This window comes from Eleutherodactylus coqui, chromosome 11, assembly GCF_035609145.1.
Source record: "Eleutherodactylus coqui strain aEleCoq1 chromosome 11, aEleCoq1.hap1, whole genome shotgun sequence".
Classification (NCBI taxonomy): domain Eukaryota; kingdom Metazoa; phylum Chordata; class Amphibia; order Anura; family Eleutherodactylidae; genus Eleutherodactylus; species Eleutherodactylus coqui.
The window spans coordinates 96,877,371-96,949,459 of NC_089847.1; the positions used below are offsets into that span (position 1 = coordinate 96,877,371).

At 47.5% G+C, this 72,089-nt stretch overlaps 2 protein-coding genes across 6 annotated transcripts; both read right to left on the reverse strand.

Moving 5' to 3' along the window:
• Positions 1-8,347: 8,347 nt before the first annotated feature.
• Positions 8,348-25,000, reverse strand: LOC136582238 (uncharacterized). Of its 5 annotated transcripts, none has more exons than XR_010787160.1 (5): positions 23,158-25,000; positions 19,608-20,778; positions 18,031-18,191; positions 17,208-17,314; positions 8,348-9,011 (listed from the first exon to the last, which is right to left on the reverse strand). XR_010787160.1 is itself a non-coding variant. In XM_066583122.1 (5 exons), the coding sequence occupies exons 1-4, from the start codon at positions 24,626-24,628 to the stop codon at positions 17,241-17,243; spliced, it is 1,824 nt and encodes a 607-aa protein (XP_066439219.1). In that variant the 5' UTR covers positions 24,629-25,000; the 3' UTR covers positions 8,348-9,011; positions 17,208-17,240. The 5 variants fall into 5 exon arrangements, 4 of the variants coding, with proteins under 4 accessions (XP_066439219.1, XP_066439220.1, XP_066439218.1 ...); XM_066583122.1 differs by having other exon boundaries at positions 19,608-19,725; XM_066583123.1 differs by lacking the exon at positions 23,158-25,000 and having other exon boundaries at positions 19,608-19,807.
• Positions 25,001-42,885: 17,885 nt separating this feature from the next.
• On the reverse strand, positions 42,886-44,161 carry LOC136582850 (protein kinase C delta type-like). The gene is made up of 4 exons (XM_066584115.1): positions 44,094-44,161; positions 43,825-43,887; positions 43,121-43,675; positions 42,886-42,930 (listed from the first exon to the last, which is right to left on the reverse strand). Exons 1-4 carry the CDS (start codon positions 44,132-44,134, stop codon positions 42,912-42,914), a joined length of 678 nt encoding a protein of 225 aa, XP_066440212.1. The 5' UTR covers positions 44,135-44,161; the 3' UTR covers positions 42,886-42,911.
• Positions 44,162-72,089: the final 27,928 nt, after the last annotated feature.

Genomic DNA, 72,089 nt, shown 5'->3' on the forward strand with positions numbered 1-72,089 from the left:
ATTTACAGTGACCTCACTACTATTATTGCTCCCCTGTACCAGCCCCAGCAATAATAGTGACCCCCACAATGACCCCAGTAGTATTATCGATCCCCTATACCAGCCGCATCGCTAATACTACTGGGGTCACTGAGGGGGTCTTTATTATTTCCAGGGCTGGTATAGGGGAGCAATAATACTACTGGGGTCACTGTGGGGGTCACTATTGCTGGGGCTGGTATAGGGAAGCGCTAATACTAGTGGGGTCACTGTTATTGCTGGGGCTGGAAAAGGGGAGCGCTAATACTAGTGGGGTCACTGTTATTGCTGGGGCTGGAATAGGGAAGCGCTAATACTAGTTAGGTCACTGTGGGGGTCACTATTGCTGGGGCTGGTATAGGGGAGCGCTAATTCTACTGGGGTCACTGTTAGGGTCACTATTATTGTCAGAGGTGGTATAGGGGAACGTTAATACTATTGGGGTCACTGTGGGGGTCACTATTATTGTCAGAGCTGGTATAGGGGAGCGCTAATACTACTGGGGTCACTGTGGTCGTCACTATTATTGCTGGGGCTGGTATAGGGGAGCGATAATACTATTAGGGTCACTGTGGGGGTCACTATTATTGCTGGGGCTGGTTTAGGGGAGCAGTAATACTAGTAGGGTCACTATTGCTGGGACTGATATAGGGGAGCGCTAATATTACTGGGGTCACTGTGGTGGTCACTATTATTGCTGGGTACAGGGGACACTATTACTAGTGAGGCAACTCTGCATGTGGCAGTGTACCTCAAGCTGATTTAGGGTATGTTTATATGTGGGGGAAATGCTGCGGAATGTCCACAGAAAATTCTGCATCTAAAAGAACAGTCAAAATCTGTATCAATGGTGCAGATTTTGACTAGAAATCAGTTGGAGATACGCAGCAGCGCTCCCTCTTACCTCCCCTCCTCCGTAATCTTCCTGCTGTCAGCGCTCCCCGGCTTCCGATTCCCAGCGGCCTGGTCAGGTGCAACGCTGCTGGTCCAGTGATGCTGGTCAGGTGAGGTCACTACAGGCCACTGGGAACTGAGAGCAGGGGGAGCATTAACAGCAGGAAGCCTACGGAGGAGGGGAGGGGAACGACACATGGTATGAAACCAGCTGCAGATCCACAGCTGATTTCCGGTCAAAGTCCACACAAATGGTCCAGATTTTGACTGTTTTTTTGGATGCAGAAATACTGCAGAATTTGCTCCCCGTATTTTTTTTAACGGCCCTATAGTTTTTTTATAAGAACGAAGGTAAAATCATACATCGTGATAAGTCCCGCCCCTAACCACACCTCTCTGTCCCACTATGAACCTGGGAAAATCTGGTCACCTTAACATGACTGAGCGGAGCTGTGGCATTACAGGAAGTTTGCTATGAAAGCACTGCTGGGCGGCGCGGGGGCATTAGAGCAGGTTATAATAGAGGTGGTTTGAGTGCCCCTACTGTAAGCGGCCACTTGAAGCCCGGTCCACCCCTACGGCCGGAACAGCCTCATCCTACACTCATTTATCAGCATTTGACGAGCTGGAGTCTCTGAATGTGGAGCTGCTGAGAACGGGCACACATCGGTGCAGCACATCCCCACGCTGGTGGTAAGTGGTCATCGTACTGACACACATGCTTCATACATACATGGACTAGTGTAATAACTAAAGACCATTAAACATACACATCAAAGGGATCCCCCAGTCAACTAGAACGCATATGAAAATCCCTGCAACTTTCTCATATTTAAGACCTCTGCTTGCTGTTAGTGAATGGAAACATTCATATTACTGGGCAAACACTTAGCTGGAAGAATGTTACATCCAGTTTGGGATGCAGTGCTGGATCCAAGTCTGATACCTGCATCCTTACCTGCATTGTAGAAGTGGGGAGAGATTGTGCCACTGATAGATGAGTATGGGTGTAGACTGGATAGAACTGGAGCAAACCCTCAACTGTGAGAAGTGTCAGGTCGGGAGAGGCTGTCAGGCGGTGAACACGCTGTGTTATATCTTCACCACTTTCATAGTCTAGTAGGAAGTTACAGAAGCTTCCATTAATGATTACAATGTGACAATGGGAAAACTGAACAATGCCTCTATAGCGCCCCCTAATGGAAGGTAGCATTCCTGCAAGTTAAGGTTGGATCATTAAACAAGTCTAGTTTTAAGGCCTATTATAAGGTCTGACATTGACTTGCAGGAATGCTACTTTCCAATAGGTGGCGCTGTAGAGGTATTGTTCCATCTTCACATTTGAATATTTCCCAGAGGAGCTTGCATGGTCTTACAAGTCTCCTCACACCTACTATGTGCGCTCCCTAAAGAGAGGCGATATCCTTCCTGGCCCAATAAATGGTACATCACAGACCTGAAAAGAGGCCTCAGTGCTTGGGTGAATGTTGTGGCCCCTTCAATTGGCGTGTTAGACCCCACTGACCAATATCTTGGTACTGAGCAAAACCCCTTTAATCGTTATTTTTATACAACCAGTGGACCCATTGATATTGCATAAGAGTAGTTCCTTAGACACCTGATAATTAATCTGATGTCTCTCATGATGCCCACATTGGAATAGATCTGGCACAACTCCCCCCCCCCCCCCCCCTCTGGTGCAACTCCTAAAGGGGTATTCCAAGGACTCAGTGAGCGTTATATGAGGCGATGACATGTAATTTCCCAATATAATGTTATAACTTGTCTTACAAAGTTTTAGAGATGTGGCATTAACCCCCACCCACTTAGTTCTCCATTGGCATTCAGTGGTTGTGACCTGTACTGGTGAGGCATGCTTGGTGCCTTCACATTCTGTAGTGATGACAGTTTGTACAGCTGTGAATGCCCACTCATCAGTAACTAGCAGTGGGGCATTGTGGGAGATGTAGTGTTTGCACTCTACGGTAGCCACTTTAAATAACCATGTGGAAATCTGAAGCTGGCCGGGAAGCAGTGGTGGCGCAGGTCGGCAAAAAAGAGTTTGATGATGTAGATGGATGTTTGAAATAATGGTAATAAGTGGAAGCGTTAGGGGAAACTTTGAAGACTTTGCCCAGTCTCCGGAATACTCCTTTAATTACACCCTGATGTCGTCTATATATTAGGGTGGGGAGGGGATGCACAATAAGTTTTATCAGAATACCCCTCAACTGCTTATGAGGCACCAAAGTTTGTTAAAACTTTAAAGGGACAGTCTAGTTGTAAAGTATTGATAGAATACAGGGGTCTGCCTCCTGGGACCCCCACTGATCAGCTGTTGGCTAGCCGATGCACTTATGCACAGAGCTGATTTCTGTGGAAAGCGCACAGTACTGTTTTTACCACAGTGGCTCAGCTTTGTACTGCAGACTAAGGGATAAACTTACTAAGCCTGGCATTTTTAACATTGGTCTTGGTACAATTTCCCTCAGGGCACAAAGCCACTAATGCATGAAGAGGCGAATGCTTCTTCATGTACTAGGCACATCTTGGCAGCTCTGTGCACAGACATGGAAATCTATGCCATCTAGTAGCTGGCATGCACTTCTGGTATAATTATACATCTGGTCTGGGGTGGCCATGCTCTTTCTGGCAAGCCCCACCCACTTTTGGCAAAAGTCTCGAGGCTGGGGCTGAAGTCACAATTTTTGCAAAAGCAAGCCTTGTGCAAGAAGTAGTAACTTTTCTACACCAGAAAACTGGCATAAATCACATAATTTCTCTTAAAGTTCCCATTTTCTGCCTGTAATACCAAGCTGGGTCCCTACTGTGGGAACCAGTGTGGTCTGAAACCGGGTATTGCAGGACATGGATCGTTCTACCTGGCTTGACAGGGTCCTGGACCTGTTAGTCCTATATATTGGGGGGTAATGATTTGGGTATCCAGTCATCATGAGCTGATAAAAGATATTCGCTATGACCTCTTGCGCCTCTGGTCCCAGCACCCTGGACTGATCACGGTTTGGTCCAAAGCAACATTAAATAGGGCCATTTCAGCGTTTCTTGTTTTGCATTGGGGCATTAGCGTGCGACATTTAGATTTAGAGTCGGGGCATGGGAACTACTGGCTAAATGATGGGGTGCATTTAAGTGCAGTTGATATTGATATTTGGGCGTTAGCGATTCAAGGAGGAATTGAGCAGGCTTTGTTGTTGTGGGGTGCTTCTCAAGCTTGAGTGGTCAAAGGCTTGCTCACTGTGGCGGGGTGAGGAGTCCTTGGAGTTGGTTGTAAATTGGTGAAAGGGGATGTCATCAGGTGTATGGCCCCTTTAATTCATAGAGCTCTTGTGCTTGATCTGGCTCATCTGGGACTTGCACAGGGTTGAGTCCTAAATAGTCAGTTTAATTAAGGCAGCCATCTTGGTGGCTGGTGGTACCCCAAGCTAAAAGCAGGTTTCGGCTGGGGTAAATATTAGATTTTGTTAATACGCTTGGGGCGTCAGACTTTTGTAGCCCCAAAAACTCTTAACTCTTCTTAATTTATTGCTATTAAAATCTTAATTGTGGTTATTTGTTAATAAAATAGCTGCTATGGATAATTTAATCCAAAACCTGGTATTAGGTCTTTATTAGAGATGAGCGAGCATACTCGCTAAGGCAAACTACTCGAGCGAGTAGTGCCTTATGCGAGTACCTGCCCGCTCGTCTCAAAAGATTCGGGTGCCGGCGGGGGAGAGCGGGGAGGAACGGGGGGGAAGATCTCTCTCTCACTCTCTTCCCCCCGCTCCTCCCTGCTCACTCCCACAACTCACCACTCTCCCGCGCCGCACCCGAATCTTTTGAGATGAGCGGGCAGGTACTCGCATAAGGCACTACTCGCTCGATTAGTTTGCCTTAGCAAGTACGCTCCCTCATCTCTAGTCTTTTTTCATTTTTAAGGGTTTATTTGGGGGAGGTTTGTTTTAGTACTGGGGAACCTGACTTGTCAAATATATAAACTCTCCATTAATTACACTAAAGGGGTTGTGGCATGAGCAAAACCTCTGTTTTTCAGAGCATATCCCTGTCATAGTGTTCTCTCACCCGGAACTCCACTCTATGAACCAGAATGGGCAGATGCTCTGTAAGAGGAGCTCCCATTCTGGTGGCCATTGTGTTCCTCACTATTACAGGACAGCCATTCATCTGATCGGCCATGCTATAATACTACATTTCCTGTGCATACAATCACTGGAAACGGCCATATACTCACTGAAACAGGAGGGCAAACATGTGCACCAACCTCAGCATGCAGGCAGCCATACTGCCAAATGAGGGAGCCAATTACACCTGTGGAGGACACCGATGAGACAGCCACTCACACAGCCTCCTGTATATTTAGTGTGACTCCTGAACTCCCTCCCCCTTTTCTCCTCCTCTCCGCCCCTTGCCGGCTATTTGCAATAAGAAGGTTAGGGCGGGGCTAGTGTGCTAAGCTCCCGCCTTCTCTCCACCCCCTTGCTGCCACCAGCAATGGGAAGGGGTAGCATGGGGCAGGAGCTTAGCAACTAGCTCCGTCCGGCCCCTCCCCCCATTGCAAACAGCAGGCAAGGGGCGGAGAGGAGGAGAGAAGGGGGCGGGAGTTTAGCAGTCACACTGCTAAACTCTCTCCCACCTCCCTTTTCCGGCTGCTGTCATAGGCTCCCATAGGAGTCTATGCAGCTGCCGCTGCATTCTAGCCGGAAAGATACTTCATTAAAGCACCCAGCACAATATTGGCCTCGCGCTTTTACGCTGCGAAAATACGCCAGTGTGATCTGATGCATTGGAATCCAATGCATCAGATGGTAGCATATATCGGCCGGCCGCGAAAACAGAAGCCGATATACACTTATGTGAATAAAGCCTCAAGAAGGAAGATACAGGACACTTCTCCAACGCACATCGCAGACTTGAAGAGGTAAGTTTAAGGTCTTTATTTACAGGATCCAAGTTCATGCAATCAATATAGCCATCGTTCTTGGCCAACTCTCTTACGAAGGCCTTTCGTTCCCGATTACTTAGTTTGGTGGGTTGGCCAGCTCTAGGAAGAGTCCTGGTTGTTCCAAACTTATTCCAGTTAAGAATTATGGAGGCAGCTGGGCTCTTGGGAGCTTTCAGTGCAGTAAAATGTTTGTAGCTTTTTCCAGATCTATGCACCACACAATCCTATCTTTGGATGATCGTTTGGTGCAAAAGGGTCACACAGGGATTGAACCTGCAACCTTCAAGAAGCGAGAGCTTAGTACTGCAGCTCTGCTGAATTAACACTCTGCGCCACACAAGGCTCCTAGGCACAGTCTAGGTGAGTGAAATTCATCCAGTTTCAATTTCCATTTCCCAACGCTTGCCAGGGGCCCTCTGTGCCAACCACACAGTTATACAGCCTCACTGTGCCCTTTGCAGCCTCGTTGTTCTGCACATACTTTTAGTAGCTGTCTGATTAAAGAGCACCATGGCTCCTGGCATAGTCAAAGTCCCAACTCCTCCCCTATATCATATACATATTGTACTAAGTGCAGGATACATGGAGGAGTCTGGACTCGGGCTATGCATAGCTCTTCAGGGTGCTTTAATGAAGCAGCCGCTTAAAGACTTTGTCACGACTCCATACAACTTGAATGTTATACATATTTTTTTTAAGAATTGGTAAAAGTTTTTAAAACTTATTTTTTAGCCCCCCCCCCCCTTCCCCCCTAGGCATTTAGCTATGACAGCCCTGGGGCCTTTCAAAAGGCCCCCGGCTCCCATAACATCCGCGAGGAAACCGCAATCTCATCATGGGGGGGCTGTATGGGACCCCGGAACATCGGTCAATAGCTTCAATAAGCGGCGTGGCTTATCAGAGCTATTGTGGGCGGGTTTTGGCTGTAAGAAACAGCCGTCAGCCGCGATGTATGGAGTGTGATCTCCCCGCGATCTCTCTTCATACATACCCTAAAGTTGCAGGACTTAACTGTACGTCCTGCAGCGTTAAGGGGTTAAATCAGGGTGGTCAGATTCCCCCGCCCGTGTGAATGATCAGTGACTACACAACTGCGCTCCATATTTGCATAGGCACAAGCGCTAAATGCACTCACTTACTGCGCAAAAAAATTGAGCAGGAGCGAGTGTATTGTGTAACATGCTCGTGTGTTTAACCTTTTCCAATCCACTGTCTGACGTCTAAAGACATTCTGATTGAAGGCTGTACAGCTCTGATGTCGGAAGACTTCCGGCAGGGTATTCTTACTGTAGATTACTGGCTGCTCTGTTGTCAGGGGCCTCTCCAGCATGTCCCACACCGCAGTACTGGCTCTAGCCAGCAGATGGCGCCATTGTATAATGGCAGAAAGAGAAAGCCCCCTTGGAAACACTGAATCCAAAATTGGATTGCAATGGGTTAAGCCCTAAGGGCGCCCACCCACTGGCGATTTTTTTTTCTTTGCGTTTTTTCTCAAGAGCAATTAGAATTGAATGTACTCCTGTCCACTGGCGTTTTTTTTTGCGTTGCGTTGCGTTTTTTAACATAGGAACTGTCAGTTGCATATGTGTCCTTATTTTTCTCCTAATGCACCCATGAAAGTCAATGGAAATTAATGGAAAAGCCGCGAAAACGCGGCGAAAAACGCGGCGTTTTTCACGCACGAAAATCGCAAACGCCAGTGGGTGGGCGCCCTAAATATGAAAACATGTTTTTTCAGGTGCTTTTTAGAGGGTGCATGTTTATGCCTCATTTACACAGAACGAGCTGTCGGGCAAACGATGCCAGGCAGCTCGTCCCAGTGCTGCTGGCATCAAGGCTGACTGGGCCATGCAGCGTTCTCCCCACTCCGCCTCCATTTATTGCAAGCAGACAGTCGTTCAAAAGTGAATGACTGCTGCTTACACTGAATGGTGTGTCATTCAGTTTCCTGCATGCAGAAACTAAAATAACTGAGCAATTCTTGCTCGGTCATTGCATGCATTTACACGGGATGACTATCATTCAAATTTCCGCGGGAAAGTGGGAATTAGAACGAATCTGAGCGATATTCATCCAGTGTACAAGGGCCATAAGTGTAGGGTTTATGATATTTTAACCAATTTTATATAGTAAATAATAGTATATAAACACAAATGTACGGTACAAACATTGGCGCGGTGCTGGGTGTGGCCTCCTTCATATTTCAGGCCCAGATATGTTGCACTCCACTTTATGATTTGTTTTATTGTTTTCCCCAGTGTAATGTGAATAAAATTCATATGAAATTAAAAAGTTAGCGAGAATAAAATTTTATTTACGCAATAAAATACAAGATACGGTAATTCTCATAGATCTCTGGGCAGGAGGCCGGGTGCGCGATCAGCCGGTCACTCTGATTGTCTTTTTTCTTTACGTAAAATAAGTTACACAAACAAACAGAAAAGCAAAAATCGAACTAACAGAAAAGATGGGTCCTCTCCTTCATGCTGATGGTCCGATCTCCTGATCGCCTCAGTATTCATTTTCTTTAGATTAAAATATTTTCTTTGCAGTGACAAAATCCATACCAGATCCTTATTTTAATAACCAGATCCTTCATCATGTCCGATCATAACGGATGCTCCATCTTGACCAAACACACCGGATCCTCCATCTTGACCAAACACACCGGATCCTCCATCTTGACCAAACACACCAGACCCTCCATCTTGACCAAACACCCCAGATCCTCCATCTTGACCGAACACCCCGGATCCTCCATCTTGACCGAACACACCGGATCCTCCATCTTGACCGAACACACCGGATCCTCCATCTTGACCGAGCACACCAAATCCTCCATCTTGACCGAACACACCGGATCCTCCATCTTGACCGAACACACCGGATCCTCCATCTTGACCGAACACACCGGATCCTCCATCTTGACCGAACACACCGGATCCTCCATCTTGACCGAACACACCAGATCCTTCATCTTGACCAAACACGCCAGATCCCTCAGCTTGACCAAACACACCAGATCCTTCATTGTGTGCAGATCCTTCATCTTGACCAAACACACCAGATCCTTCATCTTGACCAATCACTCCAGATCCTTCATCTTGACCATGTACACCAGATCCCCATTCCTGCACTAAAAGAATAAGAAGTTAGCAGCCATAAGCATAATTGATAACCCCCATAAAAATTGACTACACAAAGGACTAAGCACAATTAAAATATAGAATAGAACAAAGGCGAAACGTACTAAAAGTGTCATAGAGTGCATGGATATACTAATTTGTGAAAATGGTACAAGCTGCAGAGAATTTATCAGAATGGCAGACATGGGCTTGCAAATTTTCTGCAACTTGGTAGGCCTGTGAGATATCATTGTAATTCTTATTCCACCTCTTAGCCAGTATAGATTACATTTTTCATATCTAAGCACACAGCATGAGGTCAGAATCTATAACAGAATTATATTTAAAGGGGTTGTCTCGCGAAAGCAAGTGGGGTTAAGCACTTCTGTATGGCCATATTAATGCACTTTGTAATATACATCGTGCATTAAATATGAGCCATACAGAAGTTATTCACTTACCTGCTCCGTTGCTGGCGTCCCCGTTGCCATGGCTCCGTCTAACTTCGGTGTCTTCTTGCTTTTTTAGACGCGCTTGCGCAGATCTATCTTCTCCATTCGGCTCGTCTCGGCATTACCGGCATTTTGGCTCCGCCCCCTTGTACGCGTCATCGCGAAGCTCCGCCCCCGTCACATGTGCCGATTCCAGCCTCTGATTGGAGAAGATCACCCCCTCATACAGACCAGATTTCTCATGACAGATATTCAGTTACAGCATAGATTATGCATACTGATGATCTTTGAAAAGACCACTTCCTAGAAGACCATTTTTCTACGTAAGTTTGGATGATCCTCTCAAAGATGTTTCACTGAATATATTTTCTTACATGATTTCTGAAATGCTAAATACTCTTGTATAAAAAAGACAAAAGTTTTACAGAGGTGATACCTTTATTGGCCAACCAGAAGAAGTATTATATGTGGGGGCTTTCGAGGTTGTTTAATGCTCCTTCATCAAAACTAATCTGACAATCCTGAAGAGGGAGCTTAAGAAAATAATGTGATTTGTAACTCGCCTATAGGAAAAAGTTTTGTGCAGAATCAGAAAAATAGGACCTGCTGCAGTTTTACTATCTTGGGGCATCACTGTTAGGTCTCCTTCACACATGTAAATAGACCCAAATAAATGCTGTATTCCCACATGTTTTGTGTATCTCACAATGCACAAAGCTCACATGAGAAAAACGCCCATGTAAATAAGCCCTAGGGCTCCTTCACAAGGGCGTATCTTACATCAGTAATTTGTAAGCCAAAACCAGAAGTGGAGAGAAACTATAATGGAAAGATTCACATTTCTTGCATAGGAAAACAAGCAAGTAACATAGTAACATAGTATGTAAGGCCGAATGAAGACATTGTCCATCTAGTCCAGCCTGTCTATCCTACTGTGTTGATCCAGGGGAAGGCAAAAAACCCCAAGGCCAGAAGTCAATTAGCCCTTTTGGGGAAAAAATTCCTTCCCGACTCCCTAATGGCAATCAGACTGTTCCCTGGATCAACCCCTAATAGTTCCTACCTGCCTATATACCAGCATTGACACTTAACCTAAAATTTATATCCTGTAATATCCTTCTTCAGAAAGACATCAAGTCCCCTTTTAAACTCCTCTATGGATTTTGCCATCACCACTTCCTCCGGTAGAGAGTTCCACAGTCTAACTGCTCTTACAGTAAAGAACCCCTTTCTGTGTTGGTGATGAAACCTACTTTCCTCTAATCGTAGCGGATGTCCTCTTGTTACCGTCGCAGTCCTGGGTGTAAACAGATCACGGGAGAGATCCTTGTGTTGTCCCCTCATGTACTTATACATGGTTATTTGGTCGCCTCTTAACCTTCTTTTTTCTAGAGTAAATAGTCCCAATTTGGATAGCCTCTCTGGGTATTCCAGTCCCGTCATTCCATGTATTAGTTTAGTCGCTCTTCTTTGAACCCCCTCAAGCACTGTGACATCTTTCCTGAGCACCGGTGTCCAGAATTGTACGCAGTATTCCATGTGAGGTCTGACAAGTGCCTTATATAATGGAAGGATAATGTTCTCGTCCTTCGCCCCTATACCTCTTTTGATGCACCCCAAGACTTTATTTGCCTTTGCAGCGGCTGACTGGCATTGGTTACTCCAGCTCAGTCTATTATCCACTAATACCCCCAGATCCTTTTCCATATCACTTTTCCCTAGTGGTACCCCATTAAGTGAATATTTGTGACATCCGTTCCTCTTGCCCATGTGCATAGTCTTACATTTTTCAACATTGAACTTCATTTGCCATTTTTCTGCCCAAGCCCCCAGCTTATCCAGGTCCGTTTGTAGCCGCACATTGTCCTCCGTTGCATTAATTATATTGTATAATTTTGTGTCATCTGCAAATATTGATATTTTGCTGTGCAGCCCCTCTATCAGGTCATTGATAAATATGTTGAACAGAGTGGGGCCTAATACTGAACCCTGTGGCACCCCGCTAGCGACTGTGGTCCAATCAGAGTACGAACCATTTATTACCACCCTCTGCTTTCTATCGTTGAGCCAATTTTTTACCCACTTACACACGTTTTCGCCCAGTCCGAGCTGCCTCATTTTGTATATTAGCCTATTATGTGGCACGGTGTCAAAGGCTTTAGAGAAGTCCAGATATACAAGATCAATAGATTCTCCCTGGTCCAGCTTAGAGCTTACTTCATCGTAGAAACTGATCAGATTTGTCTGACATGAGCGACCCTTCATGAATCCATGCTGGTGAGGAGTTATTCCCTTAATCTCCTTGAGGTACTCATCGATGGCGTCTCTCAGAATCCCCTCGAAAATTTTTCCCGTTACTGAAGTGAGACTTACTGGCCTGTAGTTACCAGGCTCACTTTTGCTCCCTTTTTTGTAAATTGGAACCACGTTGGCAATGCGCCAGTCCAATGGTACTACTCCGGTCTTGATAGTGTCTAGAAATATTAGGTATAGCGGCCTAGCTATCTCGTCACTTAGTTCCTTTAGTATCCTTGGGTGTAATCCATCTGGGCCCGGTGATTTATCAATCTTAGTTTTCATTAGACGCTTCCGCACCTCCTCCTGCGTTAGGTATGAGATATTTTGTGAGGAGTTCGTTTTATTCCCCTGCATCTCGTGTGGCATTTCCTTTTCTTTGGTGAACACACTTGAGAAGAAACTGTTTATTAGATTTGCTTTCCCTTCGTCATCATCAATGATTTCTCCTGCATTGTTTTTTAAAGGGCCAGCGCTCTCCCTGCAAATCCTTTTGCTGTTTATGTAGTTGAAAAATAGCTTCGGGTTGTTTCTGCTCTCTTTTGCGATCCGTCTTTCTGCTTCCTCCTTGGCAGTTTTAATCGTGTCTTTGCATATTTTGTTTTTTTCCCTGTATGATTTTAGCGCTTCTTCGCTGCCTTGTTGCTTTAGTAGTTTGAACGCTTTCTTCTTTTCATTTATTGCCCCTCGTACCGTCTTGTCGAGCCACATTGGTTTCCTTTTAGCTGAGTTTCTTTTATTTTTAAAGGGAATGAACTGCTCACATGAGGTGATTAGGATCCTTTTGAACTTTTCCCATTTGTCCTCCGTACTGATATTTTTGAGGATGTTGTCCCAATTAATGTTACCGATAGTAGTTCTAAGCTCATCAAATTTTGCTTTACTAAAGTTTAGTTTCTTTGTCACTCCCTGATAAGGCTTCCTATTGATTGACAGCTGGAAGTTGATTATATTGTGGTCGCTGTTCCCCAAGTGCCCCTCAACCTGCACCCCCTTTATACGTTCCGGTTTGTTAGTTAGCACTAGGTCCAGAATGGCTCTCCCTCTTGTTGGTTCCTGCACAAGTTGGTTCAGGTAATTGTCTTTAATTACTCTCAAGAACTTATCACCCCTGTGAGATTTGCAGGTTTCGTTCTCCCATGTTATATCTGGGTAATTAAAGTCCCCCATGATAATTACTTCGTTGCGCTTTGACACCTCTGCCTTAGTAGTAAGTCTTCAGTTTCTTCTGTTGCTTTTGGTGGTCGATAGAAGACCCCTATCAGGATTTTGTTATTTTTTCCTCCCTGTATTTCTACCCACAGAGATTCCACCTGTTCGTCTCCTACCCCTATATCCTCCCGTAGCCTCGGCTTCAAGTTCGATTTGACATACAGACATACCCCTCCCCCTTTCTGGTTCCTTCGTTCTCTTCTGAAGAGATTGTACCCCTGCAAATTCACCGCCCAATCGCACTTATCATCAAGCCATGTTTCAGTAATTCCGACCATATCATAACTTTCATCAGTCATTCTTGCTTCAAGCTCGCCCACTTTACCGATCAGACTTCGTGCATTCGTGATCATACAATTTATTTCATTTTTTTTGTTTTTTAAATTTGTTTTGTTGCTATTCGTACTTATGGCTGATCTATCATTTCTAACTGTACTAACCCCACCCCCTGCTCGTCCCCCATTCCCTTTGCTTGGACCCAGATCGCTAATTACACTGGCTACCCCACTATTTCTCATTTTACCCTCCCCCCCAGTCCCTAGTTTAAACACTCCTCCAGCCTTCTAGCCATCTTTTCCCCCAGCACAGCTGCACCCTCCCCATTTAGATGCAGCCCGTCCCTACGGTAGAGCCTGTAGCCGACCGCAAAGTCAGCCCAGTTCTCCAGGAACCCAAATCCCTCCTTCTTGCACCAACTCCGGAGCCACTTGTTTACCTCCCTAAGGTCCTGCTGCCTTTCTAGTGTGGCTTTAGGTACAGGTAGTAAGTGCCGCGGGACTGCTGGAGAAGACGTGCGGCGGAGCGGACAGCGCCTGTTAGGTAATGTATTGTGCTTATTGTTTTATTTAATGCATCCAGGGCTTATTTTAGAGACAAACAATAGGACCTCCTACTGTAAAAGTTGCATCGCACGGCACGAAAACCGCGATTTTGTGCGATATGATGCAACAAGAAGGCTCCATTGGGAAACATGGGCTACAAAACATCGCTAATCGTGGCAAAATTCCGCTTGCCGCGATTTTCTTTTCTCGCAATGTTGCAGCCTACAAAACATCGCTAATGTGAAGGAACCCACAGGAAAGCATGGGCTTCACATACATGTGATTTGTAGCACTGTCACATCGCGAGAAAATCGCACAATTTGGTCGCCAGTGTGAAAGCGGCCCTAAGCCACAGGCATGGCTTCATAGGCCACCTGCAATGGCAGCCTTCAGAAGGCTGCCGGCTGCCATCGCAACTGAAGCTCCCCCCTCGTACGGTCCCATAACGGGAGGGTCGTTTGGGATCACTGAACTCTGATGGGGGCATTTAAATGTCGCTATCAGCACTGATGGTGCCTCAGGGACCCCCGTTCCTGTGGGGAGTCCCAGGAGTCAGACCCTCACTAATCAGATGGTTAGCGCACTCTCACCTATCAAATAGCCCTCTGATCAGTGAGAATCCAATCACCGAGACCTTCAATGATCACAGGAACAGGGGGGCTCGAAGGCCCCGGAATGAAGAAGGGGCTAAAAGTAGGTGCTGCTGATTAATACATGTCAATGAGGCTGCCAGGAGATAGTCGAGCTCTTGCACATGAAACAAGTGGCAAGGCAATGCACACGCTCCATCAATACCCTATTTGGGACGCTCATTCTCATGATTTGCCCGTACGGACACAATGATACTAAATATGTTTTGTTTTTTTTTAAATGCTAATGTGAGAAAAAGCATAAAAATAGGGGGTTTTTTTCATTTTTATTCTTTTTACATTATTTTGATCTTTTTTTACACTATTTTTGTCCCTCTAGGGGACTTACACTGTAGTCCCATGGTTTGCTACGATAAGGCATTGCAGGACTCCTCTCCTGCAATGCCTTATCGCTTATTACAGCGATTACAGGCACAGGTAATACAGGACGCCGGTATTTGGTGTCCTGTTGCCATGGCAACGAGCCGGGCTCTCCGCGATAACATCGCGAGAGACGTCTGAAGTCACAAAGGGAGCACGCTCCCTCTATGAACCCTTTCCCTGCCGCGATCTACTTTGATCACAGCAGGGAAGAGGTTAACAGTGGGGGCGCATCTCCAATTGCCGACAATTAGTGACAGCCGGCTTCCGCAGCCGGATAGCGCGAGATCTGTCATGATCTTGCGCTATCCCTATGACGTAAGGGTACGTCATTTTGCGGGAAGTACCACCCTGCCATGACGTACCCTTACGTCATGGGGAGGGAAGGGGTTAAATATATTTAATTTTTGTCAATTATTTTCTGTGCAAAATAACCTTTTTATTTTTCCGTCAACATAGCTCATTTAGTGTGGGACATCCTGTCGTTTCCATTTGAACCATTTCTGAATACATACAACTTTTTGATCACTTTTTAATACATTTTTTCTTGATGACAGGTTGTCTAAAAAAAGCGCATTAATGGCGCTCTTTACATTTTTTTTAAGATGACGTTCACCGTGCGGGGTAAATAATGTATTGCTTTATCACTTAGATTTTGTATTGTAAATATGGCGAAAGAGGTTTTTTTTGGAACTTTGATGACCTTTTTTATTTGTTTTACATTATCTTTTAGTCCCTGGGGGGGGAGGGGTGGGAGCACAACATGCGATGCTTTGATCACCCTTACAGTATGATATAATGCTATAGCATTGCATCATACTGCTATCTAGCAGGTAGTCTATCTAGCCACCCAGGTATTACTATGACAGCCCTGGGACCTTTCAGAAGGCTATCTCATTGCGGGGAAACCATACGGATACCCAAACATCAGGGGATTAAAATGCCACTGTCAGAATTTTTAAGCTATAAAGAAAAACAAGGTAACTGACTTTCAAATTTTTTTTTCTTGCAGTGGAAGAGCTGAAAAGGAAGTAGAGGAGTTGTAGGGATCAATTTAAAAAGGAGATCTCACGCCAACAAAAGAGTGGAGATGGCGCGTCTCGAAAAAAACCTTACTACTTAACACAGAGGCTGATGTTTCTACAACCTCTTCAGGATCTTCGTCCGTATGTATATGCTTTGTGGATGCGATTTCCTTGCCCATTCAGTTTATGTGTCTATGTGTTGCTCCCCATCACTTCCTCCAAGGGCTTCCCGCTGTCAACGCTTCCCGGCATCTGGTTCTCTGCGTCCTGTAGTGGCCTCACCTGACTAGCAGCACTGCACCTGAGCTAGTCGCTGGTAACCAGAAGCCGGGGAGCGCTGACAGTGGTATGCTCCCACGTGGCTCCAGTAGAAATAGTGACCCCTTCAGCAACCCTAGTAGTAATATCCCCCCACCCCATACACTTATAGAGTCAGCGCTGCTCCTCATCTTCTTGGTGCTGATCATGGGTGCACACTGCCGTCACTGTGTGAGCCTGGAATGTTTCCTCCTTGTCCTTTCCTGCAGAACTAAGGAGGAGAGTACTCAGAGGAGGAGGATCAGTGCTGCCAGCAGCACCGCTATGTGGTTATCAGCCGGGAAGCTAAGACACTCCAGCCGTAATCACTACTGTGGTGAGCAGCTCTCAGTGGTTTGTGCCTGTACAGAGGGCTCTGCGTGCCGCCTCTGGCACCATAACCATAGGGTTGCCACCACTTTTCTAGAGTGTGCCCCTTTTAGTTCCGAGAATTAGCCCCGCCCCCGCCCCACCTCTCCCCATTGCAAATAGTGCAGAGGGGCGGAGAGGAGGCAGAGAGGGGGCGGGAGCTCAGTTCCTGCTCCTGGCTCTTCCATCCCCCCCCCCCCCCTGCACACGAAGACAACGTATATCGGCTCAGCGTAAAAACCGAGCCGATATACGTTCGTGGAAATGCACCCTGAAACTGATCCACGGAAAACTTGTCAGGTGATTTTCTGCTGCACTTCGGGGTCACTAGGATAATTTCCTTACAGGACAGCTCAATTGTTAAAGGGCCGGTGTCTTTAATAAAGTGGCCAGCGTATACACAGCTAATAAACTGTAGCCAAAACCTCAAATAGCAACTCCATAACTCAGGACTCGGCAGTTACACATTTTCTCCACAACTGTTAAATGTCCTAAACTGCAATTATATGGCAATATATAAATAAGCAATTTTCCACATCTCACCCCCAAAACTACAGATTTCAGTGAAATACTTCCAGGAGTTCCATGAATACTGAGCGTGTCCGGCGTCATTCTAGCGAAGAACTTGCCACGTGACTCCACAAAGTAAGTTCATGATGCTCAGTCACACGGGATACGTTTACAGTGAAGACTACTGGACCAAAAATACACGATTATTTCACATACTTGAGAATTGGCCGATGTGCCGAGCTCTCACAGTCAATGTGTCCCAGATAATAATGGCCGGAGGGTCGTCCTTCGTGTCCATAAGAGGACTAAATGTAACAAGACACCTACAACAAAACAAAGATGGGAAATGGTTGCTTGTAAACACTATAAAGAAACAATGACCGCTATATCTACCTGCGCATAGAGGACACAATCATTTAAAGGGGTATTCCAAACATGGATGTTTCTTGTATATATAAGGAAATAACAAATGTCTTATAGATGCGGGGGGGGGGGGGGGGGCGACTTGTGGACAACAATGGACCCCCAACCATTTCACTTTCATGGGGGTTAGCCGGGCAAATATGCTAAGTGAATGCAGAGAACCAGGAACATGTGCAGCCACCTCGCCTGGTGGGTCGGAGGCCCCCTATTCTCTGGATATATCATACATGACTATGTTTAGAATCCCCCTTTAAGCCAGCGATGCAATGTCATGTATTGTCATGTCATAAGAGCGCTGCGAAAAACTCCCACTTTACCTAAAACCCTTATATTGTGGCTGCAATAAGTCTAAAGCAAAACTGTGGATAACAGGACAACATACATGAGTGTCACAGGGACTGCTGAGAGCTGCCCACTGATACTGAGGCAGCACAGGAGCCCACTACTGCCCCCTGGTGAACTAACAGGTGTATTACAATATCAGCAAATAAAAGCTCTATAGCTTTTATTTGCTATAGAGTACATTCTGTATCACTTCCTCACGGCCTTCAAGATCTGTTTGTGGTCATTAACTAGCGAGCTACAAATTAAACTAATCCAAAACATGCATACATACCTTTCACATGGAGGAAAGTCACTGAGTTGTTCTCCTCCTTGATGGCTGAACCTCTGGATCTGCTTGAATTATTCCCCACCCCAAAGAGCAATGCCCCTCTGATGGAAAGTGGCCAAGTAAGTACCTCTTGTAGACCAGCGCAGGTATGTTTCAGTCCATCACTAAAACAAAATGGCATGTCAACATCAAGCTCCATTTTTACCTTAAAGCCTCCCATGTAGGTGACTGAACGGGAGCTGTGCAAGTCAGAAAGGAAATGTTCCAATAATTTAAACAGCGGCCTGTGACTGGGGGCATCAGCCTGACTGACGCTCCCTTTCCAACTAATACCAAAAAACTTACCGACAACTTCTTTAATGTCAAATGTGGGGTAGGCCACAGCTTTATTAACGATTTAACCCTTACTACCTATTTTTTCTAACTCGCTAACCCTTCCCATGCTCCAACCCGCTTTAACTTAACTGAATTCAACTTTAACAGTTCCACTGGACGTTTGTAAGCCCGCTTTCCTTGGGCTTGTAAACCTTCCCTCAAACCAGCATGGAAAGTTCAGGCAAAAACCAGCTGTGACGACTTCCAACAACTACAGTCTTATAAAGTCTCTCTTCGCCCAATCCCCCGGGCGGGTGGGTGGGTGTCTTGCACGGCTCCGTCTTCTCTCTTCACTTGCTTCTCACTTCTGTTCCTCTTCCCTTCTTCTTTCCCCCTTTCCGTTCTAAGCTCCTCCCCCTTTCTATCTCGCTATTATACTAAAGCTCCGCCCCCAGTCCCCTGCAGCCGCGTTACTCACTGTGCTGCATAAGAGACTGGGGGCATCAGCCTGACTGACGCTCCCTTTCCAACTAATACCAAAAAACTTACCGACAACTTCTTTAATGTCAAATGTGGGGTAGGCCACAGCTTTATTAACGATTTAACCCTTACTACCTATTTTTTCTAACTCGCTAACCCTTCCCATGCTCCAACCCGCTTTAACTTAACTGAATTCAACTTTAACAGTTCCACTGGACGTTTGTAAGCCCGCTTTCCTTGGGCTTGTAAACCTTCCCTCAAACCAGCATGGAAAGTTCAGGCCACGCGGCATGCGCCGTATCCTTCACGGCGCATTCCGCCCCACCCCACGAACCCGAGCTAGCGCAGCCTCGACTCCATCCTGCAGTCCCGACAAGAACGTGTCCAACCCGACTTCGTTCAGGTGTACCCCGTCACTCCTCAGTGCACCTCTCTCTCTGTCCTCCAGCTCCCAATGTCGTATAGCAATCCCCCCCAGGGAATGCACAAATTTCGAGACCCTTTGGTTGACCACCTTCCGGACATTCTCAATTGCTTCGGGGCTTTTTGCCCCCCTCCAACGTCTCCTGCCGATGATATCCGACCAGACCAACATGGACTCCTGAAAACACTCCCTAAAACGGAGCATGTCTTGTTTCATTAGGACGAGTAGATCGCCCAATTTTATTTTTCCTAGGTCGTTCCCCCCGGCGTGCACGACCAGAATGACTCGCCGGGGGGTCCACCTGCTAATGTCCGTGATAATTTTCAGCAAACTGGGCCACTGCAGGCCTCTAACTCCATACCAGTTTACCACCGTGTCCGTCAATCCCAGGCTCCTTCCTGGTGGCCGAGTTGCTGCCCGCCTTTCGGCCCAATACACAAAAGAATGACCGACAATCCATATTTTCCACGGTTCCGCAGCTGAAAAATAGAAAACAAAGAAAACAGAACCCGTACCGTCCAACCGAAACGACTTAACCAACATACAGCAAAACCTTGCCACTCCTAATTACTATAACACTAGGTCTGGTCTGATGTATGATTTGTAGGCCTGCGACTTCCATCTGCCCAGACGTTTTACGTCCTCCTCCTTCATACCATGTGCGTCTGCCATGGTTGCCGCCCCTATTCTAAAAGAATGCGTACCGAATTCGGACGCATTCAGGCCTGCCGCGCGTAGAGATGAACGAAAAACCGCCGAAAATTGGAACCGGGTGAGGGGTGTGCCCTGCGCATGAACAAAAAATTGGTCACAGATGTTACGCGAGCTCATATACTCGCGTACCGTGGCTACCGGGCACCACTTGGAGCCAAGGCTGTTAATCGCTAACCACTCGCCTCTGCCGTACATGTCTGTTTTGGACTTTCTAATGCATACCCGCAAAGACTCCCCCGAGGGAATAACGTCGTTGTGGCGAAGGCCGCCCGGCTTGTTTTTACTAGCCGGGACCAACTCACCGATGCGCAATGCCGCGAAAAACGCCACCGAAAAAGCTGCCCTGAATAGCAGCGCTTCCGAGCTATTGTCGCAAACACTTTCTAAAAGTTCTAGAAGCCTTACTAGCAAGGAGAACGTAATCGGACGTCGCTTGTCAACGCGCGTCTTCTCCTTTTTCCAGCCGCGTATTACTTGGCGGAACATAAAATCCTTCGTAACATCCGCCTTGCCGTGGAGTTTTAATAAAAACGCTACGCCGGCTAAGTGCTTTTTTGCTGCACCGACGGACCGCCGTTTTTTGCGCAAAGCTGCCAGCATATCCAGCGTCGCCGCCCGCGCCTTGTCGCCGTCGGCGACGGAACCGCCTGACAATGAAAGCCAATGTAGCCAGATAGAATTATAACTGTTCCACGTCGCACGCGTGACCGATGTCTCCACCAGCTTCAGTAATTCTGCTCTACCAGCTTCCATAAGTGAGGGGGGCATCGTGCCCCCTCGGCCTCCGCCTGTGGATGACGGTCCCTGAACGCTTCCATCTGAAAACGAGAGAGTGCGTCAGCCGCCCCATTGTCACGACCCGGAACATGCCTGGCTCGCAAGTAGATATTGCTTTGTAGACATTTTAAAACAACGTGTCTCAACAACGCCAACACGGGTGGAGAAGCCGATGTCTGCTTATTGATAACATGTACTACTGCCGCATTGTCTGACCAGAAACAGACCTTGCGGTCCTGAAACTCCGAGATCCATAATTCCAAAGCTACCACCACGGGAAAAAACTCCAACAGTGTCACGTTTTTGTTCCACTTTCTAAGCAACCAACTCTGGGGCCAGGATTCCCGGCACCAGTGGTTATTGAAAATGACCCCAAAACCTCCTGATCCCGCAGCGTCCGCAAACAGGCATATGTCGCTTCCGGTCACCTCCTCCTTAGGGCATATCACCTGCCCGTTGAAGGACTGCAAGAACACCTTCCAGATATGTAAGTCAGCTCTCATCCCCTGAGTCACCCGCACGAAATGGTGAGGCTCCCGGATTCCCGTCATGGCTAAAGTTAGCCTTCTCGAGAAGACCCGCCCCATGGGGATAACTTTGCATGCAAAGTTAAGCAGGCCTGCCAGACTCTGTATCTGGCGCAGGATGACCTTCCTGCAGCTGGACACTTCATTGACCACCTGGGTCAGCCTTGCTACTTTCTCCACTGGTAGCCTGAAAACCATGTCCTCGGAGTCGATCTCGATACCGAGGAAGGTGATCCGTGTTACTGGGCCCACCGTTTTTTCCTCTGATAACGGGACCCCTACCCGACGCATGAGAGACTGGAAGGTCTTTAGCAGAATTGCGCAATCGGCTGATGTCTCCGAGCCCACAAACAAAAAATCATCTAAATAATGTATCACCGATGAGACGCCCGTCTCGTGCTTGAGTAACCACTCCAGGAAAGAACTAAACAATTCGAAATAATAACACGAAATCGAGCATCCCATCGGCAGACACATGTCTATAAAAAATTGACTCTCGACCCGGCACCCTAGAAGGTGAAAACATTCGGGATGGACAGGTAACAACCGGAAAGCGGACTCAATATCCGTCTTTGCCAGCTGAGCTCGCCTGCCCGCCGCCCTAACCAAACGCACCGCACAATCAAAAGACGTATACGTCACCGCCGCCTGATCTTTCGATATGCCGTCGTTAACTGATTCACCGGCGGGGAAAGAAAGGTGATGAATTAAACGAAACTTACCGGTTTCCTTCTTAGGTACTAAACCCAAGGGGGAAACCCGCAAATTGGTAAATGGCGGTGTTCCGAAAGGGCCGGCCATGCGGCCCAGCTCCACTTCTTTTAACAATTTCTCTTTGACCAAGCTAATATTATCCAACGCTGATTTTAAATTCGGGGAAAACATAGATGCGGGAGAAAAAACAAACGGAATCACGAAACCCTCGGAAAAACCGTCTTTAAGCATTTTTGCCGCCTGCTTCCTGTGGTAAATGTCTAACCACGGAAGCAGGACCCGACTTTTCACTGGTGTTCGGTGCTCCACTGGCACCACCCACTGTGGCAGACGCTCTTTGTTTTTTAAAGCAGCGAACTGCTGCGTGCTGCCCCCCGCAAACCGAGCACTCGTGTCGGAATTTGCAGGTGGCGTGAAATCGGCAATGGCCCTCGTTATAGAGCCAGCATGTGCCGTTAGGTCTCTGTGATGCCGCGGGGGGCTGTTGCCCGCCACCCGCGGCTCCCGCCGGAAAGGACGCTCTGGCGGGCCGTTGTGCTAGGATCAGCTGGATCCACACGTCGGTCGCTTTTGTGGCCCAGCTTATGTGACTCGTTCCGGATACGCGCCTGCGGAAATCCTCATCATAGCGCCACCAAGCTGACCCACCGTGCAGCTTGTAGGCGCTGTATATGGTGTTTAAATAGACCATCAACTCTGGACCTTTAATCGGCTGATGCTGACACACCACATGAGCCAAAACCATATACGCCTGAAGCCAATTGCCGAACGTCTTGGCAATCTTTGGCTTCTTTTCCGTTCCACGTTCGGACAACCGTTCCTTGTCCACCATAACGTGGTCCACCGACAATAAGGACCAAATATCCACATATAAACCTTTTTTGATCCTTTCCGTAACCTCTTCCGCCAAACCTACCCCTAGCGGGGCAACACCGCAGAACATTGAATCTGCAAATTTTAACCCTTCCGTTGGGTCACCATCTGTACACAACGTTGAGCTTCCAGACACATTACTCACAGGCGGGCCTCTGCCCCCCGGTGAACCACCGGATCCTGCAAGCCCCTCCTGCGGATCCACCTTGCTCAACAAAGACTTCAACACCGCAACCAAATCTTGTGTTTCCGCGCCCTTCGCGGGATCCATCACATTACACCAAGCATTTTGTAATGACAACTCACCAGCTCGACCGACCTCCGGCAGCGCCAAGGGTGATGTCCCAGCTGTATCCCTCCTCCGGATCCTGCGGTCTGGCGTGGGCTGACGACTGTCCTTTTGCGTAGCCTCCTGCGCCCTTTGCTGATAGGCCAAACCAGGCTGGTGTCCGCACGACCGTCCATGCGAGTGGCCTTGACTTCTGTAACTCCTGTAGTCTCTTGAACTTGGCTCGACTTGTACGTTGAGCAGGTGCCGATGTTCATCAGAGTCCCGTCTATCTTCTCCTGAGCTGCTCCTATCTACTCTGCTGTCTGCTCTTGCCCTGCCGCTGCTGCTACTTGAAGCGCTGCCCGCCTGTTCTAGCTGGCCCGAACGCCTGGATTCTAATCTTATCGCCCTGGCTCTGTCCCTGCGCCTACGCCTAGCGCCCTGCCCTTGGCGGCTACTGCTAGCGTAATTAGCTGAAACTTGGGATGCATAACCCAACGTTTCTTGCAGCCTTGGGTCGAGGTATCTCGGGTTAACGAAACACCGATGCTGCATGCTTGTAGCGGGTGGCTGCACTACTGAAGTGTGTCTACTTGGCCTCTGTGTGGTGTATGACCCCCTTTGCTGTCCCGGGTATAGGGAAGACTCTGGTCTATTAGCGCCATAGTAAGATGGCATACCGTGGCTACGACTCGCTTGGCCCGCTGCAAGTGGGCTCTGGGTCGGGCTACGTGACCCCTGGAACCGGCTACCCCTCCCCCGTTGTGCCCTTCCTGGGCTTAAAATGTCAGGGGTTGGGCTGCTAGCGGGGGTGCTAGCGGGGCTGCTAATGGGGCTGCTGGCGGGGGTGCTGGCGGGGGTGCTATAGGTGGCTGCTGTTCCCGTGATGTTCCCCCTCCTACTTGTCCCCCTGCCCTTCTGCTGCCTACCTTCCGCCCTGCGCTCTGGCTGCGATGCTCTGCGGTGTTGGCGGGGTACGCGCCCTTCCCGCGTGTTCCCTCTCTCCTCCGTCTGGCTCATGCCCGCACCGCTCCTCGTCTGCGCTGTTTTTTGCGCCAGCGCGCGCTGCCCTGTTGCGCTGGGTGCTGCTGCTGCTGATGCTGTAGAAGATGGCTGGGCTTCTATTCTTCTGCTCCCGCTCGCCGGCGGTGAGCGCTGCCTCGTGGCGGGCCGTTTTCCCGCCAAACGTTTTGAACCCGGCGCCATCTTGCTTCCGGTTTTTGCGGCGGCCGCCGCTTCATCTTCTCCCCTGCTGCTCCTCATTCCGCGTCGCTTGTTCGCCGGGCTCGGGCTGAGCCTCGCTGGCGGCTGCTTTCTTCGCTGCGGTCTTCCCCGCAGCTGCTCCCCTCCTACCGGCGACGCTTCGCTGGCTCTCCTCGGTTGCGTCCCGGGTCCCTCCGGCTCCGCCGCTCCCGCGGCCGTCCTGTAGCTCAGCAGCAATTCCTCCAGCCAGCCGGTGCCGTCCTGGCTGACTGCCTCCTGGATTTGCGCCCGCAGGTCTTCCATTCTTTCTTCCTTGTCTTCACACCGGAATCCTCTTCTCTTCTTCTCCTGACGTCTCCGGTCCTCAACCGTAAGCTTCTTCCTCTTCTTCTTTAACTTCAATTCTCCGCTTGCTCTGCTTTCAATTTGTAATCCAAATTTGTAATCCCAGTGACTCCTCTGCTGGTTAGCAAAACGAAAAATCTTTTCTTCCAGGCAATTTTACTCCACGTGTCTTCTGTCTTGCACGGCTCCGTCTTCTCTCTTCACTTGCTTCTCACTTCTGTTCCTCTTCCCTTCTTCTTTCCCCCTTTCCGTTCTAAGCTCCTCCCCCTTTCTATCTCGCTATTATACTAAAGCTCCGCCCCCAGTCCCCTGCAGCCGCGTTACTCACTGTGCTGCATAAGAGACCTAAAAACAAGCAACACTCTCGTCTCTTCTCCCTTCAGTAAAGCAGCACAACAGCTCCCGCAGCGCTTTGTACAAGGGAAGTGAAGGGACTCTTGCAGCACCTCTTAGACTAAGGGTGAATGTCCACGGATGGATTTGAACTGCGTTTCCTGTGGCGGACATCCGCGCGTGAATTCTGGAGTGGCAAGGTTCTATTGAAACTAATAGCTTTCTGCCTGCCAATGCGGATTTCCACCTCAGATTTCCACGAGCGGGTAAAAAATTGCGGCATGCTCTATTTTATCACGGATTTACGCTGTGAGAGGGCTTCATTAATATCAAGGACTGGAGACCGTGAAAATCCATGTGGACAAACGCGAGCACTCGCTGGCCCTTTTTTGTTTTGAATTGCGGTACTCCCGCGGGGTAAATCCGTGGGCGTATTCCACATCGCTCGTGGGCATGAGCCCTAACTTGCACTCACTTACTGCAAACATTAATATAAAGCATGCTCAGATAACAAGCTCACAACACAAAATGATACATTTCCAGACCGAGACAGCTCATTTGCAGACATTAACCCATTCATTCCTGCAAACACCAATACACATTTTGCTAAAGCAGGTGAAGGTCTATGCGGGCATTAGGTTAGCTGTTCGTCCAGCAGGTGAAGGTGTACGAGCGCCATTAGGCTCACTGTTCGTCCAGCGGGGGAAGGTGTATGAGCGCCATTAGGCTCACTGTTCATCCAGCAGGTGAAGGTGTATGAGCGCCATTAGGCTCACTGTTCGTCCAGCGGGGGAAGATGGATGGGCGCCATTAGGCTCACTGTTCGTCCAGCAGGTGAAGGTGTATGGGCGCCATTAGGCTTACTGTTCGTCCAGCAGGTGAAGGTGTATGGGCGCCATTAGGCTTGCTGTTCGTCCAGCGGGTGAAGGTGTATGGGCGCCATTAGGCTTGCTGTTCGTCCAGCGGGTGAAGGTGTATGGCCGCCATTAGGCTTGCTGTTTGTCCAGCAGGTGAAGGTGTACGGGCGCCATTAGGTTCGCTGTTCGTTCTGCAGGTGAAGGTGTATGGGTGGCATTAAGCTAACTGTTCGGCCAGCAGGTGAAGGTATATGGGTGGCATTCGGCTCACTGTTCATCCAGCAGGTGAAGGTGTACGGGCAGCATTAGGCTCGCTGTTCATCCAGCAGGTGAAGGTGTATGGGCGGCATTAAGCTCACTGTTCGTCCAGCAGGTGAAGGTATATGGGGGCATGAGGCTCGCTGTTCGTCCAGCAGGTGAAGGTGTATGGGGCGGCATTATGCTCGCTGTTCGTGCAGCAGGTGAAGGTGTATGGGCGGCATTAGACTCGCTGTTTGTGCAGCAGGTGGTGTATGGGCGGCATTAAGCTCACTGTTCGTCCAGCAGGTGAAGGTGTATGGGCGGCATTAAGCTCACTGTTCGTCCAGCAGGTGAAGGTATATGGGGGCATGAGGCTCGCTGTTCGTCCAGCAGGTGAAGGTGTATGGGGCGGCATTATGCTCGCTGTTCGTGCAGCAGGTGAAGGTGTATGGGCGGCATTAGACTCGCTGTTTGTGCAGCAGGTGGTGTATGGGCGGCATTAAGCTCACTGTTCGTCCAGCAGGTGAAGGTGTATGGGCGGCATTAAGCTCACTGTTCGTCCAGCAGGTGAAGGTATATGGGGGCATGAGGCTCGCTGTTCGTCCAGCAGGTGAAGGTGTATGGGGCGGCATTATGCTCGCTGTTCGTGCAGCAGGTGAAGGTGTATGGGCGGCATTAGACTCGCTGTTTGTGCAGCAGGTGGTGTATGGGCGGCATTAAGCTCACTGTTCGTCCAGCAGGTGAAGGTGTACGGGTGGCATTAGGCTTGCTGCTTTAGCAAGAGACTCAAAGCTCTCTGTAATACTAAACAACATTGTTTTCTCCGTCTACATCGAAACTACAGAAGACCATCTCATCTCTCCCGCTACAGGAGTGCAGGACAGAGTTTTCATTCACTCTCCTGTAAAGAACATCTACATTTAGTGGATCCTTCCAGACCACCACCATCTATACCATTTACTGATACACACCTTTAAGGCGCATTCAGACAATCGTATATCGGCTGGGGTTTCACGCCCAGCCGATATACGGCGTCCAGAGGCGTAACTTGAAGCTCCTGGGCCCCAATGCAAAACCTGGAACGGGGCCCCAACTATAATGCTTTATTCATAGTACCGAACTTCCTATATGGAGAAGAGAGGCCTTATGGGCCCCCCATATGGGCGACCGCATCCCCTGCATCCTCTATAGTTACGCCCCTGACGGCGTCCCTCTCTGCAGGGGGAGCAAACTGGAAGAGCCGGGAGCAGTGCACTAAGCTCCCGCCTCCTCTCCGCCCCCTCTCCGCCCCTCGCCACTATTTGCATTGGCACGAGGCGGAGCTACGCCTGGAAACTTAGCTCCACCTAGTCCCACCTCCTCCAATTGCAAATAGTGGCGAGGGGCGGAGAGGGGGTTGAGAGGAGGTGGCAGCTCAGTGCACTGCTCCCGGCTCTTCCAGCTTCCTCCCCCTGCAGAGAGGGACGCCGTATATCGGCGAGGCGTGAAAACCCAGCGATGTACAATCGTCTGAATGCACCCTTAGATGTCTCCTTGACTTCTGAATAAAACTTATTTTTAATTTTCCTAAACGTGGAAAAGGTGTTTTTTTGTTACTTTTATATTTAATAAAGTTTTCTTAACACATTTTTACATAGTTTTTTTAGTCCCCATGAGGGACTTGAACTTTCAATTGTTTCATCGCTTCTTAAGTATCACGTTACACTGCTATCTGACAGGCAGTCGATTAGGCCTCCTTCACACGGGCAACAGCGATATCATTGTGAGAAAATTGCAGCGATGTCGCAGCTGTGTTCTGTGCGATATTGTTACGTTCTCTCATGACGATGTTGCGATTTTGTGGCGCTACAAAGTCATTTGACTTTGTAGCGCTCTTCTGCTTTGATCTTCGGGGGGGGGGGGGGCTTGAAATATAAGCCTTACCCTGAAAATAAGCCCTGGCTGCATAAAAAAAATGAAACAATACATTACCTAACAGGCACTGTCCGCTCCACTTCTCTGGCAGTTCTGCGGCACTTGCTTGGCTGTGATTGGTTCATTGATCGCTACAGTGATTGGCTGAACTGCAGCGCTCGAGAATCAATCAGAGCTTGTGCTTCTTGGAAGCAGGATTTTTGAACCCCATGACCAGAAAACACTGGCTGAGGAAAACAAGCAAGTGCCGCGGGACTGCTGGAGAAGACGTGCGGCGGAGCGGACAGCGCCTGTTAGGTAATGTATTGTGCTTATTGTTTTATTTAATGCATCCAGGGCTTATTTTAGAGACAAACAATAGGACCTCCTACTGTAAAAGTTGCATCGCACGGCATGAAAACCGCAATTTTGTGCGGTATAATGCAACATGAAGGCTCCATTGGGAAACATGGGCTACAAAACATCGCTAATCATGGCAAAATTCCGCTTGCCGCGATTTTCTTTTCTCGCAATGTTGCAGCCTACAAAACATCGCTAATGTGAAGGAACCCACAGGAAAGCATGGGCTTCACATACATGTGATTTGTAGCACTGTCACATCACGAGAAAATCATACGATTTTGTCGCCTGTGTGAAAGCGGCCCTAAGCCACAGGCATGGCTTCATAGGCCACCTGCAATGGCAGCCTTCAGAAGGCTGCCGGCTGCCATCACAACTGAAGCTCCCCCCTCGTACGGTCTCATCACGGGAGGGTCGTTTGGGATCACTGAACTCTGATGGAGGCATTTAAATGTCGCTATCAGCACTGATGGTGGCATTTAAAGGGTTAACAGTTGCGATCAGCATGAAAGACAGCTTACCCCCGCATTGTATAGAGGGGGGTCACCCCATGATCCCGCTCCATACAGACCACGACCTCTCATGATGAAACCTTATGCAGCGTTAAGGGGTTAGAAATAAATGGCCGAATCCTGAGCCTTTAAATGAAGTTCTATCCTGTTCATGAATGAAGCGGTGGAGCCGTTCTCAGCCGCTGCTGCATGCAGGGACCTCAGTGACCCCCGTTCTTGTGGGGAGTCCCAGGAGTCAGACCCTCACTAATCAGATGGTTAGCGCACTCTCACCTATCAAATAGCCCTCTGATCTGTGAGAATCCAATCACCGAGACCCCCAATGATCACAGGGACAGGGGGGCTCAAAGGTCCCGGAATGAAGAAGGGGCTAAAAGTAGGTGCTGCTGATTAATACATGTCAATGGGACTGCCACGAGATAGTCGAGCTCTTGCACATGAAACAAGTGGCAAGGCAATGCACACGCTCCATCAACACCCTATTTGGGACGCCCATTCTCATGATCTGTGGAGGTCCTGGCGGTCGGACCCTCACCAATCACGTAGTAATCCGCTATCCTGTGGAATAATTTCCATTTTGTGGGACGACCCCTTTAACCCCTAACACTAGATGTCGTACAGTTACGTCCTGCGGGTTCAGGTTATGTATAGAGACCGGTGGTCGATCCCACTCCATGCAATGCGGCTGCCGCTTGCCACAGCTTGTCATGGGGCCGTGTCTATTCGGATCACGTGACCTAGTGGGAGGAACCAGAGATTACGTGGGCGGCAACTATTTTGCCACGCGTCACGTGATCGCACACACGTGAACCTGGCTGTGCACAGCGACACGGGGCCTAGCTTTCGCCGCACATCTAGGTATGCCAGCGGCGATCGGGTACCGGGTTGGGTGTCACTATCTACCCATGCACGGGTGACGGCTTCTTTTCTTTCTTGAGCAAAAGGATTTCCCATACTTTGTATAAGTTACTCTACTTGATTGGAAACAGGGGCGGTGACGGACTGTCTGATTGGATGAAGGGGCACCTACCCCCTAGGAGGCGTGACTAGACTTAGCTTCATAAGACAGCATTAGTCTCACCATGCCCATATACCTCCAGCCTACCTTCAAGGCTGGAGATGCTGCTAGGCTTTGGACTTTATTATTTTGGGTTCTCTTACCTATACATTTTCTTTATTTAGCTAGTATCTACTAGCATTCATCGGAATATTGGTCCTTTCTATACTCGCATCTTAGTAGTTTTCTGCATTATTACTGAATTTTGAGTATAGGAAGAGGGTCTCTATGGCAATTAGCCCTGTGTCACCTATTTATATTAATGGGTTTATGTAAACACAAATGGTGACATACGTAATTCTTAATGCGGAGATTAACCATTTGAGAACCGCCCTACCTAGCATAACAAGGGATTATCCCTACATTTTACAATTCCTAGACCATTTCTAGGATTGTGGTGCTTAGGTCTAGTAGGATATCTACTAAGTTGTCCATTTTGTCATACTTTTACAGTTCATTTTTAAATTAGGCTCCTGAAGAGTCGTGTCAATGACAGAAACGCGTCGAGCCATACTAGAACCGTTTCCAGTGAACCGCATGACTGTGCTGAGTAACCACCCAGAACCCATACCTTCTTAAACTGGGCCTATTTCTATTGTAGAGCCCTGTATCTGGCCGGATTCTCGCACACTCTATGGGTTATTAGACCTTCCATTATTACTTTTTTGGTCTTACCCTCACACTTTCATCTACCTAAATGGCCCCCACTTCTGTCCCTTAGTAGACCATTGTTTATGTTGTTTGTGCAAAAGCCACAATTTTCTAGTTTTTAGTATTCTAATAATAAAAGTTATATTCTAAGGAGTTTTGTCAGGGATAACAAACATACCATCCAGGCTGAATCAGACAGCCCAAACAACCAATCTGGTTGCTGGAATTGTGAATCAGAACCAATGAGGTTGCTGGAATTGCTCCATAGTACTGAGATAGAGAATAAAAGGCTAATATGCCTGCAGCACTGGCCAGCAGATACTAGGTCCTGTGATGATGGTACCTGTGTGGGAGGAGTCAGGGATCACATGACCAGGGGTAATCAGTGTCTGCAGGACTCTGTGTGTGTAAATCCAGAGCGGATCATGGCACTACACTGTTATAAAAGCTGTCTAAGCTGTCTCTGCACTGTGATTCGTTGCTAAGCCTCTGGCTTGGATAAACTCTGTGTTACGGATGGGCATGGAGGATCTAATACCACCTCTAGCTTGGATACAAGATGTGATACAAGTGGCATGGAGGCTCTAGTATCCTGTTGTACCGCCTCTAGCTTGGATACAATATGTGATATGAGTGGGCATAGAGGCTCTAGTACCCTGTTGTACCACCTCTAGCTTGGATACAAGATGTGATATAGGTGTACATGTAGGCACTAGTACACTGTTGTAACACCTCTAGCTTGGATACAAGATGTGATACAGTTTGGAGTGAGGGCTCTGGTACCCTGTTGTACCGCCCCCAGCTTTGACACAAGATGTGCTACAGGTGGGCACGGAGGCTCTATTACTCTGTTGTACCACCTCTAGCTTGGATACAAGATGTGATATGGGCAGGCATGGATGCTCTAGTACCCTGTTGTGTTGCCTCTAGCTTTGGCACAAGATGTGATATGGCCGGGCATGGAGGCTCTAGTACCCTGTTGTGTTGCCACTAGCTTGGATGTAAGATGTGATACAGGCAGACCTGGAGGCTCTAGTACCCTTTTGTACTGCCTCTAGCGTGGATAAAAGGTGTGATATGGGTGGGCATGGAGGCTCTAGTACCCTGTTGTACCATCTCTAGCTTGTATACAAGATGTGATACGGGCAGGCATGGATGCTCTAGTACCCTGTTGTGTTGCCTCTAGCTTTGGCACAAGATGTGATATGGCCGGGCATGGAGGCTCTAGTACCCTGTTGTGTTGCCTCTAGCTTGTATACAAGATGTTATATGGGTAGGCATGGATGCTCTAGTACCCTGTTGTACCGCCTCTGGCTTGGATACACGGTGTGATATAGGCAGGCATGGAGATATACAGGTTCTGTATGATACCCTGCGGCATATCGCTCCACATTTGCGATTACTGAGCCTCTGTCTAGATCATCTAAACTCGCTGACTGTCAAAGTTGGCGTTCCAGACGGTCCCATATATTAATCCAGTGACCGAGCAGCTACAGAAGTGTGACAATGTTGTGGGGGCTGCTGTGACCCCCTTGTGTGTGCGGTCGAGCATTATCATGCTGGACAATATACAGGAGATGAATAACTTATACCACCTGTACCTTTATACAGGTATATATGGCCCCTGCAGCCTTTCTTTGTGCGTGTCCTCGCATCACATCTCCCATAGATTTCAGTGGAGCCGGCGGCATCATCGTACCATGTGCTGGGTGCATGCCGTGCGATGCCAGGTTTCTCTTTTGAAATTACTTCCCTGGAGTGATGTGAGACGCTTTTGATATGAAATTGCCTCACATCTGTAGTGAATTCGCATATTGGCGAGTGCGATATCAGGCTGTGTTTCATGGCCCGATATCACACTCGCCAGTGTAAAATTAGCCTTAGGCCACTCTCATGGAGACATATTTTTGCGATTACTGCAACTTTTTGAATGCTGTGAGGCTCGCACCCTTGCGATGGAAAGCGCCGCAATTTTCTAGCGCTTTCTGTTCTATCTTCTGCATTTAGCGCACTTCATCAATGATATGGTGTGCTAAAGCCACTGTTGGAGACCGGAGCGCTCCCTCTGAAAACAAAGTAAAAGCGCGGAAAAGCGCGGTGCTTTGCCAGGGCCATGTGTGGTAGTGTTTCTGAGAAAGTAGGGTGATCCCAGTAATCAGACCAGCTGTACTAAAATAATAAAGAGCTATACGGACCCGTCCACCATAACCGGGATCCAGCGCTGCGGTCCCGACTGTTGTTGTGACAGCGGCCGTCACAAGAAGTCAGGTGACCACTGCAGCCGAATATAGGCCACATCGTCACTGTTTGTTTTCCTGGCATTGGTGCTCCATGATGGCTGGAGTTCAGGAATGTGACACTGCAGCCTCTGATTGGCTGCAATCAACTGACTTCCTGCGACAGCCGCGATCACAATAAACACCAGGATCGCAGCGGAACTGCAGCGCTGGATCCTATCAGAGTGGTAAGTATAGCAATTTATTAATTTAGTAGACAGCCCTATTAGGCTGCGTTCACACATGGCGTTTTTTGTTGCGATTTCTTTAATGCAGTTTTTAATTGCAGTTGAAAACCGTAACAAAAAACGCCGTGTGTGAACACAGCTTTAGGCCTTAGTCAGACGGGCGTTTTTTTGCGCGATCTGCGCATGCACATGCGTCCAGCGATTTTTAAAACCATTGCTTTGCAATGGTATCGGACACATGAGCGCTTTTTATGCGCTCGTCTGATAAATTATAGAACAGAAATCGCAGATTGCACCTATCTGCGATCTGCGATTCCTGTTCTCTTCTCTATATGCGCTCAATGGGGCCGGCGGCAGCAGCGCCGACCCCATTGAGAACATATAGAAGACAAATCATTCTTCTCTGCCACAGCTGTAACAGCTGTGACAGAGAAGAACGATGTTTGCCCATTGAATTCAATGGAACCAGCAATACAGCCGGCTCCATTCAAAGCAATGGGCTGCCGGCGTGCGCGGGATGAATTGTCGGGAAGGGCTTAAAAATATAAGCCCTTCCCTGCAATTCATCCAGAAAAGTGTTAAAATAAAAAAAATATACATACTCACCTGCTCCCGGCAGCCGGAGTTCCGCGCGGCCGGCCTGCAGCGGGTGTGAAGGGGGTGTGAGTCAGACCTGCCCCCTGATTGGCTCAGCGCATTGCTTTCAATGGAGCCGCTGTATTGCCGGCTCCATTGAATGCAATGCGCTGTACAGCTCCGGCCCGTTTCTAATGAAACGCAGCTAGGAGCAGATTTTCGGGCGATTTTCGGGCACCGGTCACGCGATTTGCGGATGCGCATCCGTCATGCGATCCGCAAATCGCGCGAAAAAACGCCCGTCTGACTAAGGCCTTAGAGAGATACCGTCCGGTAATTGGACAACCGCTTTAAAAGCAACCAGCCGTACCCTATAAGCACTATGAATTTTTGGTGCACATAGGATGGGTCCGGAAGAGTCCAGGATGTGTTCTGCTTACCTCCCCAGCTCCGTGTTCCTGAGCTGCCCCCCCTGGAAGTCAACATGTGGTCTCTGATTCTAAAGTCAGTGTGCGCACATACTGTTCTCTAAGGGTATGCGCCTGTGCTGACTGAAAAGTCCCACTCACATCCCCGGACTCCTCCGACCTGAACTATGGGCACCATGGGTGATACAATGGGTGATACAATCACGCAACATTTGTGCGTTTTGAGACGTACAAATCTGAACCACATTCTTCTGAATGGAGTCATACACATGAGCGATGCGATGCGGGAAACAAATCAGCTGCGTGATCTCGCATCGCAGCGTCCATTGTTTTCAATTGGGCCGGCGGAAGCAATGGGGGAGAAAAGCGAGTTTCTCCCACTCTGTGACAGCCGTGGCAGAAGATTGGGTACATTTCCCAGAAACCTGAAAAACGCAGGTTTACAGCTGCAATTTTCTCTGACCTATATCGCACTGGCCCGGGTAAATACAGTGTAAGGCCTTAGTCACTCGGGCGTTTTTTCGCGCGATTTGCGCATGCGTCTGGCGATTTTTTGAAACCATTGCTTTGCAATGGTATCGGACACATGAGCGCTTTTTATGCGCTCGTCTGATAAATTATAGAACAGAAATCGCAGATCGCACCTATCTGTGATCTGCGATTCCTGTTCTCTTCTCTATATGCGCTGTAACAGCTGTGGCAGAGAAGAACGATGTTTGCCCATTGAATTCAATGGAGCCGGCAATACAGCCGGCTCCATTGAAAGCAATGGGCTGCCGGACAGCGCTGGATGAATTGTCGGGAAGGGCTTAAATATATAAGCCCTTCCCTGCAATTCATCCAGAAAAGTGTTAAAATAAAAAATATATATATACTCACCTGCTCCCGGCAGCCGGAGATCCGCGCGGCCGGCCTGCAGTGGGTGTGAAGGGGGTGTGACTCAGACTTGCCCCTGATTGTCTCAGCCTGAGCCAATCAGAGGTAGGTCCCACTCACACCCATTCATGAATTCACGTGGGACGTTTGTCAGCATTATCTACTAATATACTCAAGTGCTAGTAGGACTGACGAACAGCGATCCACTAACAGACTGACAACGGGGAAGGATGTATAGCAAGCGAATGATATCCTGAGTTCTGAGTGTAGAACTCTTTCTTAGACCTACTTGCCTACCACATTGCTTTATCTTTGATACAACCTACTAGTACCCTCCTTTGTATATCAGGAAAAGGCAAACACTATAGGCAGCAAGTGGTAGTAAGTCTCTCTTTTGAGACTTGTACACCTCTACAAAATGTGGAGGTCTATGTGTAGGGCCCTATTTGTGTTTTATATGTGTTTTAAAAAAATTATCTCATAAAAAGATTCGTTTTTATACATTTCTGTCTAAACTGTGAAGGACTTTTCATTCACCGTTCATTTTATGCAAGCATAGAAGTCACTGTTGGCTCGTTCACCAACTGTTTGGTGTAAATGCCGATCGTTCAGTCGCTTCCATCCGCTGTACAGTGAATGAATGACGGCTCGTTTAAACAAGCGAACGATATATCTGTCTGTATAAGCAGGCTGAACGAACGAACTCTGACCTTGTTCACTCATTCAAATAAAAATGGTTTCATCTACACGGTCCCTTAGGATAGGCCCTCAATAGTAGATTGACAGAGGAGGGGTGGGGGCTGCTTCCTGGTACCCCTATCGACAGGCTGTTCACCGGCCCAAAGCTGATGTTCACAAGGATGAGGCTTTCCTTTTGGCTATTTCCACATGGGCAATCGCGATATTGCAGCGGGGAAAAAAATCGCTGCGATTTGTCAATGATCATTGATGCTTTTTTTGGGAGAATAATATCACATTGCGGCTCGCTGACTTCTCGCCTTCGGGTTTATGCGCTCCCCGCTCAGCGTATCGCATAGACCGCGAGTACTGAATGAGAAGTGAGCGATTCGCAACGTGTACCAAGTGTCCTAGGCGTGCCCTGTGATAGTTATCCAGGGTGAACTAAGCCTAATTTATCCCCAATAAGGATTCCTCCCTGCTTGGTGTCACCCATTACAGGGTGCATTTCACTATGCAGATAACTGAAGAAGATCAGAGAAAACCCCCAAGAACTTTACAGGAACCTAGGTTGCTAATAAGCGTGACTATCCTCAAAGATGGCAGCATAAACATGGTGGCAGATTCCCTTTATTGGTTTCATTTACATTTGGTGGTAAACATCCACGTTGAAGGCGTTTTCCAGGCCTTGACAATTGTTGACCTATCTACAATTTCCATTCACTTCAATAGGAGCTGTGCCTGCAAGACAGGCTGACAGCTGGCCCAGTGAACAGCTGGTCCACCAGGTTCCTGAGCATGGGACACCCACTGATCGCATATAAAATAGGTCATTAATTTTGTAGACTTGGAAAATCCATTTAATGGTTGCAGAGTTTCAAAACCAGAAGCAATCTCTTGCTAGCATCTAGAGGATCTAGAGGATGCCACCATATCACAAATCCTCCACAGGAGCATATATTGACAGCTGGGTGGTTGACAGCTCTTACCCTAAACTTTTGTGCCATAATGGGTTGAAGGGAGGCTACCCCCAACCACAGCAGACTCTGCCTAGGAGTAGGTTGGGGGATTGCATTTTGTATAATGATATCCTGAGGGTCCTGAATCATAGAAAGGTAGAGTTGGAAGGCATCTACAGGGCAGATGTGTAACTTGAAGCTTCAGGGCCCCCATGCAAAAACTGTAACAGGGCCCCCAATAAAATGCTTTATTCATAGTACTGGGCTCCGTATATAGAGAAAAGTAGCCTTATGGGCCCCTTAAGGCTCCTGGGCCCGGGTGCAACTGCATCCCCTATAGTTATGCCCATGCTCCAGGGTCATCGGGTCCAACCCCCTGCTCAATGCAGGATTCACTAAATCATCCCAGACAAATGTCTGTTCGGCCTCTGTTTTTAAGGCTTCCATTGAAGGAGAACTCACCACCTCCCATTGTAACCTGTTCCATTCATTGATCACCCTCACTGTCTAATATCTAATTTGTGTCTCCTTCCTTTAAGTTTCATCCCATTGCTTCTAGTCTTTCCTTGTACAGATGAGAATAGGGCTGATACCTCTGCACTGTGACAGCCCTTCAGATATTTGTAGACCGCTATTAAGTCTCCTCTCAGCTTTCTTCTTTGCAAGCTAAACCTCTTTAACCAGATCCTTTAACCGTTCCTCATAGGACATGATTTGCAGAACACTAGGTCACTACTTATTTCAAGATTTACCTCCAGTCCACCAACAGCCAAGTATGTACAGTGTGAACCCATCTACTCTCCTAATAGGTACTGTTCTCAACTCTGGGACCCTCACCTATCAGAGATTTATGGCATATCCCGTGCCTAAGATTGGAATAACCCTTTAGAGGGGTTGTCTATCTATTCACTACTGATTACCTATCCTCAGTACAAGTCATCAATAGTTGATCAGCAGGTATCCACCACTCAAGACCCCTACTGATCAGCTGTTTGTCGGCCGCTGACTGTGTATATGGAGCAAGAACACTGTACTCTGTACATATTGCAGCGGCCTAGGTTGGTAACACAAGCACTGTTTCCTCTGACCTTCAACAAAGGTCATTAATAGTTAGACTGGCTGCACAAGGCCGTCACGGCGCCCCCCATAGACCCCAATACTTACATGCGGATCCGGTGTCTTCCGTTCCGCATGACGCTTCGGCGCGCATGCGCAATAGAGCACGTGACGCGCCGGCCGCGTCATATGACATGCCCACAGCATCACATGACGCGGCTGGCCGTGGGCAGGGAAGCGGTTTCACGCTATCTTTCACTGTGCTATAGCGGAAGATAGCGTGACGGACGGCTTCCATTGACTGCAATGGAAGCCGTCCGCACGTACACCTGCGGCAAATAGAGCATGCCGCGGGTGAGGACGCGTGATTTCACGGTGCGGAATTCCGCAATGGAATTCCACACCGTGAGCATTGAGCTATTAGGTTCAATAGAACCTAATAGCTGCGGGCAACGTGGCGGATTTTCGCCGCGTTCTACGCTGCGAAATCCGTCCGTGGGAAGGAGCCCTTAAGATGTGGACAACCTAATTTTAAATCAATGTCTTATTGAAATAGTTGTCCGATTACACTCGGTCATTGGTTCTCCATACCATAGTACAATTGTATTGTCAGATGTTCATCAGTTGGCTGTTGTTCTCTTATACCCTTCTGACTCAGAGACATTTTAATGTGATGTGTACATGGACATTCTTAGCAAAAGATAGAATTGTCGGCACTACAACAACATCAATAGTCCAGGTGGAACAGGAGATACATGCAAACCCGGGGGTATTCTGCAGCAACAATAGTCCAATATGAAATAGCAAGAAATTAGAAGGAAACAGCTGCACTCTTTGGGGTCTCTGGAAATTGCAACTTTTTAATCTAAGATTAAAGGGGTGGTCTCGCGAAACCAAGTGGGGTTATACACTTCTGTATGGCCATATTAATGCACTTTGTAATGTACATCGTGCATTAAATATGAGCCATACAGAAGTTATTCACTTACCTGCTCTGTTGCTAGCGTCCCCGTCGCCATGGATCCGTCTAATTCTGATGTCTTCTTGCTTTTTTAGACGCGCTTGCGCTGTGCGGTCTTCCTCCTGGTGAATGGGGCCGCTCGTGCCGGAGAGCTGGTCCTCGTAGCTCCGCCCCGTCACGTGTGCCGATTCCAGCCAATCAGGAGGCTGGAAACGGCAATGGACCGCACAGAGCCCACGGTGCACCATGGGAAAAGACCCGCGGTGCACCGTGGGTGAAGATCCCGGCGGCCATCTTGGTGAAGGAAGAAGGAAGACGTCGCAGAGCGGGGATTCGGGTAAATAATTTTTTTTTTTTAACACATCCTTTAGGGTTGTCCTGCGCTGAACGGGGGGCCTATGGAAAAAAAAAAAACGTTTCGGCGCGAGACAACCCCTTTAAGGATACAATATAGCAGGTGGGTGAAAGTGCACAGAACAGGCACCGACTATTATGCCTACTAACACACTCCATCTGGTCTGGCATTTGAGGATATTCTCATTTATTTAGTGTATTTCCTATTACTTCCAGAGCGCCAGCATATTCTGCAGCCCGGTGAATGTATGCAGACTAGAGGTAACTATACGGTCAGATAACACTAATGGATTCCTTGGTTTGGCTTCTGGAATTGTACAATATTTTTGCACTTTGTGTTTCATTGTACTTTGGGAATAATGCAAGAAGACAATAATATTTTAAGGGCAATTTCCTCAAAATAAAGCACAGTGATATAAGAATATGGGAGCTCACATGATTTTACAATGTATGGCTATCTGCACTAGTTCCATAGAAATGAATAAAGCAGCAGCGCACAGGCTTGATGACCCCCACCTTTCATATAGATGATAAGGGGCCCCTGTTCTCGTGATTAGTGGGGGTCCCACCGGTTGGGCCCACATCAATCACTTATTTCCTATCGTATTGATAGGGAATATCTTTAGAACTTGACATAATCCCTTTAAAGGAAATCTGTCATCTTGAACATGTGGTCCAAACTGCAGACATCATGTTATAGAGCAGAAGGAGCTGAGCGGATAGTATATAGCTTTATGGGGAAAGATTCAGTAGAACTTGTATTTTATTTATATATACCTATGCATTTTCTAAGCTGAACAGTCCGATGGGTGGAGCTATCAGTGATTGACAGCTCCCCCCTGTACTGTCATACACAGCTCCCCCTGTATGTACTGTCATACACAGCTCCCCCTGTATATACTGTCATACACAGCTCCCCCTGCATGTACTCTCATACACAGCTCCCCCTGTATGTACTGTCATACACAGCTCCCCCTGTATGTACTGTCATACACAGCTCCCCCTGTATGTACTGTCATACACAGCTCCCCCTGTATGTACTGTCATACACTGCTCCCCCTGTATGTACTGTCATACACAGCTCCCCCGGTATGTACTGTCATACACAGCTCCCCCTGTATGTACTGTCATCCACAGCTCCCCCTGTATGTACTGTCATACACAGCTCCCCCTGTATGTACTGTCATACACTGCTCCCCCTGTATGTACAGTCATACACAGCTCCCCCTGTATGTACTGCCATACACAGCTCCCCCTATATATACTGTCATACACAGCGCCCCCTGTATGTACTGTCATACACTGCTCCCCCTGTATGTACTGTCATACACAGCTCCCCCTGTATGTACTGTCATACACAGCACCTCCTGTATGTACTGTCATACACAGCTCCCCCTGTATGTACAGTCATACACAGCTCCCCCTGTATGTACTGTCATACACAGCTCCCCCTGTATGTACTGTCGTACACAGCGCCCCCTGTATGTACTGTCATACACTGCTCCCCCTGTATGTACTGTCATACACAGCTCCCCCTGTATGTACTGTCATACACTGCTCCCCCTGTATGTACTGTCATACACTGCTCCCCCTGTATGTACTGTCATACACTGCTCCCCCTGTATGTACAGTCATACACTGCTCCCCCTGTATGTACTGTCATACACAGCTCCCCCTGTATGTACTTTCATACACTGCTCCCCCTGTATGTACTGTCATACATAGCTCCCCCTGTATGTACTGTCATACACAGCGCCCCCTGTATGTACTGTCATACATAGCTCCCCCTGTATGTACTGCCATACACAGCTCCCCCTATATATACTGTCATACACAGCTCCCCCTGTATGTACAGTCATACATAGCTCCCCCTGTATGTACTGTCATACACAGCGCCCCCTGTATGTACTGTCATACATAGCTCCCCCTGTATGTACTGTCATACACAGCTCCCCCTGTATGTACTGTCATACGCAGCTCCCCCTGTATGTACTGTCATACACAGCTCCCCCTGTATGTACTGTCATCCACAGCTCCCCCTGTATGTACTGTCATACACTGCTCCCCCTGTATGTACAGTCATACACAGCTCCCCCTGTATGTACTGTCATACACTGCTCCCCCTATATATACTGTCATACACAGCTCCCCCTGTATGTACTGTCATACACAGCTCCCCCTGTATGTACTGTCGTACACAGCGCCCCCTGTATGTACTGTCATACACTGCTCCCCCTGTATGTACTGTCATACACAGCTCCCCCTGCATGTACTGTCATACACTGCTCCCCCTGTATGTACTGTCATACACAGCTCCCCCTGTATGTACAGTCATGCACTGCATCCTCATAAAACAATATATCAAGCTGCTCAGCTCCTGCAACTCTGCACGTATTTTGTGAGCATTTGCGTCCCTCCCATAGACTTCTGTGGGGACCTTCAGTTTGCAAAAATACGGCATATTGTGTGTGACCCATTAATGCGAAAACTACAGAGACAACCAGTGGAATTAAAGACACGGACACAATGATATAAGGGGAGAAAGAACATTTTATTTTTAGTTATAGGCAATGGTGAATTTTAGGTTGGGGAATTTTGAGGCTGAGTTGATCTAGAGAAATGCAAAAACCCCTCGAGGTACGAGCCAAAGGTCTGTTCACACATAGCGGAAAGATTCCTCACCCGGAAACCGCTACTGAGCGCCGCTGCCATTGGCCATGTGATGTAGAAGTGGGCGCATCACCTGACCAGCAGCAGCGGTGGCCACGGGCTCAGTAGCGGTGGCCGCGTAGAGGATGTGCGCTGCAGTATTTCACAGTATTTCCGCTACCTGTCAACGTACCCAAGGGGAGAAAAATACCTTCCTGATGCCAAATATGGCAATCAGAGCAAGTCCCAGGATCAAAGCCGAGATTAAATCTATCTGACTTTATAAAGCATATTGTTTTGTATTCATAAATCTGGATGTATAATCAGTTATTACTATTTACTGCATGTGTGAAATATAAAGTGTATCAAACTAAACCTGTTTATAGACTGTGTTGATCCAGAGGAAGGCGAAAACCCCTTTGAGGAAAGAGCCAATTATCCTGTTTTAAGGGGGGAAAATTCCTTCCTGACCCCAAATATGGCGACCAGAATAAATCTCAGGATCAAACGCCAGCAGCTCACCTCCCTGGTGTATGTGATGTCAGCTAGAAACCCTACAAAGCTAAAGATTTATATATATGTATTTATATTGTATTATTTATGGGGCTACTTCTCTATAAATAAAACATAACCCTATTTAAGGCTGTGAGCTGATCCAGAGGAAGGCAAAAACCTCCTTGAGGTACGAGCCAATTGTCCTCAGGTTGGAAAAATTCCTTCCTGACCCCAAATATGGCGGTCGGAACAAGTCCCAGAATCAAAGCCGAAATCTACACCTATCAGTGTGTGTACTTGTGTCTATGTATGTGTTAATGTCTACACTTGTGTCTATCTTAATGTATGATGTGTGTGCTACTTACCTGTCCTGTGCCGAGGTCTTACTGGTAACCAGGAGTTCAGGGATAATAGTCACTCGGGCTATTTTTCCTGAACTCGCCAGCTGCCAATCAAGCACAGGCCATTGCGGGGGGTGAAGAGGGTCTTCAGCAGAGGATGATGCCCGATGTCAGCCAATTATTACAGCAGATGATGTCAGGGTTGAGGGAAGCGTGGTGGAAATATGCAGCAGAGTTGATGGAGAGGATGTTTTAGGCAAGCCGAGGTCTTCTACAGCAGCAGAGTCGTGGGTTCAGGAGACAGTCGGCGCGGGTTGAGCCTGCAAGACATAAGAGAGAAAATGTTTTTAAAATAAACTTTTTAAGACATGTGAAGATTTGTTACAATGTATGGATATAATGGTAGGTGTCCTGTGTGTATAGGTGTATATAGGTGTACAGATATGTATGTGTAGGTGTATATAGAGGGTACTTACCAGATGCTTGTGGCTTCCTTCACTATCAGATTCTTCTCGTCATCCTAAGAAGAAGCAGAGACAGTAATTATAGGAGCAACAATAATGAAGCCAAATAGGCAGAAGACTGCGGACCTGACATGGTGACATGAAGCAGGATTACTATATGACCTCCTGTCTGACACCAGAGGAACAATGATGGTGAACACAGAGGCCAGACTGAAGAACATCATCCCTAGAGGAGGAAAATCCTACCGGGTCCAGCTTGGTGAAGTGAAATCGAATCCGTCCATGGGGTGAAGGGGTGTCCCATCCTCCGGCCACTGCAGGTTTTTATTCTCCAAAAGTCTCCTGAATGGCTTGAATGGCGGCCGTGATCTTTTCAATTCCAGTTCCTCCCAATCTATGGTGGTAAAGAAAGGGTGACCTCGGATATTCTTGTAGACACCCAGCCTCTTCTCAGGATTCTTGCGCAGCAGTCTCTCCAGAAGATGTTTTAAGTTGGCATCAAGCCAAGATGGAAATTTTGGCTGCTCTGTGGTGATGGATTCGATGACCTTTTCCTTCTTGGAGCCATGGTAGAAAGGGGACTGTCCTGCCGCCATCCTGGATACAACAATCCCCAGGCTCCACCAGTCCACTGCTGTGTCATACTCCTTTTCAAGAAGCACTTCTGGGGCCATATATTTAACTGTGCCCGTCCTTCCACAAATCTTATTAGACGAGGTGACTCCGTCTTGGGCCAGCCCCAGGTCGATCAGGCGGATGTGTCCATCTCTGTCCACCATGATGTTGTCCAGCTTTATGTCTCTGCAATGAAAAGAGAAAAGACAAATGCAAATCAGTGCAGATACAGAAGACTTGGGGATGTAGGACAGCAAACCGGGCCTAATTCAGGACTCTGGGAAAGCTGGGACACTATTACAAGGAAGCAGAGAAGTGTGGGAGATTCTGCTCACCGGTGGACGATGTTGCGTTGGTGCAGGAACTGGAGGCCGCATACAATCTCCGCTGTGTAGAATCTGACAGAGAGAAGAGTGTAGTATCAATGACATGAAATCAGTCCCCTAACATCATGTCATCATCAATGTGTCTGTCACCACCTGAAGAGAGGAGGCGCTGTTTATGGCAGCCTGTATGTCCTCCATTCTTGTACATCTGACCAGTTATGTACCCCCCCCCCTCATGTCCGTCCGTCTGTCTGTCTCCTGATTAGTCATTTACTCACCTCACACTGCTGATGTCCAGGCGGCCGCACATCCTGATCATTGCCCTCAGGCTTCCTCCAGACAGATACTCCATGAGGAAGTAGGCTTTGTTGGCAGACTGCTGTGCGGCATATAGATGGCATATGAAGGGGCAGTCTTGGGCCTTCAGGAGTATCCATCGCTCTCTCAATATCATATCTGCTCCGCTTCCTCTGTCCACAATCTTGATGGCTGTGAAGGTGTTTCTGCCAGGGAATGAGGCCAGGACCACCTTAAGAAAACAAGTAGGAAATGATCACTGACAGCGGCCAGGGGGGACAATCATATACATTTATTACATGGGGGATTTATCAGTAGGGGTTTTAGGCTATTCTGCTCCCTATGGCCGGGTCCATGCACAGCAAATCTGCATCACATTTGCAGGAAACGCACAAACCCTCATGTGAAAACTAGAATTTGTGTTAAAAATCTGCAATAAAATGTAACAAGCTGCAGATTTACAATCCGCACCGCAGGACAACGTGCGCAGGAGATTTGGGGTCTCTGGGGGTCGCCAGGTCTGATTACGCTGCAAGATTTCTTAGTTGGAATCCGAATCGGCCGTGGGCATGAGGCCTTACTTGGCTGCCGCATCAGCGACAGGTTCACTTCAATCCAACAGACAGTTGTAGAACCTTACAATACAGGTGCAAACATTTTAGCAATATTGACAATGTTCTATGGCAGCAGTGCTTCAGTGTGAGGAGTAAGTGTCATATCTATCTATCTATCTATCTATCTATCTATCTATCTATCATCTATCTATCTATCTATCATCTATCTATCTCCTATCTATCTATCTATCAATCATCTATCTATCTATCTATCTATCATCTATCTATCATCTATCTATCTATCTAACATCTACTTATCTATCTATCTATCTATCTATCATCTATCTATCTAACATCTATCTATCTATCTATCTATCTATCATCTATCTATCTATCTATCTATCTATCTATCTATCTAATATCTATCTATCTATCTATCTATCTATCTATCTATCTATCTATCTATCTATCTATCTATCTATCTATCTGCCTACCTGTCTGTCTGTCCACAATGGTCCCATATGATACTGCCATATTATGGTAACTAATGCCATCATACATGCATAATATCCAGCACTATCCATTGCTCAAAGAATATTTACAACACATTTTTCCAATCCTACCATTATTACACCCAAAGATATCATCATACTGTATATTGATGAAATAATACCTCAGCCATATAGTATTGCCATTCTATAAACCAGTAGAGCTGATTTCAGATGACATTTTGGGAGATCCACTTTCAAAATACTTTTTTTTCAAAGTCAAATGAGAACGGACAGGAAAGTGGGAAAAATAGATCTTACAAAGATGATATTAAACAGACCAACCCCCACCAAAATGCTGCCCAGGTGAATACATACTACTACATACACTGTCTGAGTAATACTGCCATACCACCCCTAAAGACAACCTATAGACATCCATTCTTATATACAGGATTTTGATGCTACATGTGAATGTATCCTAAGCCTCTCATGTGGATGAAATGGCTGATAACAGAAGACACTAGTTTGCATTAGTTACACAGCAAATAGAAATACAATATAATTAGGGTTACTGCGCCTTTACCAGAAAATGGGAAGTTACAAAACTTACCTCTCCGAAGCCTCTTTTACCCAATGTCTGTAGGCGGGTGAAGCGACTGATGTGAAATCCGGAGTCTGATGGCCCGGGGTCCTGGCTGGTGCCCGGCGTTGGCTCCTCATGCTCTGTTATTATGTTACTCTCTCCGCTCCTCTTCTTCTTTATATTCGTGAGTCCGCTCACGCTCTCCTCTTCTCTCTTGCGCTTCTCATGTCCATTGGACGCCATTTTTTACAATCCAGTATCCGTCAATGCAATCGCTGCAGTTGACAGTTGGAAGTAAATGGCAGTTGGCCGAGTGGAGTTCAAAGGTCAGTGAAGCTGCTGCTGGCAAGTGCTTGCCAGTACCTGTTCTGCCATGTACACAGTACTGTGGGCACCATGAGTGATGGTCTAATGCCCACAGACATTGAGACATACATGGCTGGTTCTTCTAGTGCCACATTATTAGTAGATGGGAAAGGAGTGGCACTTCATGTCTGGGTTGGCAGTGGTGCCCATAGTTCATCAGAAATAGTGTGGTAATTGAAATGAGCCCAGTGGAGGAATAAACCATAAATTGTTCTAAGGGCCGGAATAATAAAGCCTTGTGAGGGGTCATTATCTGCTCCATTCAATAAGTGTTCATCCAGATACATGATGTGTATCTCCATAGGTTACAATGGGCAGCGCCCTCGCCAGTGCAGATCTGGGTGTACCAGGCAGAGATGCTTCTATGGAGGTCACTGAAGGATTCATCCACAATGATGGATTATTCGGAGGTGTGAAATGCTAGAAAAGGGTCATTATAAATAAGCGGTCCCGGTGTGAGTTATTGTTGGGGGCTGTAAATTGGCGCAGTAATGTATATACGCCATTATAAGGCCTGAGAAGCAGTAAGACTTTATTTATTACACTGAGCCCCATAAATACTTTACCAAACAAATTTAACAGTGTCCAATCTGAAGTCGGGGGATGAACGTTAACCATATGGCAAACTGCAGCTGCAGTGCTCACTGGTATCCATTCTCCGGAGACAGAACTTGCAGCTGCTGGACCCCAATGCAAAACCTGCCACAGGGCTCCCTAACTCTAACACTTCATTTATAGTACTGGTCGCCTCTTATTGAGGAGAGAGACCTTATGGCCCCTAAGGCTCTAGGGCCCGGGTGCAAACGCACTCTTTGTGCTTCTATAGTTATGCCCCTGGTCGAGTGGCATCCAGCAGGCCGGGGTGAGGTGACGAAGAGTACAGTGCATAACAATGGATGTCAACCACTCTTCATATACCCTATTGACATTTTTGAATGTTTTTTGTATGCATTGTAACCAGAGGCGTAACTTGAAGCTCCCGGGCCCCAATGCAAAACCTGTAACAGGGCCCCCAACTATAATGGTTTATTCATAGTACTGGACCCCCTATATGGAGAAGAGAGGCCTTATGGGCCCCTAAGGCTCCTGGGCCCGGGTGTAACCGCATCCCCTGCATCCTCTATAGTTACGCCACTGATTGTAACTGGGAACCATTCTTGCTGATAACAGTTAGGCCGGCTGCACGTGAACGGGTCGGATTCCAGCCGGCGTCCCTGCGTACCGGTCTTCTTTTCCTGTATTGCAGATGGCCCACATGGCTCGCCGTTGGACATGCACAGTGCAGTATTTTTTTTTTTTTTAAATCCCTGCTTTTCCCGTGCGTCACTAGGCAATAACACGGGTACCGGCCATCTGTCTGAATATTCATGGGGCCAAACAGGGTATAGGGGAAAAAAGAAATCTGTTAATAAGAGTCAGAAGGAACGTGGCTGCAAAGATAAGGAGCCGGTCCGCTGATCAGAGGGCATGACAGATCCTCTTCAGGCCTTATTCACACCAATGTTTTACTGCCGCTATTTTGCCCTGATTAAACGTCTGTCGAACATCTCACCTTCTGAAGCATTGGATTCCAATGTACTCGCTCAGATGGGTGATTTTCCAGCGTGTAAAATCGGCCGTCCGGAAAAACATACATTGCCAGTTCCAGCCAGCTGCTTTTTATATGCAGCCGAAAAAGATAGGTCCTGCCCTATGTTTTGGCTATGATCAGCCGGCAGCTCCTATAGAGGCCTATGGGAGCTGCCAGCAAGGGGAAGGCGAGCGCTGCTACACTCCCTCCCCCTCCCTTTGCCAGCAGCTCCCATAGGCATCTATGGGATCTTCTATTGCCACGATCAGGGACCTTAGCAGTGCTAGCCTCTCCCAAATTAGGCCAGTTGATATGGAATGACCCCATTGTATTTCAGTGGTCGAATTCTGCAGCATAAATAGACATGCTGCGGATTTAGACTCCATAGTGTTTACCATAAACCCTGCCAATTCGTTTTCTCTGCACCCTGTGGAGTTTACACTTGTTTTACATAGAGAACTTGCCGTGGATTTCAGCTTTACACTATATAAAATCTGCAGCATTTCCACAACAGGAGGAGCGGACGGCAGATATAACCCCCTGCGTGCGCTCATTCTTGTGCCCCGTGTGGATGGGGCTGTGAAGACCCGGTTTCCCTCATATTGTAAATTGCTGCAGTTTTGTAATGTGGAATTCACGCTGCAAATGTGCTGCATGTGGGTTTGCCCTCATCCTGAGGGCTTTTACCCGCTAGCGTTTATTTTAACGCTGCGATATCACTGTCTTTTTTTAATGGGACTTTCTAATGTTACAATCACATCGCACAAAAATCGCAAGTTTGAGCTTTTGCGATTTTTGTGAGATGCGATTTTAACATTAGAAAGTCCCATTGGAAAAAAATGCAGCGATAACGCAGTGTTAAAAAAGACGCTAGCGGGTAAAAGCCCTAATAGGGTGTTTTTCTAAAACCTGCGAGGGGAAGGGCAGCGGGTGTAATATATGGTGAGACGCGCGCCAAAGTCTGTTATTTTGTATGATACAAATGTTTTACAAGTTCTACATAACTTAATATGTGGTTACTGAATCTGCGCAGCCGCGGGCACCATACAATAAATACCTACATCCAGCATTATAGGAGACAAGGGTAGTCTGGGCTCTAAGGACTTGTTAACGCTCGGCGTTTTTAGCGTGTTTCTGGACTGCAGAAAAAAAAATGTACACAAATTTTAAAAAACTTTTTTTATATTGTTTTTCTTTTGCTGCGGTTCAGAAATGCTTAAAAAAAGGTATGAATGTGATCTCTGGGCAGGCCATTCATTGTATCATTACTGTGTCTACTTTGTATCGGTCAGGTATTAGAATTTCTGTGCACGTGGCCTCATAAAAGCCTGACGGACTACATCTCCCAGCAAGCAACTGTGCTCACTGCTGCTAATAAGTATTGATCAGAGGTTGGTACTAATCTAGAAAATGCTGCAAACTGAGTGGCCCAAAATACAGGCAAGGGCCGTGAAGGTCTGAAATGTGCAGTAGATTCTGGAGGTGCTGCTGACCAGAGGACGCACCACCTAAGTGGGCGTGAGTGTATGGTGGGGTGCAAAAACAGAAAACTGGTGGCTCGGCGCAGCGCTCCAGAAATTATTGGAATAATCAGAACAACTAGATGGAAATTTCTAATTTAAATTGATAAAACAGACCAGAAGCATTGAGAATTAAAGGAGGAATTTCCATCTAGTCATTCTGATTATTCAGGTATCTGCTGCATCGCTGCGCCGAGCCACCAGTTTACTGTTTTGCAGTCCTTCCTTTTAGACGTGAGCGCAGGGCAGAGAAGCTGCATCATGGTTATATGCCGATACTAAATATGGTCTGTTCTTAGTGATGGATATTCTGCAGGGAATATACAGCCCCAATTCCATAAAGTTGGACGGTGTGTAAAATGTAAGCAAATGGTAAGAAAAAAAAGAATGCGATGAAATCAGTTTGAAATCTCAAATATTTTATTTACAACAGAACAAAGAACACATCAGAAGGGGGAAGGGAGACATTCCTCCATTTCATTAAAAAAAATTAACTCATTTAGAAATTGATGGCAGCAACACATCAAGAAAGGTGGGGCAGCTTAACAAAAAGCTGGAAAAGTAAGTGGTACTAATGAAGCACAGCGGAAGGGTCAGTTTTTTACTAGGGGGTCAGTCACACGGGTGCATCGGCATCCGTACACCGGCGCCGATGCACGCGTGTGACTGCAGGAAGAAGACGGACGTACCTGAAGACGCCCGTCTCTGCTCAGCGCCAGAGAAAGGAACATGTGACCGACTTCATTGCCGGTCATGTGTTCTTTCCTCTGGCGCTGAGGAGAGACGGCCGTCTTCAGGTACGTCTGTCTCCTTCCTGCAGTCACACGGGCGCATCAGCGCCGGTGTACGGATGCCGATGCAGCCATGTGACTGAACCCTAAGTCACATGACTGTATAAAAAGAGCATGTTAGAGAGGCAGAGTCTCTCAGAAGCAGAGATGGACAGAGGGTCACCAATCTGTGAAAAATGCATCTTAAATTGTGAAACAATTAATAAAAAAGATGCTCTTTAACGTAAAATTGCGAAGAATTTGAATTTATCACCATCTACAGTAAAAAATATCAAAAGATTCGGAGTATCTGAAGAAATTTATGTGTACACGGGGCAAGGCCGATGGTCAATATTGGATGCTCCAGATCTAATGGCCCTCAGGCATCACTGCATTAAAGACAGGCATGATTCTGTAATGCAAACCTCTGCACAGGCTCAGGAATACATCCAGAAATCATTGTCTGTGAACACAGTTTGCTGTGCAATCTACAAATACTAGTTAAAGCTGTAGGTTTCAAAGAAGAAGCCATATATCAATATAACCCAGAAATGCTGGCATCTTCCCTGGGCCAAAGCTCATTTATAACGGACCGAGGCAGAGTAGAAAACAATTGTGTGGTCCGATGGATCAAAATTTGAAAATCTTTTTGGAAACCACGGACGCCATGTCCTGCAGACTCAAGAGGGAACATTCAGCTTGTTATAAGCACACAGTTAAAAAGCCTGCATCTCAGATGGTATGGGGTGGCATTAGTGCCTATGGCATCGGCAGCTTACACATCTTGAAAGGCACTATCAATGCTGAATAGTATATAGAGGTCTTAGAACAACATGCTCTCATGCAGTGTCTCTTTCAGGGAAGGACTTGCATATTTCAACAACACAATGTTAAACCTCATACTGCATCAATCACAACAGCATGGCTTTGCAGGAATAGAGTCCGGGGGCTGAGCTGGCCACCGTCAGTCCAGAGTTTCTATAAGAGGAGTCCCACAGTGGAAATGGGGGTTCCATCACTGCAGGAGATGGGTCTTACCTCAAGGGCCAGCCGCAGACACTTGTGGTCGGCTACATGCTCCTCAGCCACCATACCCATGGGTCCCATAATACTGTCGATCGCTAGCCTGTAATAATTGAATTTATTAAACTAAAATAGTCACTTATTTCCTGTGTAGTGGGTTCAAGATACAATACCAAGAGAGTCTCTGGAGCGCTTGCTAAGCGGGAGTACAGTCTATAGAAGGAATACTGTTGCACAACTATTCACAGTTCTCTTCGTGGGATGGAAGATGAATTGCGTTAACGGCAGCCTCCAAGGCAAGGTTCAAAGTTATGGCTACTTACTCCAGCAGGTAGGTGCAGTTGCTGCTCCCGAAATGGGGGGTTGTAATGATGGTCTCCCAGGACGCCCGAGCACAGACACAATCTGGGAACAGGCAGTAGGCCACATATTCTGGGGGGGGGGGAAGGGGCGTCGCGTGTACGCCTGAGGCAAATAGAGCGTGCCGCGGGTGATTACGGGTGATTTCAACCTAATAGCTTCGGGGCAACGTTGCGGATTTTCGCTGCGCAATACGCAGCGGAAATCCGCCCAATTGCATTAGGCATAAGGAGGGAGTCTGAGCAGGTGAGACCATGCCCACCCAACTCCCCAAAAACACTTTCCAACGACTCCAAGGACCCCCCACCCGCCAAGCTGCCATGACAAGAAAAACCTCTCCCTCACCTAACCAACTATCATTTGTCTTTTTTTAATAAAGATGGCGCTGATTGCGACCCCCTTTCGTTGAATAACCCCCCCGCCTCCTTCTCTCCCCTCCAATCACTATACTATCGCCCCCCTCCTTCCAGAAAAATCCCAAACATCCCTCAACTTCAACCCTTCCCTACCTGCTTCCCCGGTTATCTATCCCCCGTGTCATGATGGGCTTCCACTTAAAGGGGGCCCGCGTTCCCCCCGCTACAGCCCTATCCTTTTTCTCCAGGGAAGATCTTTGGGATGGGTCCCATAGTCCATGCGTTACTTTCCACCTTCTGAAGACATTATCACCTACTTGCACGTTCAGTTTAGCATCCTGTCATTTTCTCCATCCTTGAAGAATAGTAAAGTACGCTTTCTTCCATCTATCCCAGAAAAAGACAGATGTTTAATAGAGATGAGCGAACGTACTCGTCCGAGCTTGATATTCGTGCGAATATTAGGGTGTTCGGGATGCTCGTTACTCGTAACGAGTACCACGCGGTGTTCCGGTTACTTTCAGTTTCCTCTCTGAGACGTTAGCGCGCTTTTCTGGCCAATTGAAAGACAGGGAAGGCATTACAACTTCCCCCTGTGACGTTCAAGCCCTATACCACCCCCCTGCTGTGAGTGGCTGGGGCGATCAGATGTCACCCGAGTATAAAAGTCGGCCCCTCCCGCGGCTCGCCACACATGCCTTGTGACTTAGCTGAGGGAAAGTACTATCGTGCTGGAGCTGCTGTAGGGAGAGCGTTAGGAGTTAGTGTAGGCTTCAAGAACCCCAACGGCCCTTCTTAGGGCCACATCTACTAGTGTGCAGTACTGTGTTAGCACAGTATTTTTTTTTTTTCTCCAAAATTGGATCTGCAGAGCATTGCGCCCTGCAATAGGGACAGAAGTGGGGGTTAGGCAGGGAGAGTGTTAGGAGTTAGTGTAGGCTTCAAGAACCCCAACGGTCCTTTCTAGGGCCACATCTATCCGTGTGCAGTACTGTCCAGGCTGCTGTTAGCAGTGTTGCATTTTTTTTTTTTTTCTCAAAACCGGCTGTGCAGAGCATTGCACCCGGCATTAATACTACAGGGATAGAATTGTGTAGGCAGGGCCAGAAGACATACATTATTCATTGAATACACGCAGTGTGGGTGTTCCTTGTAAAAAGCAGGCAAAAAATTCTATTTGGCCTGCCTCTGACAGTACTCAGGGCTCTGTGTACGTGTGTGCTGTGCGCTGAACGTTCAGAAAAAATCAGACGCAGTCAGCTACGTTTTACCGCAGGCGTGTGGCAATTTTTTTCCTGCATGGGAAATCCCTGATCTGCTGTAGGTAGCGAATTACTTTGCATCACTGCAGTTCTGGGACAAATTGGCAGGGCCACAACACAGTTATTAAACTTAGTATTCATTGAATACACGCAGTGTGGGTGTTCCTTGTAAAAAGCAGGCAAAAAATTCTATTTGGCCTGCCTCTGACAGTACTCAGGGCTCTGTGTACGTGTGTGCTGTGCGCTGAACGTTCAGAAAAAATCAGACGCAGTCAGCTACGTTGTACCGCAGGCGTGCGGCAATTTTTTTCCTGCATGGGAAATCCCTGATCTGCTGTAGGTAGCGAATTACTTTGCATCACTGCAGTTCTGGGACAAATTGGCAGGGCCACAACACAGTTATTAAACTTAGTATTCATTGAATACACGCAGTGTGGGTGTTCCTTGTAAAAAGCAGGCAAAAAATTCTATTTGGCCTGCAGGCTTGCGCCAATTTATTTCCTGGCTGTGAAATCACTGGTAATACAGCATGCTGAGGGGTAGGGGTAGGGGTAGGGCTAGAGGACGTGGACGCGGCCGAGGACGCGTAGGCCCAAGTGAGGGTGTGGGCACAGGCCGAGCTCCTGATCCAGGTGTGTCGCAGCCGACTGCTGCGCGATTAGGAGAGAGGCACGTTTCTGGCGTCCCCACATTCATCGCACAATTAATGGGTCCACGCGGGAGACCATTATTAGAAAATGAGCAGTGTGAGCAGGTCCTGTCCTGGATGGCAGAAAGTGCTTCCAGCAAGCTATCATCCACCCAGAGTTCTACGCCGTCCAGTGCTGCAAATCCGAATCCTCTGTCTGCTGCTCCTCCTTCCTCTCAGCCTCCTCACTCCACTACAATGACACATGCTCAGGAGCGGGAAGACTCTCAGGAACTGTTCTCGGGCCCCTGCTCAGATTGGGCAGCAGTGGTTCCTCTCCCACCAGAGGAGTTTATCGTCACTGATGCCCAACCATTGGAAAGTTCCCGGGGTCCGGGGGATGAGGCTGGGGACTTCTGCCAACTGTCTCAAAACCTTTCAGTGGGTGAGGAGGACGATGACGATGAGACACAGTTGTCTTGCAGTGAGGTAGTAGTAAGGGCATTAAGTGCGAGGGAGGAGCGCACAGAGGATTCGGAGGAAGAGCAGCAGGACGATGAGGTGACTGACCCCACCTGGTGTGCAACGCCTACTCAGGACAGGTCTTCAGAGGGGGAGGCAGCAGCAGGGCAGGTTGCAAGAGGCAGTGCGGTGTCCAGGGGTAGAGGCAGGGCCAGACTGAATAATCCACCAACTGTTTCCCAAAGCGCCCCCTCGCGCCATGCCACCCTGCAGAGGCCGAGGTGCTCAAAGGTCTGGCAGTTTTTCACAGAGACGCCTGAGGACCGACGAACAGTGGTGTGCAACCTTTGTCGCGCCAAGATCAGCCGGGGAGCCACCACCAACAGCCTCACCACCACCAGCATGCGCAGACATATGATGGCCAAGCACCCCACAAGGTGGGACGAAGGCCGTTCACCGCCTCCGGTTTGCACCGCTGCCTCTCCCCCTGTGCCCCAACCTGCCACTGAGATACAACCCCCCTCTCAGGACACAGGCACAACCGTCTCATGGCCTGCACCCACACCCTCACCTCCGCTGTCCTCGGCCCCATCCACCAATGTCTCGCACCGCACAGTCCAGCCGTCGCTAGCGCAAGTGTTGGAGCGCAAGCGCAAGTACACCGCCATGCACCCGCACGCTCAATCGTTAACCGTCCACATCGCCAAATTTATCAGCCTTGAGATGCTGCCGTACAGGGTTGTGGAAACGGAGGCTTTCAAAGCTATGATGGCGGCGGCGGCCCCGCGCTACTCAGTTCCCAGTCGCCACTACTTTTCCCGATGTGCCGTCCCAGCCCTGCACGACCACGTCTCCCGCAACATTGTACGCGCCCTCACCAATGCGGTTAGTGGCAAGGTCCACTTAACTACGGACACGTGGACAAGCACAGCGGCCAGGGCCACTACATCTCCCTGACGGCACATTGGGTGAATTTAGTGGAGGCTGGGACAGAGTCAGAGCCTGGGACCGCTCACGTCCTACCCACCCCCAGAATTGCGGGCCCCAGCTCGGTGCTGGTATGTTCGGCGGTGTATGCTTCGTCCACTAAAGCACCCTCCTCCTCCTCCTCTGTCTCGCAATCTAGATGTGTCAGCAGCAGCAGGACGTCGCCAGCAGTCGGTGTCGCGCGGCGTGGCAGCACAGCGGTGGGCAAGCGTCAGCAGGCCGTGCTGAAACTACTCAGCTTAGGAGATAGAAGGCACACGGCCCACGAACTGCTGCAGGGTCTGACAGAGCAGACCGATCGTTGGCTTGCGCCGCTGAGCCTCCAACCGGGCATGGTTGTGTGTGACAACGGCCGTAACCTGGTGGCGGCTCTGCAGCTCGGCAGCCTCACGCACGTGCCATGCCTGGCCCATGTCTTTAATTTGGTGGTTCAGCGCTTTCTGAAAAGCTACCCACGCTTGTCAGACCTGCTCGTAAAGGTGCGCCGGCTCTGCGCTCATTTCCGCAAGTCCCACACGGACGCTGCCACCCTGCGCACCCTGCAACATCGCTTTAATCTGCCAGTGCACCGACTGTTGTGCGACGTGCCCACACGGTGGAACTCTACGCTCCACATGTTGGCCAGGCTCTATGAGCAGCGTAGAGCTATCGTGGAATACCAACTCCAAAATGGGCGGCGCAGTGGGAGTCAGCCTCCTCAATTCTTTTCAGAAGAGTGGGCCTGGTTGGCAGACATCTGCCAGGTCCTTGGAAACTTTGAGCAGTCTACCCAGGTGGTGAGCGGCGATGCTGCAATCATTAGCGTCACCATTCCTCTGCTATGCCTCTTGAGAAGTTCCCTGCAAACCATAAAGGCAGCCGCTTTGCGCTCGGAAACGGAGGCGGGGGAAGACAGTATGTCGCTGGATAGTCAGAGCACCCTCCTGTCTTTATCTCAGCGCATTCAGGAGGAGGAGGAGGAGGAGCATGAGGAGGATGAGGAGGAGGGGGAAGAGACAGCTTGGCCCACTGCTGACGGTGCCCCTGCTGCTTGCCTGTCAGCCTTTCAGCGTGTATGGCCTGAGGAGGATGAGGAGGAGGATGAGGAGGAGGAGGATCCTGAAAGTGATCTTCCTAGTGAAGACAGCCATGTGTTGCGTACGGGTACCCTGGCACACATGGCTGACTTCATGTTAGGATGCCTTTCTCGTGACCCTCGCGTTGCACGCATTCTGGCCACTACGGATTACTGGGTGTACACACTGCTCGACCCACGCTATAAGGAGAACCTTCCCAGTCTCATTCCCGAAGAGGAAAGGGGTTCGAGAGTGTTGCTATACCACAGGACCCTGGCGGACAAGCTGATGGTCAAATTCCCATCCGAATGCGCTAGTGGCAGAAGGCGCAGTTCCGAGGGCCAGGTAGCAGGGGAGGTGCGGAGATCGAGCAGCATGTACAGCCCAGGCAGTGCAACAGTCTTTAAGGGCCTGGACAGCTTTATGGCTCCACACCAAGACTGTGTCACCGCTCCCCAGTCAAGGCTGAGTCGGCGGGAGCACTGTAAAAGGATGGTGAGGGAGTACGTAGCGGATCGCACGACCGTCCTCCGTGACGCCTCTGCCACCTACAACTACTGGGTGTCGAAGCTGGACACGTGGCCTGAACTCGCGCTGTATGCCCTGGAGGTGCTTGCTTGTCCTGCGGCTAGCGTCTTGTCAGAAAGGGTGTTTAGTGCGGCTGGGGGAATCATCACAGATAAGCGTACCCGCCTGTCAACCGACAGTGCCGACAGGCTAACACTCATCAAGATGAACAAAGCCTGGATTTCCCCAGACTTCTCTTCTCCACCAGCGAACAGCAGCGATACGTAAGCAATACGTAGGCTGCACCCGCGGATGGAAGCTACGTTCTCTCTCACCATCCAAAACGGGGACATTTCTGCTTCATCAATCTGTGTCTAATATTCCTCCTCCTCCTCCTGCTCCTCCTCCGGAAACCTCACGTAATCACGCTGAACGGGCAACAAGGCTCACTCATCTAATTTTTCTAAACAATTTTTATATGTTTCAATGCTCTTAAAAGCGTTGAAACTTTAACTTGAACCAATTTTTCGTTAAACTGGGCTGCCTCCAGGCCTAGTTACCACTTAAGCCACATTAACCAAAGCGATTAATGGGTTTCACCTGCCATCTTGGTTGGGCATGGCCAATTTTTACTGAGGTACATTAGTACTGTTGGTACACCAATTTTTTTGGGCCCTCACCTACAGAGTAATCATAGCAATTTGTATGTTCTTCGCCTGCACTCATGGTACAGAAGTGTGTGTGGGGTTGGCCTACACTTTAGCTACATAAATGTAACTTGGGCCTTGGCTATACTGCAGCTACTGAAATGGAACTAAGACTGCGCTCCCACTATACTGCTGCTTCGGAATTGTTACTGGGGCCTGTCTTGAGTGCTACTATTACTGACATGGAATGAAGACTGCGCTCCCGCTATACTGCTGCTTCGGAATTGTTACTGGGGCCTGTCTTGAGTGCTACTATTACTGACATGGAACGAAGACTGCGCTCCCGCTATACTGCTGCTTCGGAATTGTTACTGGGGCCTGTCTTGAGTGCTACTATTACTGACATGGAACGAAGACTGCGCTCCCGCTATACTGCTGCTTCGGAATTGTTACTGGGGCCTGTCTTGAGTGCTACTATTACTGACATGGAACGAAGACTGCGCTCCCGCTATACTGCTGCTTCGGAATTGTTACTGGGGCCTGTCTTGAGTGCTACTATTACTGACATGGAACGACAACTGCGCTCCCGCTATACTGCTGCTTCGGAATTGTTACTGGGGCCTGTCTTGAGTGCTACTATTGCTGACATGGAACGAAGACTGCGCTCCCGCTATAATGCTGCTAGTGATATGTTAGTGGGGCCTGTCCTAATGCTACGGCTGAAATGTTACGAATTCTGGGCTCTGCCTATACCGCTGCTAATGGTATGTCTCTGGGGTGTGGAAACAGAGGCTTCCCAAAGACATGATGGCGGCGAGGCCATTTCCCACCAACGCGGTTACTGTTAAGCTGCATATAACCACGGACACGTGGAGAGGACACGTAGTGCCTCAAAAACATCCCCCTTCTCCTCCAACAGGGAAAACATTCTTGGCAAATGCCTTTGCATTGGTTCGTCTGGTGCCAGTCCAAGAATTTCACCTTTACCGACACTACAAGAGAGCCCCCCCCACCATCCCCCCGCCACGGCCCACTTAATCCTGGCCACATTCCGAAAACCAACAAAATAAAACCGCGCTACTAGGTCCGCAGTCACCACCACATTACCACCAACGCGGTTACTGTTAGGGTACATATTACCAGTCTGACTGGGGCATGCAGATACCTTGACAGAATGAATAGTGTGTGGCACATAGGTTCCCCATTGCTATGCCCACGTGTGCAGTTCCTGATGGCGGTGGCACAGGATTCTATTTCTCATTGCTTCTGTACAGCATTGTGGGCTATCGCCCCGCCCCTTTTAAAGAGGGTCGCTGCCTAGCCGTGCCAACCCTTCTGCAGTGTGTGCCTGCGGTTCCTCCTCATGGCAGACGCACTTCTAAATAGACATGAGGGTGGTGTGGCATTAGGGCAGCTGAAGGCTGCGCAGGGACACTTTGGTGTGCGCTGTGGGGGGAGGGGGGGCGGTTGGTCAGCATGTAACCCAGGAGAAGTGGCAGCGGAGTGTCATCCAGGCAGTGATTGTGCTTTGTTGTAGCTAGTGTGGTGCTTAGCAAAGGTATGCCATGCTAATGAGGGCTTTTCAGAAGTAAAAGTTTTTGGGAGGGGGGGGGGGCCCACTCTTGCCGCTATTGTGGCTTAATAGTGGGACCTGTGAACTTGAGATGCAGCCCAACACGTAGCCCCTCGCCTGCCCTATCCGTTGCTATGTCGTTCCCATCACTTTCTTGAATTGCCCAGATTTTCACACATGAAAACCTTAGCGAGCATCGGCGAAATACAAAAATGCTCGGGTCGCCCATTGACTTCAATGGGGTTCGTTATTCGAAACGAACCCTCGAGCATCGCGAAAAGTTCGTTCCGAGTAACGAGCACCCGAGCATTTTGGTGCTCGCTCATCTCTAATGTTTAACATGTTTCCATCGTTTACGATATACATTGCCGGAGGTAGGATCTTAGGCCGGTCTCATATGGTTGGTTTTCTATTGTGGAATCCGTGGCCGGCGTACACACGGAGGATCCGCAGCAAACATCATGCATTGAAAGGTATATACATTCACTTTTTCCTTCACATGAATTTCCACAAGCGGAGGAAAAATCGCACATGCTCTATTTTGATGGCAGCCTTCTCGCAGACGGCCTCCTTTGAAGTCAATGGAGACCGTCTGACCCGCAGCTCATCCACAATGTCAGATGGTACCCCTTGTCATCGCCTAGTAATGGTGTGGAAAATACAAATATATATTTTTAAATCTGCACTGCACATGACCGACAGCGAGTGTCCGCGGTCATCTGCAGTACAGGAAAATAAGGTACGCGGGGTCACCGGCCGGGGTCAGAGCCGGATTCCGCTGAAAACTCCAATATGTGGAATCCGACTCGTTTTTGTGAGAGCGGCCTTCAGGTGGACTAAGAACAGTTCCAAGCTTCGGAGTGAGAAGGGCCGGGATTCTGGATTCATGGATACAGGAACAAGAGACCTTGAGTTGACAATAGCAGACATCTCAGCTAAGAAGGTGGTTAAGGTCTCATAGGTAAACCTTGAGAAATGTGAAACCATGAGCATAGAATCCACTATCTTACAAGTGAAGCCTATCATCCTTTCCTATAAACCATCCATATAAGAAGCATGAGGAAGGTTAAAGCCCAACGTACAACTATTGTCAACTAAGTAGTCCTTGACTGCTTTCGAGTTTATCTGCAACTCTTGACAAGCACCTGTGAAGTTTGTTCCACGATCAGACCTTAATAACTTTACTGGTTCCCTGATTGTGATAGTTCATCTTAAGGCGTTAATGAATCTAGAAGTATCCATAGATTATGAATCTAGAAGTATCCATAGCGTATAGCATATACACTCATGCATGTAAACAACACTGCCCGTTGTTTGCTGTTCACATAGCCACCTCTGGTTCTATGGGAAGTGACTTCCTAAAACATCCAAACTAACATAACTAGACGTTGGCTCAGCACGGTCCTGTCAGATAGTTGATCAATATTTGCTGCTGTTGTGATTTTCCCTTTGATTTGAGACACTGAACACATTGGTAAGTTGGGTGGTTAATCTGTCTTCATGTGCCTGTAGTGTCCCAGAACGTTATCCCGGTCCCCTCCATAATTGTCATACATGTATTGTCTCATGTGGATGCACTATGCAAAACTGTCATGTCTATTTTCTGTATGTGTGTTGCACAGCTGCAGCATCTGAAGGGTTAACTGTGCTAAAATCATTTGCTGCTGAATGTATCTATTCTGCTCTGTCATGTGGTACAAGTCAGGTTATAAATGTGAGTGTCTGGGAGCAGGAAAGGAGTTCTGGAGTTCTGTTCAGCTTGACCTGGAGTGCTAACACAGAGCCGCATGGAAGCACCATCAGCTTCCATGTTGGGGGAGATGGAAGAGGAGGAACGACATCCCGCAGCGTATGAAGTATGGATGTAGAGGAGTGAGTTTCTTCCAGAGAGAGAGAGAGCACACCAAGCCCAAATTACTACTGAAAACAGGTACTCGTTCACAATTACGGCATTCATTTCTCCTATGTGGCCGTCCGACAATAGGATCACCACACAGAGCTACATGAATTTCACACCCACGTGAAGAATGTGCGGGGTGCATTTAAGCTAAGTCTTACCAGAGTGTATGTAGAGATAATTTTGTCTTTGTAACTCCTCCGGAGCATATATATAATGTCCAGGATCGTATTGTTCCTGTGTATTTTTGCCTCCCAACCTCTGAGCTCCTACCTGTAACTACTGTTGTGAACGTACCTGTAATTACCTGTTTACAACTTTTAATGCAAGTAAAGTTTTACTGGGCCTCAACCGTTCCTGAAGACCCAAGGTACGATACACTTGTCCAGTGTTTATTAATCCGCCGTGTATGAATAACAATATGTGGAACGGTGGCGTCATGAACCTGACAACTACCGTGTTTCCCTGACAATAAGACACTTGCCCGAAAAAGCGCACAGTGTCTTATTTTTGGTTGGATGGTGGGGGCCTTAAACTCACCTGGTCCGGGGCCTCCCGATGCCTCCCATTGGACTTTGGCGGCGCTGCGCTAAAATACGTCCTCCTTGTCTCACAGCTGAGCTTCTACCTGGTGACGGGCCCATGAATACCCCGCCTCCAGTAAAGCGACCCCTGTGAATGGCTAATTGAGCACTAGCAGCCAATCACAGCCGGCGCCCGATGAGCCAATCACAGCCATTCAGTGATGTCATTCACTGATTCGCAGGGTTAGGATGAGAAGGAACATAGTGCCATTGTTCACACTTCAAGGTCTTGCTAATTTTCTCTACGCGGTTGCTGACCTAAACATAGAAGCGTTTTGTCTGGTTGTATGGCCGCCTGCACACGGGCAGAAATCCCGCGGCGGGATTTCCTGCGGGATTTCCGCCACTGAAAGTTTGCATAGGAGAGCATTACAATACGCACTCCTATGCAGACGGCCGCGGTTTGGCCGCGCGAAATCTCGCGCGGCAAACAAACCTCGGCGTGTCCTATTTTTGTGCGGGGCTCGCACTCACCCGGCCGCCGGCCCCGGTCTGCGCATGCGCCGGCACATGAAAGAGCCAGGGCCGCCAGGCGCGGGTGAGTACGCGCTCGTCACTGCAGGCTCTCGGGTCGGGTCCCGCGGCGAGAATTCTCGCTGCCGGATCCGACCCGCTCATCTGCAGGCGGCCTATATGTAACTCAGGACAACTTTGCTGTCTGTGTAGAATCTAATGTCATCTACATGGATATCTAGCTTGCGCTGTCTAAAGTTTGCAAAGTCTATAGTTAGTACAGTTCCACAAAGTTCGAACCTATGGTAGTATGCTCATGATTAGAGGCTAATCTAGCTTTCCCAAACAGGAACCCAGCATAGGTTAAATTGCAACTGTTGTAGGGAGCAGAAGGGCACATAGACAGCCTGGGTGGATTGTACTAACTTTAGCGCGATCAACAGAGGTGGCTACTCTGATGAAAATGGCTACTTGTGCAGTAGGAGGATTACAATAGACCTCTGATCATGATGCTAGTACCTTTGAGGGTGGATTCATGTTTGTAGTGAAGAAATAACGAGACAAGTCCATGTTGCTTTAGGGATAAATCCAAGTTTACTCAACACTTGGAAGGGGGGAAATAATAGTTCACACTTTGTAGATTCCAGAACAGCATCAACTGCAACAGTTTTCCGTTGGTGAAAATAACACACAGTATTTCCTTTACTCTCTCTCTCGATTAGGGAGGATGAGCCCGCCAGTCTCAGTTATCTGGGGGTTGTTCCGGACGGTTATTTGTAGAAGTATGGAGAGGCTGGTGTAGGGTTGACTCTACTCCCTCTGTCTCCGAATTACGCAGGGGCAAGTTACACTCACTATTCAGAAGTCCTCCTGTCATTTCCTACTACTCACTGTGGCTTGTTCCTGGTCACTTTACTCCAAATCCTGACCACCGGTTGCCGCAGCTCCACACGCTGCTTCCTCTCTCCTCCACCTTCAACTCCTTCATTTCTTGTAGTTTCCTGCACTTTTTCTCCCTCTGTTGACTCATTTCCTTCTCCACCCTGCTCACTTTCTCGGGCCTGTCTCGTCTCCTCCCACTCCACCAATCAGGGAATTTAACAGCAAGCAGCCAATCAGAAGCGAGTGGTTGCCAGGCAGACTAGCTTTAGCCCGATGTTCAGGAATAGATAGGGTCTTTCTCCTGCAGGATGCCCCCTATGTCTCCCAAGGAGCTCATAGCAAGGTATCTGGAACTTATTAACTGTTTTACTACTGGAGTCTGTTAATTCCAAATAGGTGACAGCTGCTTTGGCATCAGCGGAAGCATCTGAGAATACATGGATTTCTTTTCTCTGAAACGTGGGAAGAGATGTTCATTCAGTAAGCGTGGAGATCTCTCAGTGGTGATCCTATATGATCCACTAAAAAGTGTTGTATCTCTGAGAACTGTTTTAGCATAAATTTGCCTTGTATAGTCAGGGGTGCTACAAATCCCAGTGGATCATATAGGCTGTTCATTACTGAGAGATCTTCATGGTTAGTGAATGATTTGTGTGAACAACTAACTCGAAAGCTGAAGCACTCGTTCAACAAGTCCCATCTCAGGCCCAGAGTTCTCTGTACTGCTGGATTGTCTAGGCCCAGATATAAAGTCTCTGACTTCTATAGCGTGATTGCTTAGTTAAAAGGTTTTCATGACAACAGAACTGTTGGAAGTAATTTTATATAACCTCAGATGAGCCTTAGAAAGCATACATTGTGTCCTTTTGAGCAGATCTATGGCTTCCTCTGCTGTGGACAAGGAGTTGAGTCCATAATCTACATACTCTGACCCACCTTCAGAGCCTGTCCTATGTAGGCCATACGTTGCAACTGCAGATGAAGGACTGTTACCGAACACATGCACCTTCATGCAATATTCAATCATTTCTTTGCTGCTAATATTATAAAAACCTGATATAATTTTTGTGGTCTTGTCATATGATAAAACAATGGAACATCTGTTCAATGTTGGCAGTAATGGCGGCTGGCTCCTTTCTGAACCTCCTATGCACTCCAGAGTATTATCTGGTTGGGACCAGTGAGGAGAAGGTCATTGAGAGATATACCTCGATGTTTAGACCCTGATCTATTTAGGCTTTGGTGGGTGATCTACTCCAATGGAGGGAAGACAGCAGTGTTCTTCATGCCCTTGCAAAGACGGAGCTGGCTCTGCATGGTCATTGCAAAATATCCTTCCATGAAGGCCACACAATGATCCTTCATTTCAGAATTGTTCACTGCAGTCAGATAATTCTGGATAAAATCAGTTCCCAGCTTTTAGAAGCCTGGCTCTTGTAGCCTAAAAAGGTAAGGGTGAAACCCAGCAGTTATATTCATCGCTGGCAATTCCACTGCCTATTGTTTTAATAAACTTTGTCTTCAACAGATAAGGCAAGTTTGTTGTCACTTTGTGTTGTATAGAACACTGATCAAACTAAGTGATCATCATAGGGTGTAAAGGCCCATTTAGACACAATCATTATTGCTCAAAATTCGATCAAAAGCAATCTTTTGAGCGATGATATTTGTATGCACTTACACGACAAGATGATCGCTCAAACCTCGCTCAAACGATAGTTTGAGTGACAGTTTAGAGCATTCACTTTGAATAAGCTCTTAAGTAGCTAATTAGCTACCTAAGAGCTTATCAGTGTGTAAATGAAGGCTCCCGCTGTATACAGAAGACAGCGGGACCACTGTATTCTGTATATAGCTGCTGTGTTCTTGGAGCGCTCAGCTGGTATACAGCTGAGCGCTCCAAGCTGGGTATGCAGAAGACAGCTGGAGCGCTGTCTTCTGTATACAGCTGCTGTGTTCTCCAAGCGCTCAGCTGGTATCCAGCTGAGCGCTCTGAGCGGGATATACAGAAGACAGCTGGAGTGTTGTCTTCTGTGTATAGCTGCTGTGTTCTCAGAGTGCTCAGCTGGAATACAGCTGAGTGCTCCAAACTAGGTATGCAGAAGACAGCTAGAGCGCTGTCTTCTGTATATAGCTGCTGTGTGCTCGGAGTGCTCAGCTGGTATCCAATTGAGAGTTTCGAGTGGGATATACAGAAGACAGCTGGAGCGCTGTCTTCTGTATACAGCTGCTGTGTTCTGTATTATTGCAGGCGGAGCGGGATACTGCCATGATCACTATGAGAACAATACAGCTGTTTTGCATATGCAAACAGCTGCATTGTGCTCCATGCTTTCAGTTGGTTTCACGCTGAGAACTGCCAGCGGTATACCAGCTGAGAGAATCTTATCAGCACTGCCGGCTGAGATATACACCTGCGCCACTCATAAGAGTCATCTCTCATTTCTAGAAAACTAGAAATGAGCGATGAACGAAAAGTGCTTGATGGGCAGGTGTTTAGACGCAACGGTTATCACTCAAAAGACGGCTTTTGAGTGAATTTTGAGTGATAATTGTTATGTCTAAACGGGCCTTAAGAATGATGTCCGGTGCCTGGATGAGATTAGGAAACCTTTCTTTCACCTCATAACAATGAGAGTATGGTTTAAAGTGAGTCATGTGACCATTTTTGAGCACATAGATTTCAAGGCAGTTAATTTCAGATGGTTTTTGTGTCTCTTGTCCAAGCATACATTACTGACAATTACCAGTCTAGATCGAGTCTGTCTCCATATTGTTTGGACCGTTGCATTGTTGGCGCACCTTATGGACCCTCAGAATGTCTCTCCTTAGTAAGATTAGAATATTGGCATTCGTGTTCATAGGAAGAATCTCCTTAACCAAGTGCTTTAAGTTGGGAGGGGTGATATGCAGCTTCTAGAGTAGGAATCTCCTCCCTTCCATCAGGTAACTGGTCACATTATACTAATGTTGGCAGAGGTATATGTGTATCCTCCTTGACTGTGAAGACAATGTACCCCTTGGCCCTTCCATATGGCTGGAGCAAGCATTGAGGGTACACAGTATCGCCTGTCCCTTTATGTTGAAAATCTCAAACCACTTTTTTTACAGAGACCTGTTGCTTTGATGATGCATAATGGCATACATTCTGTAGCTTTCTCAGAATGCACTTCTGGGTAGACCTTGACCAGACCTACCTTGGCACAGCCCAGCGGCCTGTAGTGGTCTCACCAGACCAGCATCACTGCACCTGACCAGACCACTAGGAACTGGAAGTCAGGGAGCGCTGACTGCCGGAAGCCTACGGAGAAGGTAAGGTGGAGCGCCGCATACTATGAAATCAACTGCGGATACGCAGCTGATTTTCAGTTTAAGGCCCCCTGTCCACGGGTGTTGCAAATCCCCACCGGTCAACCCTATCTCCGCAGGCAAATACACGTCCGTGGACAGGGGGCCTAAATCCACACAAATGGCACAGATTGGGGGGGGGGGTTGCCTCCTCCCTTCTCCTCTCCTCTTGCAGAACTAAAGAGGAGAGGTCAGGGGAGGGCAGAGGAAGATCCCAGATGCACACACTGCCGCAAGTTTGTGCGTCTGCCGCGGTCCTGCAAAGTGATTACCGGCTGGGAAACTGGAGTGTGTCCCAAACGTCCCAAAAGCAGAACAAATGGCTGCCCCCTAGGAAAGTGAGACACAGGGTCCAAAGTGGGACTATCCTGCCTAAATCGAGATATCTGGTCATCTTAGTAAAATCCCTGTTTATGTGCCTTAGGGCTCTTGTAGTGGCCAAGTACATACTTTCCTGGTCCCCTCCATAATGTCATACATGTCATGTCTTGTGTTGGTGCACTGTGCAAAATTGTCTTGTCATTCTGTTATTTGTATTGCACAGCTGCAACAAGTGAGGAGTTAAGTGTTTGCAAAGGTGTGGGTGATGCTTGCAATGTATCAATTTGTCTTGTCATGTGGTATGAGTGAGAATATAAATAGGAATGTGTGAGAGCAGGAAAGTGGGTCAGTCCATTCTTCAGCGATTCTTCTGTTCTTCTGGGTTGCTGTGAGAGAGTGACAGCCTTCTTGTGGTGAAGAATGCAGGAATAAGAGAGGTGCCTTGAGAGTGTAAGTTCCAGAGATGGGAGAAGAGTGAGCCCCAATTGAAGAGAGAGAGAGAGCATGAGCAAGAAGCAGGTGTCACTTCCAAGGCCTACTGCAGAGGTACACTTTATTCATTTTTCCTACACAGCTGTCCAGATCTAGTGGATCACCGCGTAGAGGTACACCTAGTTATTATTCACATCCGGCCATCCTGAAGTCTGGGATCACCGGGTCGAGGTACTATCAAGTCTATTTAACCCCTTAGTGACAAAGCCTGTTTGCGCCTTAGTGACGGAGCCAAATTTTGGAAATCTGACATGCATCGTTCAACGTAGCATAACTCCGTAAAGGCTTTACATATCCAAGTGATTCTGACATTGTTTTTTCGCCACCTGTTGTACTTCATTTTGGTTGTAAAAAGAGACCGATATAATTTGTGTATATTTATTAAAAATGCCAAAATTGGGAAAATTTTGAAAAAATTGTCATTTTTTCACATTTTCAACTGTAATATCTCAAATACGTCCAAACATACTATGCAAATTTTTGATAAGATATATATTTCCATCTGTTTACTTTATTCTGAATGCACATTTGAAAAACTTTTGTGTTTTTTTTAACCATTTAGATGACGTACAAATTTAACATTACTTTTCAGCATTTTGAGGAACACTTTGTTTTCCTGCACCAAGCCAAGTTTGCAAAGGCTCATGAGTGTCAGAATAATAGATCCCCCCCCCAAATGACCCCATTTTAAAAACTACACCCCTTAATGTATCCATTGAGGGGTGTCATGAGTATTTTGACCACACCGTTTTTTTTCAGGATTTAATTAAATTTAGAGGAGAAAAAATAAAATTTCATATTTTTGCAAATATGTCATTTTAAAGACATATTTTTTTCCTATAGTGCCCATGAAAATGAGGATTTACACCCCAAAATGGATACCCCCGTTTCTCCCGTGTTCAGAAACATACCCATTGTGGCCCTAATCTTATGTCTGGATGCACAACGGCGAGGGAATCACTAAAATATAACTTTTATTAGGTAAAGATAAAAATAAAAATATATAAAAGGCGTGGACTCTTATTCCAGTTACACGCCTACTGGACAAGTAGATATTCTAACAGTAGTAAGTCCATATAAGTATATACCAGATGATGCGCTAAGTTCTAACTCCACAACCACAATGACCCAATCTATATTGTTGGTGCATGGGTCGAGATATATATTATGGTTGTGTACAGCTCCACGTGTATAAATGGCCACAAGGGCTAACAAAGCACAATGTAGGTTATATTTTCTGTATTTATACGTTGGAGCCGATAAATGGGTAAAGGCCAGAATAATAAATGTAACCCCCGTCTGGCAGAGTATTGAGGCATATATTAATGCCCAGGAAATATAGCATCAATCAGGTATATACTATGTGGTATATCCCCTATTATGGTGGATTATACCCTGATGCGATAACCAGCTATAGTAAACACGGTCACTAATTTCATCTATATAGTGACTCGCTTGACTGACGTCATTTAGCGTGTTTATCTAGTTTATATAAAAGCTGGCAAATAGACTGCAGCGCTGAGTGGTCTGTAACTAGGAGTTAAATGGTGCAAGGACATATTACAGCACCAAACGTTCCTTTTATTTTACCACATTCCCATTAGGGACAGACACAGCGGAGAGTCTTAGACCAGGGTCATTAACTCATAAGACCCTGTCACATGGACTAAACACTGCTGAGTGCAGCTAATAAAAACAGCTGATCACTGCTTCACTAGAGATGAATGCCGCTGTTTGTGAGATTTTATAATCACCAGCAGCTACGAGCAGCTGAACTGAAGAGGGTTCAATAAGATATATAATGAACCCTCTTTGTCAGTAACTGCTGCATTCACTATCACCATTTAAGCATAGATAGCCCGATATACAATGATGTGGACATCTGTGGCATGTCAAGCACAACAATAAGGCTATCTTAGGCTGGCTAACACCATCTACGCGTTTCCGCGGTCCTTAATGCAGTGACCGCATCATCAGGATGGTGAGTCTAGGTTATAGAACCGAACAGCCTGAACGGCTGTGTGAAAATGAGCAGCAATGGTATGTTGCCCAGAACAGAGGCTTTTTAAAGTACAAGCCACGCCTCCCAGCAGGGGGGCTCGTCCCCAGTGCTCCAATGAGCATCAACCAACACTAAACTGTGCCTCAGCGAAAACCCGTGATGGAACGGGATTCCCGCACATGTGCAGTAGCCCCGACGGGTCCGGGACGCCAACCACTGCCAACCTTAGGAGGTATAGCAGAGTCAGCGCCCGGCACCCCGGAACCGCTGCGCGCGGCAGAGATAAGTGCTGCTGAGGATAAAGAAGCCTTTTTTGCTACATTAGTATACAACGGTGCCCAGATGGAATTTAACGCTCAGTATGTTAATCCTTCAGTATCATGGCCCAAAAGAACGCATGGATAGAATACCCAAGTGCTTCTGTATAATAATATTTGATGGACCGAACCCGGTTATTGGGAACACTGTATGTATATAGAGAGAAGGGGTATATATACATAGTTTAAATGACAATAAAAATAAAAATAACAGTAACGACAGGTGACTACCATTATTTTGCAACATATAGTATTATGCAAACAATAAACATTCCATGATAATGCTCCAAGATGTCAAGCATAAATGTCCTATATACACTGACTCGCATATACAGCCAAGTTTATATAGTCTATGCATGGTGTGTCCGCACCAAAAATGGTGTAGTACAGCGGACGCGTAATTAAATGTAATAAATACTGTACATGGTATATTGTTGCATCAATCATCACCTATGATGTTGAGCCTGTATTATATAAACGATGCATAAGAGAGACAGTCATTTAGTCCCTTGGGGCTACAACATTGCAGGCGGTGAATCCACCGTGTCTCCTTTTGTGTTAGTAACCTGTCTCGATTACCTCTCCTCCCATTCTCCCTAATAATCTCAATCCCTTGGAATTTAATGCATGTAAGATCATTGTCATGCATATCACGTATGTGTGTCGCTATGTTGGTATGTTCTCCACGGTTCACATTGCCAACATGTTCCAGGATACGTCGCCTAAATTGGCGGATGGTTTTCCCAACATAGTCCAACGGGCACGGGCATGTGGCTTTATAGACAACGCCGCTGGAGCGGCAGTTTATAAAGTCCCTTATCCTCAGCAGCACTTATCTCTGCCGCGCGCAGCGGTTCCGGGGTGCCGGGCGCCGACTCTGCTATACCTCCCCGTCGGGGCTACTGCACATGTGCGGGAATCCCGTTCCATCACGGGTTTTCGCTGAGGCACAGTTTAGTGTTGGTTGATGCTCATTGGAGCACTGGGGACGAGCCCCTCTGCTGGGAGGCGTGGCTTGTACTTTAAAAAGCCTCTGTTCTGGGCAACATACCATTGCTGCTCATTTTCACACAGCCGTTCAGGCTGTTCGGTTCTATAACCTAGACTCACCATCCTGATGATGCGGTCACTGCATTAAGGACCGCGGAAACGCGTAGATGGTGTTAGCCAGCCTAAGATAGCCTTATTGTTGTGCTTGACATGCCACAGATGTCCACATCATCGTATATCGGGCTATCTATGCTTAAATGGTGATAGTGAATGCAGCAGTTACTGACAAAGAGGGTTCATTATATATCTTATTGAACCCTCTTCAGTTTAGCTGCTCGTAGCTGCTGGTGATTATAAAATCTCACAAACAGCGGCATTCATCTCTAGTGAAGCAGTGATCAGCTGTTTTTATTAGCTGCACTCAGCAGTGTTTAGTCCATGTGACAGGGTCTTATGAGTTAATGACCCTGGTCTAAGACTCTCCGCTGTGTCTGTCCCTAATGGGAATGTGGTAAAATAAAAGGAACGTTTGGTGCTGTAATATGTCCTTGCACCATTTAACTCCTAGTTACAGACCACTCAGCGCTGCAGTCTATTTGCCAGCTTTTATATAAACTAGATAAACACGCTAAATGACGTCAGTCAAGCGAGTCACTATATAGATGAAATTAGTGACCGTGTTTACTATAGCTGGTTATCGCATCAGGGTATAATCCACCATAATAGGGGATATACCACATAGTATATACCTGATTGATGCTATATTTCCTGGGCATTAATATATGCCTCAATACTCTGCCAGACGGGGGTTACATTTATTATTCTGGCCTTTACCCATTTATCGGCTCCAACGTATAAATACAGAAAATATAACCTACATTGTGCTTTGTTAGCCCTTGTGGCCATTTATACACGTGGAGCTGTACACAACCATAATATATATCTCGACCCATGCACCAACAATATAGATTGGGTCATTGTGGTTGTGGAGTTAGAACTTAGCGCATCATCTGGTATATACTTATATGGACTTACTACTGTTAGAATATCTACTTGTCCAGTAGGAGTGTAACTGGAATAAGAGTCCACGCCTTTTATACATTTTTATTTTTATCTTTACCTAATAAAAGTTATATTTTAGTGATTCCCTCGGTGATAGGCTTGTTGACACACAGGGTTTTCCTTTCTGTCACGGTGACAAAATCTGGATGCACAACGGGGCCTAAAATGAAAGGAGTAGTCGGTGTCTTTCAGAACTGAAATTTTGCTTGAAGGCGTTTTAGGCCCCATAGCATTTTTGTAGAGCTCTTGAGCGGCCAAAACCATAGAGAACCCCCACAAATGACCCCATTTTGAAAACTAGACCCCTTAACGAATTTATCTATGAGTGTACTACCTATTTTGATCCAACAGTTTTTGAATGAATTCTAGCAAAGCAAAAAGAAAAAATTGTGATTTTCGTTTTTTTGTCAATTCTGTCATTTTAAAAACAGCTTTTTTTGTACAGCACACACATGAATGAAGCCTTGCACCCCAAAATGGATACCCCTGTTTGTCCCGGGTTCAGAGACATACTCATTGTGGCCCTAATCTTATGTCTGGATGCACAACGGGGCCCAAAATGAAAGGAGTAGTCGGTGGTTTTCAGAAGATAAATTCTCCTTGAAGGCGTTTTAGGCCCCTATAGCACATTTGTAGAGCTCTTAAGCAGCCAAAACCAAAGAGAACCCCCACAAATGACCCCATTTTGAAAACTAGACCCCTTAACGAATTTATCTAGGGGTGCAGTGACCATTTTGACCCCACAGCTTTTGAATGAATTTAAGTAAAGCAAAGGGAAAAAAATGTGATTTTCGTTTTTTTGGCAATTCAATCATTTTAAAAACAGCTTTTTTTGTACAGCACAGACATGAATGAAGCCTTGCACCCCAAAATGGATACCCCTGTTTGTCCCGGGTTCAGAGACATACCCATTGT

Coding starts and splice junctions, on each gene's coding strand:
- LOC136582238 (XM_066583120.1), bottom strand. CDS start 24,628: ATGGAAGACCTGCGGGCGCAAATCCAGGAGGCAGTCAGCCAGGACGGC. Junction 20,779..23,157: donor GCCGGAGGTCGGTCGAGCTG/GTGAGTTGTCAT, acceptor TCTCGTTTTCAG/ATGGAAGCGTTCAGGGACCG.
- LOC136582850 (XM_066584115.1), bottom strand. CDS start 44,134: ATGATCAGGATGTGCGGCCGCCTGGACATCAGCAGTGTGAG. Junction 43,888..44,093: donor CTGGACATCAGCAGTGTGAG/GTGAGTAAATGA, acceptor TCTCTCTGTCAG/ATTCTACACAGCGGAGATTG. Junction 43,676..43,824: donor CAACGCAACATCGTCCACCG/GTGAGCAGAATC, acceptor TTTTCATTGCAG/AGACATAAAGCTGGACAACA.